The following is a 71,474-nucleotide window of genomic DNA, read 5'->3' as shown; positions in this document are numbered from 1 at the left end:
AGCAACTTCGCCTTTCTCCAATGCATCCCTGATGAAATGATGACGGATATCAATGTGTTTGGTCCTTGCATGATATCCACCATTCTGGGCAACGCAAATAGCGCTTTGGTTGTCGGAATGGATTACAACAGCCTCCTCCTCCTCAATTCTTCCACGCAGTCGTCCCACCATAGAGCCTCTTGCACCGCAGCTGACAACGACATGTATTCGGCCTCACATGTGGATAAAGCAACGGTTTGCTGACGCTTGCTGCTCCAGGAAATAGCTCCTCCTTGCGCGGTAAAGACATATCCAGTGATTGATTTGCGATCCTCTTGATCGGCGGCCCAATCAGCATCCGCAAATCCATCGATGTCTGGTTTGCCTGTCTTCGTGTACGTCAATCGCATTTTGGATGTTCCTCGTAAATATCGAAACAAGTGTTTCACTGCCCAGTGTCGTTCTCCAGGATTTGAATTGAAACGACTTAAGATGTTGACCGCGTAGCAAATATATGGTCGAGTTGATTGAGCCAGATACATCAACGAACCTATCGCCTCCTGGTACGGAACGGATTTCATCCTCTCAGCTTCCTCAGCACTCGTTGGGCAACTTTCACGAGACAACCTCACCGTCGAGTTCATCGGAGTACTGACCGGCTTGGAATTGGCCATGTTGAAACGATTCAGCAATCCGTCGACGTATTGTTCCTGGTCCAGAGCAATTTGATTTGTGCTCCGGGTGATTCGGATTCCCAGAACATGCTTGGCGGGACCCAAATCCTTCATTTTAAATTCTTGATTCAGCTTTCTTTTTATCTCCTTTTTCCACAGATCGCAATTGCTAAAGATGAGTAAGTCGTCAACGTAAACAGCTACAAATAATCGTTTGTTTCCGGAAACCTTGATGTACATGCACGGATCGTAATCGGCGCATTGGAGGCCAAATTTCTTGAAAGCGACATCAAGCTTCTTGTTCCAGACTCTGCTTGACTGTTTGAGTCCATAGAGAGCTTTCTTGAGACGACATACCTTGGATCTGTTGTTCTCGTCGATGAAGCATGGTGGTTGCTCCATATAAATTTCCTCCGTCAAATCTCCTTGAAGGAACGCAGTAATGGCATCCATTTGATCGACCTTCATGTCCCAGCGTGCAGCGAGTGCGAAAAGATAACGTAGCGAACCATACCATACCGGACAACTGGAGAGTAGGTTTCCTGGTAATCTACCCCCTTTCGCTGCGAATATCCTTTGACGACGAGCCTGGCTTTGTGTCGATCGATTTTGCCATCACCGTTTAGCTTGGTTCGGTACACCCATTTGCATTTTTGCATTTCGTCCTGCGGGCAGGTCACAAAGCTCCCATGTACCGTTCGAGATAAGAGCATCATGCTCCTCCTGCATCGCACTTTTGTTTTCGGCATCGTCACGGGCCAACGCTTCTTGATGTGACAAGGGATCATCCGGCAGGAACTGTGAAACATCGGAACCAGTAATTGAACTAAGGGAAAGTAATGAATTATACTTGCCTTGGGAGAGGCGCCCCCGATCGAAGAGCATCAACCGTGTTGGGACCTCATTGTCACCTGGTTGTTCATTCGACGAAGGCGAGGGGGGCGCAGTGCTGATACGCCCGGATTCCGATCCAGTTTCAATCATCGGCGATGAACCATCAGCGAACTTTGATGAAGGTAGGCCAGTGCAATCGAGCTGATAATTGCGGTATCTCGTAGAAATGAACCGTTCTCTGTTGCTTCGCCTCACCGTGGGAATGATAGGAACCTCACTTTCGACCAAAGTATCGTTTGCCTCGAAAAAACTTGCTTCCGATTCGGTTTCTTCAGCATCTTCGTTTTCGATTTCGGGTTCTTCTTGAACTGATGTTGACGACATTGGCACTAATTCATTGAAGTCCAACCTGACTAACGTAGTAGCTCTTCTGCCTTCAGCAACGCTTGATTGAGCTCGGTTGATTTCGCCCTCAGCAATGAACGAAACATCTCGGGATTTAAAAATTTCGTCCTTTGCGATGTCGTATAATCGGTACGCCTTCGAATTCTCATCAAAACCAGTGAGAATACATTCGATCGCCTTCTTGTCCCACTTCTTGCGCTTGCACTTGGGTACATGTGCCATCACAGTAGTGCCGAACACTCTCACGTGTTGCAGGTTCGGTTTGCGCCCGGTCCACGCCTCTTCCGGCGTAACGTCGATACCTTTCGTGGGTGATCTGTTTACCAAATAAACAGCAGCAGCGACCGCTTCGGCCCAAAACGGTTTCGGAAGATGCGCCTCGAACAGCATACATTTGGCGCGCTCGACTATCGTGCGGTTGACTCGTTCAGCGAGTCCGTTCTGCTCGGGGGTATACTAGGATTGTTCGATCTCCTGGAAAAGATCGATTTCCAAGATCGATTCAGCTGAAGGGTTTCAGGATCGATCCACCTAAAAAATCGAAGCCAAAGGATCGATTTCTGCAAGATCGATCTTTTAAATTGTTGTTAAAGATGGGTTTTGCCTGAGGGCTGCTTTATGCTGAAGTAGGTAAATAGTGAAAAATGACAGGAGAGATCATACATTTGAATAATAAATGTGTGAGCAATAAAAAATATGTTTTCAAATTCAACATCAAGATGTTTAACATTACATAACAGCAAATACCATGAATTCAGTCCCAGGTCATGTTCAGCTATCATTTGGAAGGCTCATGTTCAATTCTTTAAGTACCAAATTTTTTTTATGTATATTTTTTTAAGAGTAGGAAAAATATGAAAATATTAATTTGAGGAATGAATTAATTCAAAAAAAAATATAAAATTGAAAGCTTAATTTTTCTAGAAATACTTTTTTGGTGAGGTCTCATTTGAATGCTGATCAGCCTTCTAACAAGTTTCTACTATAAGCCAAGGTTTCCGAAAAAAATCTGTGTTTTTGCCAAATAAAAATCTGTAATTTTGTGTTTTGACCTCAAAATTCTTTGACGGTTTTCTATGATTCAAATTAAATATTCATCAATTGAATCGCTTTTTAATTCATAATTTCAAAAGTATGTACAAAACACATTAATTCTGTGAATAAAATTTAATATTCTGTGATCTGTGAAACAAATTCTGCGACGAAAATTTGATAACAATTCTGAGAAATTACAGTTTATTCTGTAATTTCGGAAACATTGATGAGACTCAAAGGTTTTGATAAGAAGTATAACCTTGAGTTTTCGATTACTTGAGCTTTTAATATAAGTTCTGGTTTTACTTAAGGGTATGGAAATTTTAAAAAACACTACCTATTACGTCGGTCTCAATATTTTTTACGTATAAAGTGGATCACCACAATTTCATTGCATTATCATGGAAGCATTAATAATGAAATACATTCTTTGGGATGGTGCAGGAATCAACATTTCGCACGAAACTAAATCACGAAATCCAAAATATATAAAAAAAAAATTCAAAAGATCGAAAGATCGGATCGAAAATAAACCGATTTAATCGATTTTTCCAAGGCTAAAGAATCGATCTAAAAAATCGTAAATTTGAGTTCAAAAGATCGATCTCGCAAAGATCGATCCAAGATCGACCAATCCTAGGGTATACTCGACGCTTGTTTGATGCTTAATTCCGGATTCCTTCAGGTGAGTTTCGAACATCGCGTTGCGATATTCTTTGCCGTTGTCGGTTCTCAATGTCCTAATTTTCCTTCCGGTTTGAGTCTCGGCCATACTCTTGAACTCCTTGAAATTTTGTAAAACCTCTTCTTGGCTCTTGGTTCGCAAAAAATAGATGAAAATCTTGCGGGTTTTGTCATCGATGAAGGACAAATAGTAACGCCGACCTCCCAAGGACTCCACTTCCATCGGACCACATATATCGGAGTGGACCAAATCCAGAATACCAGTAGCTCGCGTTCCGACATGGCTAAACGGCAATCGAGTTAGTTTGCCTTCAGCACACACCTTGCAATCTCCACATTCTTGACCGTTGAATTTTATACCATTCGCGAGACCATCCTTCAGCAGCTTCAAATTCTTGATGCACATGTGTCCCATGCGTTTGTGCCACAATCGAACAGAATCTCGAGTTGGACACGCCAGGACAGACGACTTCTTTTGATTCAGCTTGAACAAGTCGTTGGATCTGCAACCATCTGCAATCAGCTTGCCTCGGGAATTTCGAACCTCACATCCATGCTGGTCGAATGTGACAGTGTGACCTTGTTCCACGATTCTTCCGACAGACAGAAGATTTACGGCTAAATCTGGAACCAATTCAACATTCTTGACGTCTATGGAATATTTGTTACAGGTTGGTTGAAGTTTCGCTGTGCCTTCGCCAACGATCTTCATGGACTGTTTGTTGGCAGCGATGATACTCCCCGTCGATTCCTTGATATCTTCCAAAAGGGCTTCGTTTTTGGTCAGATGTTTCACCGCTCCGGAGTCGAAGTACCATTCGTTGTCCTCGGTTGTATTCAGTGCTGACAGTACAACAAAAAATGCATCACCTTTCCTGTCGACTTTGTTCTTGGTTGGTTCTCTGGCCATACAATCCTTGGCGATGTGCCCGAATTTTTCGCAGCGACGACATTGGGGTCCTTTCGCTTTATTCGGAGCACCTGACGAATTTTGGGATACCTTGGAGTTGTGATTCTTCGGCTTGAATGGACGTCTTGAAACAAAGGCTTGAGTGGGATTGACCTCGGGCATCTCGATCTCCTGTAGCAATTTGGTCTTTATGACGTCACCAGTTATTGCAATACCAGAATTATCAAGACCCATGACCATCGAACGATATTCCAGCGGCAATCCCGCCAGCAACATCATTCCAATCAACCTATCGCCCAAGGGAAAACCTATTCCTATAAGTTTATTGGCGGTGGTAATCATCCGATTCACGTACGCTTCCATGGTCCCGCAACTTGATAAATTCGTCGAAATGAGCTTGTGTAGAAGAGCCCATTGACGAGTCAGACCGGTGTCTTCAAATGTGTTGACCAGTTTCGTCCAAACCTCAGCAGCAGTGTTCACGTTTTCCACGTGGATGTAGTTTACGGGGTCGAGAAAAAGAATGATTTTTACTCTCGCAATTCGATCCTTCCTAGGATCCACAGCAGGCAAAGAACCGTCCGGATTGGCAGTTGGCTGCACCACGTCCCAGAGATCTTCCACTTCCAGATAAGTCTTGACTGCGAACTTCCAGGTCCTCCAGTTCTCCCGACCGACCAGCCGCTCTATTGCTGGGGTGCCCTGTGTGGCAAAGTTCTGGTTCCGAGCTTGTGCACCATCTCCGCCTCCGCCTTGGCTAGCAGCAACTCTTCTCGTTGTGCTCATGCTGTTTTACTACTTGCTGAAAACTTCCTGATTCTCGTTACTTTCCCTGGGCCCATAGCCAAATGGGCAGAGTAAAATAAAACGCGTGTGGTTTTCGTAAGGGCAAGTAACATAATGAAAATTTTATTTATTCTTCATAGCAACCAGTGTTCTTGAGAATACCTGATTGGTTCGATTGGAAAACTTCTTCAGGTCGTTCAGTCCTCTTCCCCTCTGTCTTTACTCTATCTAATGCTCTTTTCGTCTATTCATTAAAACAACCTCTCGTCCGACCGGTTCGATAACACCGGGAAGAAGGCTGGCCAGGAAGACAATACCTGCGGTAGCATACGTAACCACGCTACAGGAAGCCACCACCGACCAAAGACGGAAATCTGTTCTCGAGAGCGATCCTACACAATCCTTTTCCCTTTCCTCAAGTCAAACAAACTCTAACAGTTGAGTCGCCGCGACGATTACGGCTCCTCTTCTTACTAATACAACACAAGTGAAGTGAATACTCGACAAAACAAAACTTTATGAGTTAAATGCCTTAATAAAACTATTTGTTTAAAAAAAAAAGATAAGCTTGTGCACATACACACACTTTTTTTTCAAATTTCTCCGATTTTTTATCTCTAACACCTGGCATCCCTGGGCCCCCTTTTTCGTAATCGTAACACTACAGCCAGCTGTCAAATCTTTGTTCAGAATGGCTACACTCTAATTCTCCTTGACTCAGATTTGAAGGAAAACAATTCAAAATGCGCCAAAACTGGGAAAACTCAAATTTTGATTAGAGCGGCAAAACTCAGAAATGAATTGTAGGGGTTTTCGCGAATTTTGAGTTGTTTTTGTTCAGGGTGGTTTAGGCTTGTTCATGGATCGAATGAATGAAAAAAAATCAAAAATTTATAAAATTTCATAGCGGTTTTGAATGGAATTTCTGATTTAAAAAAGAAAAAGACGATTGTACGGTGTGTTTAGAAGATGGATGCGTGCATTTTTATTCGATTGGTTTATTTTAACCACAAAAAAAATTAGTGCCACCGGGCCATTTGACTGCATCCTGCCGGTGGAACTACGTGCTGTCCCACTTGGCACGCTCATCCGCCAGCACACTCTGTCTAATTTGAGCTGATCTGAAAAGACAAGAAAAAAACACCATAGCTGAAAATGATTTACACTTGAAAATTATACTTACAGTTGTGAATGATGGCTTCCGTAGAGATTGCTGGAAGAAGCGATAAATTTGTAAAATTTTGTATTTTTCCTCTCTTTCTTACTCAATAGTAAATGTAATTAAAAGTTGTACTCACCTTGATTATTTTGTCAACTATCTCCGATCATCGCATCTAAACAATCAACACTGGCTTTTGGAACTCTCTGAGTTGTTTTCATCTATTTTGTTCGAAAACGTATGCGTCTTCGCTAAGTTCCAGGCTTTGAAAATCAATAGATGAAAACAACTCAAAATTTTGATGGATTTCAACTCAGTGGTTTTCATCTTCATACATGATGCGACCGCTGAACCGAAATTATTCAGTCTCTGAATAATCTAAATTTACCGTGTAGGGCCACAGAGAACAGACGTACAAGCTAGCCCACGAAATTTGTGTAAAAATCCCAACACCCTTTTTGAACTAATTTTTGTTTTTTGGCTACGATTACGCCTTTTCGAAAACTGGGCACTTTCAAGTTGATTTGTAACTCTTGAATGGCGCAATAGATGGCACTGTTTGCAGTCAGTTTCTAACGTATTTTTTTGGTTTTGGTTTTGAAATTTTACACACTTTTTTGACGGTTTTTTGTTCGAGCTTGTACGTCTATTTTCTGTGCTAGGGCTGAACGTGCAAGTCGGCATATGAGACCACCATACTAGAGCCATCGTGGTCGGGATAACTTTAACAGGGCTGCGTTCCAACATGAACTCACGTTTTCAGTTAATTTTACAAGTACATTTTGAATCAGTGCAGCATTTTGTAAACAAAAATTGAATTTCGAATCTCGTCAGCAAAGTTTCTGTTTTAGTGTAGATTTAAAAGAATTAACCATAACAAAGTGTGCTTTCCCGAAGCCCGAAACGAACGATGGACGAAGACTACGGTAGCAACGGGGAAGGCGTCACAGATTCGCCCAAACGTGGCCCCACCCTGTCCACATCGACATCCAGCTTCGAACCGTTCGATGCTCACGACCCAAACCTTTCCCGGTTGGCAACGAAAATGTTCCAAAAGACCGGGGAGTATGTGCAACATGAACTCGGAACGGCGGCTGACGATTACAAGCTTATCGAGAGCATGAATCGAGCCATGATGGGCAAGGTGCAGGACATGAAACAAATGTCCCAAGCCATCGCAACCAAAAACGCTGAACTGAATCGAAAATACGAGGAATTGGTATGGTCGGAGTCTCATTTTAAGTAAGGTTTTTTTTTAAATAAAATTTTTCTTTTGCAGAAACCGCTTTTGCAAAAAGTCGAGGACATCGAGGCCACCGTTGATAAACTGGAGGCGGCTGCCTACCAACTGGATTCCTACACCATCCGGTTGGAAAACAAATTCAAAGCACTGAAGACCAAAAAGTAAAGCTGTAGGAGTTATATTTATGATTTTATCACATATCTGTGATATTTAAAGTTTAAGTTATATTAAGTTTTAATTTACATGATTTCATAATGCAATATTTACCCCAAATGTGTTTAACAATTCGAGATTGATTTGTTCTTCAGTAAAAAATAAAAATCAATCTATCAATAAGATTTCGAAAACCTATCAAAATGGTGTCAAAGTTCTTAGTAAAACATTATCCTGAATTTCTTTCGAAAAACTACACCTTGTTAGCCTTTACATAAACATTTTTCCGGTTTATTTACAACACACATTAATTTCAACGTTTCGTATGGTCACCATTTTCTTACAGAAAAATCTTTTTAACTCACCCTTGGTGTATCCCCATCATCCTAGAAGTAATTTGAAAAATATCGCCAACAGGTTGATTATAATGAGCGGAACTGTGAAGGAACAAGCCGAAATTTAATTACCAAGATTCTCAGCCGCACGTTGCTCAGAAACTTACCCTTGGCAACTGTTCGAATGGCCCGCACCAGGTTAAGCACTTGAGTTTTGATCGTGGGGGCTTCTCCAAAGCCTTGAATCTGTGCGGAACTTGCACCCCATCCAACTGAAAGGAATTATAAAATTTTTATGTGTTTTGCTGAGCTAGAACAGAAAATACGAACTTACATTTAGCCAAAAATCGTTGTTCATGTAGGATACAAACTGCATTCAAGCAGAGCAGCCCTGCTTCAACCAGCGCCCAGAGAGTGAACATTTTCTTGTTTTTAGTGGTTTGAATTAAACTTTTGGTTGAAAATAAAAATTAGTTAGATTTGATGGAACTATTAAAATTATTTTCTGAATGGTGGCAATCAGTTTTGTTTTCTTCCAAATTTCCAAAAACTGCAGAACGTAACGCCACTCGCGTCATCAAAAATCTTGAGAGGCGTTACGCGTAAATATACACTGAAAAAAAAACATTTACATTAAAAGTGTATTCAGACTAATTGATCAGACTTTACATTGAACAAACATTTCATGTCTGTTCAATGGAAGTCTAGCCGAAACAACGAGAAACGGATTGACAGTTGATCATCCCGCATAATTGAAAATCATACACAGAATCTTCACTATTATTCAGTACTGATTACACTAATAGTTACGAATTGTTTGCGCCTTTGCTCAGTGCGTCTTTGCTTTAAACCAATCAATATTATTTTTAAAAGATTCAATTTATCGTCTTAAAAATAAATTGATAATTTTTGCAACGCGACAAAAAGATTAAAAACTATTTCTGGAAGAACGATTAATGATCAGAAAAAACTAACGAGTATTTTTGCAACACGTCGCTGTCACCACACACACGGTCCGAGTTTGGCAAAAAAAACTTTCCCGGTACAGTTTGCTTGAATTAAAACAAGAAGATCGGAATTGTTAGGCGATGGCCTCGGTTCAATTGAGAATGGTAAGTATCGATATTTAATAACTGATTTGTAAACTCGATTCGTCTAAAAGCGTAAATTCTTATAAAAAAAATGATTTTCGCAAATTTCAATCAGTTCTCCAACTCCCAATCCGTCTTAAATTGGTCCAATCTGTGATTGTTCCCTTCTTTTTATACTGCGACGTAGTTTACTTCCCAGGTCTATCAGCAGCATGCAAGGACCAGCTGCTTAGGTGCTTCAAATCGGCAGCTAGATTTGTCTTCAATCTAAAACGTAGGGAGACTACCGAGACCACCAGAAGACTAATACTTGGCTGCGATCTTCTGGAGAATTATCGAAGACGAATTTGTTGCTTCATGCGTCAGGGCTATGACCTAGGGCTACCTATCTATCTCCTGAATCACCTGCAGCGAGGAAGAGGCGATCGAGCCAAATGTTTCATCATCCCGCAACATACGACGACATCTAGGAAGAGCGTACTAGTGTATGGAGCTTCCTGTTGGAACAGCCTACCTTTGGCAACTAAGCACGCTAATTCGCTAACCACCTTCAAGGCCGCACTGAACCGAGCCAACTAGAGAGAAACTATACCAATATTTTATTAACATTCCAAAAGTTTATTTTACGAAAGTGTTTTCCTTAACCTGAATTAATAGTTCATTGTAACTGATAGGCTACGTTTAAGTTAATAAATTACAAATTACAAATTACAAATTTACTTCCAGGAGCTCACGGCAAGTAGGAGGCACCAGCAGATAAATTGCAGATTCCGGAAGATTGGTAGGACGTTTAGTGGACTAATACCGGAATCGATAATGTAGAGATCACATCAACGGAAAATTCGTCAACTGGTTGCGAAAATGTAGTAATTTTCGGGCGACGTGGTACTGGCAAAACTGAATTTCTGCTCTACAAATTTTCCTTGGAAGGAATCCAACTGAATGAAGCCGGATCGTTATGTGATGGTCTCTGTTCCAGCGGTAGTGGTGAGTAGCAAAATTTATCAAGTAATTTGTAAAGTGATAATACTCAATTTAAGTTATCGTACTAATAAAAAATGTTTGTTTTGCAGGAGCTGACGTAACGCTGAACCAACTCTAGACGACTTCTCAGCCACCATATAATAACCAGGAGTAGCAGCAAAAGGAGAATTTCGATTTTATAAAACGTGCGGAATTTCAAACAGTGTAGTACAAGGTGTAGACTAATTTTGTGATAATAAACGATTAAAAAGCTAACTTTTGTTATTTATTTTGATCTTTAAATCAACACTACACGATATACTGTATCGTTATTTTTCTTATGGATCGACCATTCAGTAAAGATTCCATGTATGATTTAACTCGTTTCAGCTCGAGTAAAAAAAGCAAAAAAAATGAATGGTTACTGTACTTAACGACCCGTTCGCTGTATCGTAAAGTGCGTCCAAACGATTCCATTTCATGGAAAAAAGACTACCTTTATCGTACATTAATAATCCAAAACTATAAAGCTAATCTTTAGTGTGTCTTAGGAAGAAGATACTGGCAATCTTTATTTTATAATACTGATTTATGCGGGATCTGTCTCTTTCCAATTGACTTCGACCGATTTCTACCTGGTCGAAACGAATCCTGCTGCCAAGCTGGATTGGTTTCGACTATTTTCAACTTGCTCCATTGAACAACCCGCATAAATCAGTACCATAAAATGACTATTACTGTAATCTTTCTCCTGAGACACCCAAAAGATTACCCTAAGGGCATCCGCAGCAATCGCGAGCAAAGTGAAAATGCTCACGAATTTAATCACTTCCATACCGCACCGGGGGTTAGTATGAAGGTGAGCAAAATAGGGCCGTTGCCGTCGGGACCAACAAAATCACCAAATTTGCTCACTAGAAAGGGGCGAGAGCAAACATGCACTGAAAAAAATTTTACCGTTTTAAGCAGAATTAAACAAACGAACGGAAATCGGAAACTTTTTTTATTGCGCAGAAACTAATTCCATGAAATATTTCCGAAAAGCACTTCAAGTCCGACGATTGCTTGCTGAAAATTTTGTGCATTCCGTGTAGTAGACATTTTATATACTGACTCCCACAACCTTGAGTGAAGCTTCGAGGATTTTTCTCGGAGTAATAATAATCGAGACCAGTGCGCTGTGCAGGATTTTTGTATCCAACCGTATGGGTGGCATTCCAGTACTGTCCCCACCAATTCGGCTTTCGAAACGAAGTCTCTCAATAAGTTTGCAACTAATGGGACCCAGTTTTTCGGAGCAGCAAGTATTTCAGTCAGCACGTTGGATAGAAAAAAGAAGTTGTATGTTGTAAATTGTATGAGATTAAAATTGTGGATGGATTTTTTTGGAGGTGAGTTATTTATTTTGTATTTTATATTGTTTTCTACCTATGAATTTTGATAACATTTTTTCCTTTCTCACTCAATTTCAGATAAACAAACTCGAAGCATCGTATTTAATGACCAAAAATGGTCATGTAACTAGAAGAGCCGTTTGGTGGACGACTCCGAAAATTTACTCGGTCCGTATTAATTTAAGATTAAGATTTTCTTCAAAAGTTTTCTCAGTGCAATGCTAAATTTAAAAATAATTATGCTACCGCCCGGTGCGCGAAAGAGTGTGTATCCCAAAACCGGTCCGCTGAAATGAGCAAAACCGGGCCGCGTATACTCACTTATTGGTGCGTTTGCTCTAATAGTTATCAGATTATTCAAGTATGATTATATGAATCGTTTTGGGTATCGTTTGGACACACTTTACGATACAGTGAACGGGTTGTTAAGTAGAGTTATGATTCAACAACGATTCAAATGCAACGAACTGGTTGGATCATACATGTTATCTTTTGTTAATGATCTACCCATAAAATGAGGATGATACGATGTATCTTCAATTATCAATAATAAGCTTAGTAAAAAATAAATATAAGTTAGAGTTACTAAAGTTTGTTTATTCAACATTTAATTACAATACATTTAAAAAAAATTCTTTAAAACATAAAATTAATGAACCTATACACAATCACACTACACTAAAAACGTACACTTTATAAGCGGTTCCATTGAGGCAGTATGTTCCCGAGATGCTGAGATGGTGCCGAGGATGTAGATCGGGAGGGTTGGTGTTACCTGTAGTGGCCACAATATTGAAACCGTTTCCATCTCATTATCCTTCGACGCTCCCGCCGGATTCGTTTGCGATTTTGCGCCCTCGTCTGAAGCCGCCTAAAATTGCCTTACAGCTTCTGGAAGGAAAAATATTTTTTAATAGGCATCCTTTTTCGATTAAAATTACTTCAAGTAAGGTACTCACCATTACCATCAGAGTAGGTGCAATCTCCGACAACAATGCAATCCTTGAAAATTGTCCCGAACTAAGCCGCGGAAGATTTTTTTCACAACCCAGGCAAACTCAGCCACGTGTTTTGGAATGACAGCAGCAAAATTGATGGCGTGTTGCAAAAATACTCAATTTGTTTTTTGGACCATTTATTGAATCTTTCAAAAATAATTCGTTATCGTTTTATCGCGTTGCAAAAATTATCTTTTTGATTTTAAGAATATCAATCGTATCTTTCGGAAATAATATTTTTCCGTTCTAGCAAAGACACATTGAGCCAAGATGCAATTTGACACGTTACTGTTAATGTTATCAGAATGGAATAATACGGACGTTTAAGTGTATCATACTTTGCTATGCGGGAACGACTTGACTAGTTTCGACCAAAACATTGGCTCGTTGAACATCTTCCAGTTGAAACCGATTTTTACCAACGGTTGATCGATTATCCCAAAGGTAAGCCTTACCCAAGCGACCAAAAGTTCCATAAAAAGGTACCATTGAAGCTTAATCAGCTTCTGGAGGTGGTCTTAGAGAATGCTAATCAGCCCAAAATTTAAGTTATTAAAGCTACTTTGAAGTTCGTTTAGGTGGCTGAAGAGAACGCTATTCAGCCTCTAAGAGAATGTCAAGTAACTTCTACGCGCCGAAAAAAAATCCGATTGACAGATTGCTCTGACAACCAGATGACAGACTGCAAGGTTGCCGGTCTATCTATGTTTATCTCATTGACTTTTATGTTTACTAAATTTATACTTACAAATGAACTTACCCGCTTCGAGAATCGATCCAATGCTCTTTAGGCTGCTGGGAAACTCTATAGCCTCTTGACCAAACCGGCTTTGCTATCATCATCGTTTCTAGTCGTTTATAAACTGAACCTGAAAATTTTGCCTTGCTAGTATTAGAGGATAGCCTAGTGGGTAATTTGGATGTTTGAAGATGGGTATGATATTTGCATGAATGAGGAAATAAATACAACATTGTATGTTCTATTTTATTTATTCACGTGAAATTCAATGAACAAAATGGGTCAAGGATAGACCCATATTCTTTTCAAAACCAGTGACCATGAGGGGCGGCATGAGATTGTAGGGTGATGTTCGAATCGGCAATCGGTCGGCAAGTTGCACATACGGAAACACTTGCTGCAAACCATTCGCAGCTCTATTTGGTTTCCATCGAAGTGCCGGACTGGTTCGAAATGGTGGTGATGATAACTATCCTCCTCGAACTTCTCCATGTTTGAAGGTGCTGCTGGGCGTTTATGTTCCGTGGGTTTTCCTGCATGCATTCGAGACCGGTTTTATCCACTGCCTGTTTCCGCGATGGTTGGTAAAATGTCTGAAAATTTAAGAACAAAATTATAAAAACACCGAAAAACTTTTTGTATATTCGTTCTTACCTACGGCGGCTTTGCTATTTTTATGCTGGATTTCATTGTGGATAATTCGAATGTAAACAAAACGCAATGTTTGACAGCAATATTTGACATGTCGCTTAAAAGTCTCAAACAGATTCCGTGCAGTAACTAGAAGGTTCATTGACGGTTCGTTAGAAAGTACTTATCGAATCTGAGGATCCTTCTCGAAAGAAGTCGCATTGAAAGCGCTTTGAAGTTCCGTTATCGCTTTTTTCGCCCTTTGGAAGGCGATAGAAGTTTCTGAGTAACTTTTACGCGATATGGGTACCTGAAAGTCCCGTAAAACCAAAGTTCAGCCAAATGCGAACTTCGGAGTTTCATGTTTAAGTAAATATGCGACTTTTGGTTGCTTGGGTAAACCCTGGTTTAATAGATTGAATCTGTGTCGGGATTTTATTCGTATATTTTCCCATCTCATGTCCAATCATTATTCCTCGAACGCGGTACTCTATCGTTTTGACATTGCTTGCAGCAATTTGTGTAGTTGCGGCCAAGGTTACCATGACATCGAGCATATTGTCTGGTCGTGTGAGGTCTATCTTGTCGCCATATAGACTTGGACTACATGGTCGAAATCTATCTTTTTCTAAAAGCTATCGATCTTCATCTATAATTCTTTTTATTTTTATATTTCCCTTTCCTATCCTCTTTCTCTTTAATAAAAGTGTTAAGCTACCCGCATAAATAAGGATTGTAACCAAACGGTTTCCTTAATAGTAAAGCGATGATTTGATGAAGCGTAAAAAAACGTTTAGCAAACGATTATTCAAACCGTCAAATACATTAGTTTAATCGTGAATTCCAAATTCACAGTATTTTTAATATGTCGTTAGGTTATGTAATTGTTAATAACCGTTAAAACACTTGTATGGACAAACTGTTCTACATGCAGTCCATGTTAGGTTTAAAAACCGATTGCTGAAAATGTATTTAGATCATCGGATTGTCATCGTTATAGTTTTTTTCGAGGAGCTCTCATTCCTAAACGCTTACGTCAATGGTTGTGTAACGATTTGACTTTACTTTATTCAAACATTATTCAAACCGTTATAGGAATCGTTCATAAAAAGAGCACGCACACAAACGTAAAATTTTTAATATACATGGGAGATTTTCGGATAAAAATGAAAAATGTTTTTTAACTGCAACATTTTATTGAATATCGTTTTTTAGCGCCGCTCTATATCGATACGTGGCGAATAACAAACTGTCCTGGCGCAGCGTTGAAAACGCTGCCAATTACTGGAAGCTGATTCTCTCGCAAGAATTCCAGAGTCTTGTTCGCTCCCTCTTGGCAGTAGCGCGAAATTAATCGCTGATAGGTGACCCGATTCAATTCAACGCTCTTGGCCTGCAAATCCGCCAGAAATTCCGTTGGCGAGAAGGAATTCTCATTATCCATATACACCCGAAGAAGGGCGTTGTAGTGGGAAATGTCCATTGCTGCGTTCAAGCTGTTTTTTCCATTACTCCTGAACCAGAGCTGTACGCACCTCGGGAAGGCCTTCTGGAACTAGGTGGCCTGCAATGAGAATTTTAAAAATTTCTGTTAAGGTGATTCTGAAGACACCGCGTTTAACATACCGCAACAACGAATATAACCAGTTAAGATTGAGCGCTGGAAGCGGAACGGTGAATACGGATTTCCTCCGGAACATCTTTCAGATCTCGGCTTAAAATTCTTCCAGAGCGTTTCACACCTTAATCCAGCCGCTTCAAAGATTGGTCTAGTCCCTGACTGGAACTAGCGGCAGATGTAGAATAACCGCTGGAAAGGAAAAAAAATACACTTAATTTAAAAACAGTGCAATTAAACACTCAGTATAAAAATGAGCAGACAAATCTATTACAGATAAGTCTGTTGCGTAAACATTCACTTGCACATCACTGCGTGCCGCAAACCGGCACCCACATAAATGGAAAATCTTTCGAACTTACCTCACAGCAGCCGCAATGCTGAATAAACTTCGTTCCGTCTCCCGGACTGTGTTGAAAATTATGTTCCGCGCGAATCCGGCGAGATAGCGCACAAATTTGCTGAACCGAAGACCACCGAGAAGACCACACCGATTTTTTCGTGCTTCGCGTTTGACAACCAAAACAAAGTCTACATCAGTGGTGCCAGGTTCAATGTTTTATCAATATTTGTTTAGATATTGAGATGCAAAATTTAAAGATAAAAATTTAATCTGATCAGGGTGATTGTAGTATGTAATTTAAGAATGTTTTAGGGATCACAAATTAAATAAAATTGTAATTAAGTGCAGATGGATTTGCAAAGAATCACTCGTAATCGTACTTAATTTCATAAAGCTATTTTAAACGCATCGCGGAAAGCGTGAACTAAACCTCGTTTAGTACGATGTATGTGCATACCTCCAAGATAAATTATTGTCTTCGAAACTCTATAGAGTCGTATCAGAATATAAAAAAATATAAGAGATATTCTCATAACCACTGACTGATGTTTTGTAAAACTACCTGGCATCTCTGACCGGCGTTTCGCTCATTTTTGAAGTTTAAGTTTGAAGGTAAGGTTAACGGTTCGAGATAATTTTTACGATTACAGAAAAATTTAAGGAAATCGTTCATACCATTCTATCACCTTTACAGATACCATCACTTTTTCACTTAAAGGTCCATGTTTCGTTTTTATCGTTCAAATTTTTCGTCGAAGTAAAGTTTAATAGAACAGCAACGTTTACACTAAAAATCACTTTTTCTGAAGCTGTAGATGAATCGTATATACTGTTTGAGATATAGTTTTTTAGTATGCGGGTTGACTCCTTAAAACCTGAAATGAGCCGTTTCAAATAAAGATTTACAAAAAAAAAATTGGTTGAACGAAGCATTCATTGAACAGACTCATGATACCGATTTTTTCTGGCATCGCTGCTAAGAACTGTCAAGTGATCGTTGCATCCCTTTTGTGCTCGTCGGAAACCATATCCAAACGCGTTAGTGTGAAGGAGATAAAAAAGTCGATGCGTGAAAGGGCCAGCACGCGTATGAGCTGTCAAACGTGCGGGTTCACGCTTCAGAGTGACGGAGAAAAACGATCCGGACGCCGAAGCAAAGCAAACAGACAGGAAAGAATAAGAAACCTGCAGGCGAGATTCGGAGTCCGTTCTTGCTGTTCGTCGTGCGATGATGGAGGCTTTTTAACCACTTTTTTACTTCGCAAAAATACCGAGCCCGTAAAGTGTAGTGTTTTGTTAAGTTGCTTGGCAGCCCACCCAAAGCTAGTGCAACGAGTATTTTAAAAACCGCGCCCGCGTTTCCGATACTTATGTGTGGAATAAGAATAAGATACGATTAGATAATAGGAATTTTCGTACGAAAGTGGTTTTCCGACCGAGTGGTGTAATTTTCTCGCCCTAGAGTGCCCACCATCGGGGAGCAGAAGGAAGAAAAAAGAGGTTTGGCTGTGAACAAGAATAATAAAAATTATTTTACTTGAGGCGGTACTACATTCCGGGTTGCATTTTTCGGTCCAGTTCCGGGGAAGTGATTGAAATTATTTGGGGTTCTGGCTGTTACCGATGCGCAAATTGAGTGTTTGAGAAGAATTTTTCGTGCTAACTTGCTTCAGTTTTTTTCTCGATCCCCATTTGGCTCAATTCTGGATAAGTGACAGGTTCCTCGGCTGTGTTTCGCTCGAATCAATTTAGTGCGAGCCTACTCTGGCGGCTGTGCGAAACTGATAGCGAAAATAATAACAGAAGAAGAAAACCGAGGGCAGAATCCGGAGTTTTCGGAAGAATTTCAAACCATCACCCTTGTCCGGCCGGTGGAGCGAAGAGTGCCGAGAACGGGTCCATTTGAGGCATTTTTTGGTTTTTCGCAAGAAGAGTGAAAGAGAGCATTCGTCAAGTGATGAGTGTGCATGTGTTGGTTTGACGGGAAGAGGGTGTTGCTTTTTTTCTCCGAGTGTTTTTCGCTGGCTTCGGCGGAATCCGAAACACAACAAACAACGACGTTCCGTCGATAGTTCCGAGGAACCGATCCGAATCGGCTGGAAAGCAGGCGTTGCCCCTGAGAAGAAGAAAACAATCCCTCAGTGTTGGAATTCTAGAGCAGATATCCGGCCAACCGGAGAAACCCTGCCACAGGATGAGTTCCAACAATACGAGCGGTGGAACCACAACGACGACGACGGCATCCAACAGTAGCAGTGCTTCCATCAACAGCATCGAAGCAGAATACAACGAAATCGAATCCCGCAATGGATGGTGCGCGGTATTCCAGGTATGTCTTAGAATTCCAGTTACGAACCATGATTCTCTAGTATTTTGTGGTTAACAGATGTCTCCTACGCACAATTGTAACCAACCTACAAGAGCAAACAAGAAAATTTAGTCACTGTTATTAGTCACGACGAGCGAGGGTAATTTTCCTGAGTATACTTGGCTATTTTTGATGATCGATCATCATCCGGGTCATGCATGGTCAAAATGTCAGAATGAATGCCCATGTGTGCATATGTTTCAACAGCTCCTAAAAAAGAAAAGTTGACTAAGCCGATGTTGTATTATTGATTTTTGCCACTCAACTCAGTCAACTCGCTTCCACTCTGATTGGCTAGCTGCTGGGGTTTGTTTGAGTTCCAAGAAACCATTACGATACAGCGTTCAAAAGATTGCATCTCCCCGCAAAAGGAAACAAGAATATATACGAACGAGCTATTCTTCCCTCCTTCCTAGTACTCGAAAATTAGATTTGATAATCAACCGTGATGTTCCAAGAATTTGTGGCAATTCTTGGTCTCTGAAGAAAAAAAATTATCAAATATGTATGTTCTGGATTTCGAGAAATTGTAGTCAATTGAAGGAAATTTTTCATTTCTTAAAAAAATAACGCTACATATTTCTGATTTTCTATATGCGGGACATTTGATCGGATACGCAAAAGAAAATCAAAATCCAAAGATTTCATTAAAAAAGAAGTTTTTTGGAAACCGTTATTTTTTACAAAATTTTTTAGTTCCAAACAATAAAATATATCGGTATGAAACTTTGAAGAGGACAAGGGCCAATACGCCAAGACCTCTGTTTTGAGAAAATTGCATTACGATTCGAGGGATGTTTTCCGAAGAAAAGTCTTAAGAATATCTAGAAATCGCTAATTAGATGTAAATTTTGTGTAACTTTAACTTTAAGTCGTCATTTGGACCTACACTTGGTCTGTTGATTGAATAAACAAATGAACATTGCATATGTCGCTTCGGAACATTCAAACCGTCATGTTTTGTAGAGCAGATTTCGTGCTTCAATATACCCTTGAAAGCCAAGTTCATAGTGTACTGGTCAGGCGAACTCACCGGCACTCCCCTCATGAGCCAGTGCGAAGTCCTGCTGAAAAACCATTTGCTGGAACTGAAATAGGGACGTGTCCACAGCTCGAGGACATGCCGTAGAACTGTTCCCAAGTGCACAGGTTTTCCGAAGAAGGTGGTTTTCCCCGAAGAGAAGGTTTCCCCGAAGAGAAGGTTTCTCCGAAGAAGGTTTTCCCTAAAGAAGAAGGTTTCCCCGAAGAAGGTTTCACCGAAGAAGGTTTTTCCTGAAGAAGAAGGTCTTCCCGAAGAAGATTCTTCGAAGAAGGTTTCCTCGAAGGAGGTTCCACTGAAGAAGGTTTTCCCCGGAGAAAGTTCCCCTGAAGAAGGTTTTCCCCGAAGAAGGTTTTTCCTAAAGAAGAAGTTTTTCCCGAAGAAGGTTTTCCCCGAAGAAGGTTTTCCCTGAAGAAGGTTTTCCGTAAGAAGGTTTTCCTGAAGAAGGTTTTCCCCGAAGAAGGTTTCCCCCGAAGAAGGTTTCCCCGAAGAAGGTTTTCCCTGAAGAAGAAGGTCTTCCCGAAGAAGGTTTTCCCTGAAGAAGAAGGTTTTCCCGAAGAAGATTCTTCGAAGAAAGTTTCTCCGAAGAAGGTTCCCCTGAAGAAGGTTTTCTCCGAAGAAGGTTCCCCTGAAGAAGGGTTTTCTCCGAAAAAGGTTTTCCCTGAAGAAGAAGGTTTTCCCTGAAGAAGAAGGTTTTCCCCGAAGCAGGTTTCCCTGAAGAAGATTTTCCCCGAAGAAGGTTTTCCCTGAAGAAGAAGGTTTTCCCGAAGAAGGTTTCCCTGAAGAAGGTTCCCTTAAAGAAGGTTTTCCCCGAAGAAGGTTTCCCCGAAGAAGGTTCTCCCTGAAGAAGAAGGTCTTCCCGAAGAAGGTTTCCCCGAAGAAGGTTCCCCTGAAGAAGGTTTCTCCGAAGAAGGTTTTCCCCGAAGAAGGTTTACCCCGAAAAAGGTTTTTCCGAAGAAGGTTTTCCCGAAGAAGGTTTTCCCCGAAGAAGGTTCCCCTGAAGAAGGTTTTCCCGAAGAAGGTTTTCCCCGAAGAAGGTTTTCCCTGAAGAAGGTTTTCCGTAAGAAGGTTTTCCTGAAGAAGGTTTTCCCCGAAGAAGGTTTCCCCGAAGAAGGTTTTCCCTGAAGAAGAAGGTCTTCCCGAAGAAGGTTTTCCCTGAAGAAGAAGGTCTTCCCGAAGAAGATTCTTCGAAGAAAGTTTCTCCGAAGAAGGTTCCCCTGAAGAAGGTTTTCTCCGAAGAAGGTTCCCCTGAAGAAGGGTTTTCTCCGAAGAAGGTTTTCCCTGAAGAAGAAGGTTTTCCCTGAAGAAGAAGGTTTTCCCCGAAGCAGGTTTCCCTGAAGAAGATTTTCCCCGAAGAAGGTTTTCCCTGAAGAAGAAGGTTTTCCCGAAGAAGGTTTCCCTGAAGAAGGTTCCCTTAAAGAAGGTTTTCCCCGAAGAAGGTTTCCCCGAAGAAGGTTCTCCCTGAAGAAGAAGGTCTTCCCGAAGAAGGTTTCCCCGAAGAAGGTTCCCCTGAAGAAGGTTTCTCCGAAGAAGGTTTTCCCCGAAGAAGGTTTACCCCGAAAAAGGTTTTTCCGAAGAAGGTTTTCCCGAAGAAGGTTTTCCCCGAAGAAGGTTCCCCTGAAGAAGGTTTTCCCGAAGAAGGTTTTCCCCGAAGAAGGTTTCCCTGAAGAAGGTTTTCCCCGAAGAAGGTTTTCCCTAAGAAGGTTTTCCCGAAGAAGGTTCCCCTGAAGAAGGTTTTTCCCGAAGAAGGTTTTCCCTAAAGAGGAAGAAGGTTTTCCCTAAAGAAGAAGGTTTTCCCGAAGAAGATTTCCCCGAAGAAAGTTTTCCCGAAGAAGGTTTTCCCCGAAGAGAGTTTCCATGAAGAAGGTTTTCCCCGAAGAAGGTTTTCCCTGAAGAAGAAGGTCTTCCCTAAGAAGATTCTTCGAAGAAGGTTTCTCCGAAGAAGGTTTCTCCGAAGAAGGTTTTCCCAAAGAGAAGGTTTCCCCGAAGAAGGTTCTCCGACAAAAGGTTTTCCCCGAAGAAGGTTTCCCGAAGAAGGTATTCTCGAAGAATGTTTTTCCCGAAGAAGGTTTCCCCGAAGAAGGTTCCCCGAAAAAGGTTTTCCCCGAAGAAGATTTTCCCGAAGAAGGATTCCCTGAAAAAGGTTTTCCCCGAAAAGAAGGTTTCCCCGAAGGAGGTTTTCCGCGGAGAAAGTTCTCCCACACAGTTAACACACGACGTATTACAGTACACGAAACTTAACGTTCTTACAAACGGAAAAAAGAATTCAAAATTACCTTTTATGTCAATTTTTCTACCGATGAATTGTTTGCAGTTCTTGGCTCTTCAATTATTTTTGTACACCAATGAGCTCAAAGCTCCGGAAAATCTTCGATTTAACGACCCTGAGGCAAATTTATCGTGTTGTTCTTGGCTACAAATGGGATCGAATCGGGTATTCAGGAAGGATTGTGTTTTTGTCATAATGCGATAACGCTTTATCCGGCCAAAACACGTATTGTCCACCTGCATGATGTTTGTGTTAAAACGGCATTTTTTCTTCATTCATTAATTCTGGTACACATCTTGATTGATAGCCAAACCAGACGGCTTGAACCATGGATTAGAAATACCTCTTTCGGAAATTGCGATGTACAGCATCACTTTCTGGTCAAACTTATGTTTGAACTTGTATTCCAGCGCAGCTCATCGACAATAATTCCTGGTGTGATCTGGAACTTGTATGGATTCGCATTGATCTTGTATGATGTATGATGTAAATTAACATCCTATGTAGCGTGGCACGGCCCGTTTGCAGCGAACTATTCGCACATCACAACTTGATCCCGATTTCCCACTAGTTGACTAAAATTGCCTTTGAGTGGACTGTTCCAAGGGAATGAATGTACAAGTAGAGTAACCTGTACGATTCTGTAGGGTTAGCATTAGGGGTCTCCACCGAAAATACAATTTATTGTCAAGCAATAGAAAATCGAGCCATTGTCATATGGAATGTTCCATAGGATGTGAAGACGAACCCTCCTTTTCTCTGCGATATGTTATTGACGGTAACTGCCCAGTGCACTCTACCCTCCACATCGTTTCGATCAGGTGTCCGGATGGCCCTTCCCCATCCCCTCAATGTATAAAAATATGCATTTGTCAACGTATGCGTAATTTTGAAATTTATTGCAAACCTGTGATCCTGAAATAAATAAAATATTAATTACATGTAAACGATCTAAATAAATGGTTATGAAAGATGGGAAGAAAGTAAAAAATAAAATGAAAAAAATGTTGAGAAAGTACGAAAAAATAACATTTTTAGAAAAAGCTCGATTTGTGCATTTATTCTTCATTCGTTATTCTAGTTTTTTTTTTATAAATTTCTAATGTTTAATTTCTTTACTGGAGGATTCACCATCTGAGATTTCACTTTCAACTTTTTTCTATAATTCTTCTGTTTTTGTCCCTATTGCTAGGGCGTGAAACACCCTACAACAAAACCGCTGGGCTCACTACTGGCAGCCTATTGTCAGCTGATCGACGCGTCAACCAGCGGGATGTAAACACAAACACGTGTGCTTTTATTATTGTTGTCCACGCGAGTCGCACTTCCCAATTTTAGTCCGTCAATAAAAGTCTTTATTTTAGTATGTAAATCTCGCGTCTTTTGAATTCGTGTATCCGCATTTCCCGGTACATAACACCTATCACTCACAATATTGTGCCAATCATGCTCAAAATCTAGCCTCTAAAAATCTGCTTGTAGCATCTTTTTTCAAGTCAATGTATGAATTCGCATTGATCTTGTAGATCGAAAATTGTACCTCTGTTTACTGTACCTGGCACCCGATCGCTCAAGAGATGTTGCCCTCGCTGAGTCGTTTTCTGACTTACTTGTCATTGACGACTTCAATTTGCCCGGTTTGAAGTGGTGCTCCAACCATGGCAGCTTTCTGTAACCGGACCCAGCACGCTCTACTTGTACAGCGCCTTCAAACATCATAATGGACTCCCTGAGTGCAGCGACCTTGCGCCAGATTAACGGCGTAGTGAACGAATACGGTCGTATGCAAGACCTATGCTTTGCCAATGATGGATCTCGTTTACCGATCATCGAATTCGCTCCTGCCCCGCTTGTTAAAGTAATCCCACATCACCCTGCTCTATTGGCACCACTTGAAGTAACTAGGCTGAACGCTACAGTAGAAAAACCAGCGACCTTCACCTCGAATTTAAGAATGCTAACTTCGACGACATCTCTCACATTCTGGCCACTATCGACTGGGTATCTGAGCATGTTTTATCAATTCCCAACGCTGCCGCTGATATCTTCTCACGCATTCTGAATTATGTCATCGAACGCCACGTTCCAAAACGCTCTAGCTGCGGAAATATGCGAATCTCCTGGATCACTGAACTGAGAGAACTGCAGACGGCAAAAAGGTGTGCTCTTTGAAAATACATGAAGGAAAAATCATCCTATACTAAGAATATAACTTAACTCCGTTTGTAAGAAAAGGCTAGTGAACGTTGTTACCATAACTACCTACGCCGCGTATAATGTAACCTCAAGTTTTGAGCAAAATCGTTTTGGAAACACGTAAATACTCTGCGGAAAGAACTTGGTATACCTTCCAGTATCTTTACTTCAGCTTCAACATCCCCTGAACATTTAGCTAGCGCTGTCACGAACGTTTCGCCATTGGGCTTTTCAATAAATGGTATTGAAATCGAGGAGGCAGTCATCTCTAAAGCAGCAGCGAAGCTCAAGAATTCCTTTTCTACGGGCCCTGACGGGATACCAGCTGTTTTTTTTTTTCAAGTTTCATGCCTGTTTCGCTGACCCATATTCGGCTCATTTTTCAAGCTTCGCTTGACAGAGCTACCTTCCCTTTACTATGAAAGGAAGCTTACATGTTTCCGGTACATAAAAAGGAGATAGGAGAATTATCAACAACTACCGTTGTATCTCTGCCTTATGATGCCAAACTATTTGAATTGGTGGTCTTGGATCCTTTTTTCACGTCCTGCAAAAGTAACATCTCCAATGATCAGCACGAATTCATGTCCAAACGCTCTATGACAAGTAACTTGCTAACTTTCACTTCTTTTGTGCATGAAAATTTTGCTGCCAAATTTCAAACTGATGCAATCTATACCGATCTGTCCGCTGCATTCGACAAGGTGAACCATGAGATTGCCATCGAAAAACTCGAACGCTTAGGATTCTGTGGTACGCTACTGGGTTGGTTCCGCAGTTACTTAACCGGTCGTAAATTGATTGTTCGAACGGGTGACACCTTTTCCAGGCAGTTCTCAACCACCTCTGGTGTGCCCCAAGGTAGCCATCTAGGACCGATCATTTTCCCAATTTATTTCATCGACTTGTTGTCACTCCTCGACGTCCCCAAACTTTGCTATGCCGATGACCTAAAACCATTTTACACCATAAACGACCAAGACGACATAAATTTTCTGCAATGTCAATTAAAACTCTTTGCTGATTGGTGTGACATTAACTGCCTGCCATTAAACCGCAACAAATGTGCAGTCATCAGCTTTTCTCATAAGCAGCAGCCTTTAATTGCGGAGTACTTCCTTGGATACGAACCCATCTCACGTTTGAACCACGTTAACGATCTTGGCGTAATTTTAGATCAGCGCCTGGAATTCAAGGCAAACACCAACTACGTGATTGACAAAGCATCCACAAGTCTCGGTTTCGGTTTTAGAGTGGCGAAGGACTTCAAGGACTTGTATTGCCTGAAAAGCTTATACTGCAGCATTGTTTATTCCATCCTTGAATACGCATCAGCTGTCTGGTGTCCCTAAAACCAGAACGGTGTCGATCGGCTCGAGGCTATTCAGCGGCGATTCTTGCGATATGCCCTTAGACACCTGAACTAGCAAGACCCTTTTCGCTTGCCTAGCTACAAAATTCGCTGCCGCCTCATAGATATCGATACCCTTCAAGCCCGCAGACAAGCAACACGTGCCTCATTCGTCGCCGACCTCCTCGGCTGTCTCACGCTACTGGAGGCTATTTCGCTTAGTGTACGACATCAGGGTCTTCAATTGTACATTCCCATTCGAATGAACAATTACGAAGCTAACAGCGCCCTCATCGGTGCAATAAGATCGTTCAACCGTTTTTGGAGCATTTTGACTTCGACGTTTCGAGGGACTTTACGAGCCCCATAGTTAGACTTAAATGTTTTGTTTTTAATTTTAATTTTAAGTAATCGTTTGGATCAACATGTGATCCGTTGATCAGAAATAAAAAATAATAATAATAACAATCGCCCAGTATCGTTCAATCGGTCGAAGATCTGGACAATTTGGTTGATTGATGTTTTTCTTGACGAATTGGACGACGGCCAGAAGAGAGGGGGATACTGATGCCTTTTTATAGAGGGGCATAAATCTTTTTTCAAGCATTCATGTTTGTAAATTTGAGCATTTATTGTTCCTATTTGTAATTGTAATTGTGCTTTATTGATTTAACGTCAGCCCATCGATATAAAATCATAGTTAGGGTCAAGGAAATTTGTGAAGAAAATACTTGACTGCAGACCTCAGGTACAAATAGCTTGCCATACTAGAACCTTCTAGCCCAAATTTAGCAATAGCAATAGCAATTCCCAAGTAACATTCAAAGTTTTATAGCAGGCTACTAGATAAAGTTTCGGTTTTATAAGGGGCTTGAGGAGTCTAATAAAACAATCTGTGTTAGTTGGGATTGTGTTCCTGAGTTCTGTTTGACGTTTGACGTAACTTTCTTGTTTTTGCTCGAGATTGTTGCTCTACTGACTTCTTAGGCTGATGTCATGCTGAAGCAACTAGCAACGCAACGCAACGCAACGTTCCAATAAGATTGCGTTGCATTGCATTGGTATGTCATGCTGGCGCGACCTGTCACTTTGAAATTCCCTACAAATCATCACTTCTCTACATCTGATAATGCTTTGAATCGTCTCCTTTCTTTCCGGAGCCATCAAAAACTCATCAAATCACGACCCGGATTGCAAGAATGCCGAAATTTGAACCGACAAAATTCCTTGTTTTTTTGCCGGAACTAAGAATTCATGAAAATTTTCTCGCCGATTAAGATAGTTTTTTGTTTATTATCACAAGTTCGGACAGATCTTCGTACTATTGTGCGTAAAACCCGGAATCACTGCTTCAAATCGAGAAAAAACAATGTTCCTATTGGATTTCCTACTAGTCGCGCTACTAAACACATTGGCATCAGATTGGTCGCGCTACTCAAAGCAACCAGTATGACAGGTCTGCGCGATTTCCATGGAGATCAAATGAGAGCTGGTTAGTCGTGTGAACGTTGCGTTGTAGGTCGCGTTGCTAGTTGCTTCAGCATGACATCAGCCTTAGCCACTTTCCGCTTCTTGTACGTCTTCAAGGAGTTCCTGCCCTTGATTCTCTGAATCTTTACAATACTGGTTTTGAACTTTTCAGCCAGATCTCGCGTTGATACCCATCGGTTACGTTTGATATGAGTGACTACTAGAGTGCCCCAAATGACCCGACTAGTTATGCGCTGGAGGCTAAAATTGATCCTGGGCATATAACAAAATCTCATGCCAAATTTTGGCCAGATCGAATCATGGGAAGGGGTCGCTCAACAAGCCTGAAGTTTGTATGGGATTATGAGACATTTTGCCGAATTCTTTTGAAAACGGTTTTTTCTTAAAGCCTAAACTTCGACAAATATTTCATCCGAAGATTGCATTTCGTTTCGAGTTAAAATAAAAAAGTTAAAAGGCTTAAAAAATAAGATAAAATTTTTAAGGGTGGTATTCATCACTGTTAATGAGTCGAGCGGTCGAACATATTGACGCCTAATTTAATTGATGAATACAACCCTTAAAAAAGTTAATCAATTTTTATAGGCCAAATAACATTCTTATCATAACTAGAATCGAAATGCAGTCTTCGGATGAAATATTTTCCATATTTGAGGCTTTAAGAAAAACCGTATTAAAAAGATATTGGCCGATAGGAACCAAAGTTATTGAAGAAAAACTGGTTTTTCATGTTTCTCCCGAACAAAACGTCTCAAATTCCCATACCAACTTCAGGCTCGTTGAGCGACCCCTTCCCATGATCCAATCAGGCCAAAATTTGGCATAAGATCTTGTACTAGGCCTAGGATCAATTTTAGCCTGCAGCGCAGAACATTTCATAGGTTTTAAATTTCTCATACAAATTTGGGTCAGTCTAGTGACTACGCTTGTCTGGTGTACTTTGCATCGTTTTGCGGTTTGATTGTAGGTATTGCTGATCCACTCTTTTTTTCTATTTCTGCGATAGCTGATTTGGGCTCCCGTAGGGTACCACTGTAAAAAAAATTACAGTATTCAAGAAAAAAATGAGCATTGTTCTACATATGGATTATTTATCGACTGAAATTAAATCGGATGAACAAGCGGAAAACATTGAAAGATGTTTTAATAAAAAGTTGTCAAACAAACATGTATACCAAATATTATTATCGGATTATCTATCGTTTATAAAACAAAGAATTGTGTTTGCCTTGAGCTTGGTCAATCAGCGATCAAAATCACGGAGAAATTAATAATAAAAGAACCTGTTTGCGATGGGGTCAATCAGCGGACAAATTCACGAAAAAAAATGAAAACCTGTAGTTGTTTAAATAAGTTTAGAGTTCGACGACACGGTAGCGATCATTTATTGAATGTTGGATTTCGTGCTATGTTTTGCAGTCGGAGTTATCCGTATAAAGTTTAACTGAAAAGCGGTTAGCGTGTAGAAAACCGTCAGATTTTATACTGATTCGACAGATTGCACAAATTTCGCAGTTATGAGTGCGCAGTCCAATTTTTTGCGATACGAATGGTATTATTTCCTATATTAGATTATTCATGGTACACAACTCCTTTTTTTAACTTCTCATATACGATTTGTTACATTTTACGACAACATAATTGAATTCGACCAGCATATAAAACAAGGAATATTTAAATAAGGTAGTGCCGAGAGCCATATTGGATTTTTTTGTGACGTCACAAAAACGATTGTATCGAAAATTTATATGAGAATGGTAGGAATTTCGAAGAAAACACATTTTAGAACGAAAATGAATTCCAATTTCATTTCGATTATGTTGAAAGGCCTCTATTTCACTATGTTATGAAGTTTTTTGGTCCGTTTAAGATTGCATTATGTTTTTTTTTCTTATTTTATTAATGAATGCAACGTCGCCTTTAAGATAAAACGTGCAAAAATGAAGAAAAATCAGGTTTTAAAAGGTCAAGCTAGTAGATATTGGGTGTTCAACCGATTGTCATAATTTTAATTCAACTGGTTTACCGTGTTCAATTCTTATATGGACCAATTAACATCAATAAAAGATTGTTGAATCAGTTCACTAAAATGCCAATAACTGATTGTTGTTTTGTATAAAAATTTGTGTTTTGATCACTCTATTGCAATGAGGAGCTTAAACTGTACTGATTTGAACATTTTCATATAAGACTTTGAAATAATTTTAAAGTTTTGCAAATTTCAATGGGGAAAATGCACCATTTTTTCTAACTTCGATGGTCTAATTTATAGAAAAAATATTCGAAAATGCAACTTTTTTTGTACCGATCTTGAAGAGCAAGAATCCTTCTACAATAACATGTTATCAAAGTTAAAAATTTTCAGCAGATTCTTCGAATTATCAACGAAAAAGATAAGTTTCCTAGTAAATTAACAAATTTTGCGTGATTGTGACGTCTCAGCCTGTACCAATACTAGAGCAGGGCTGCCTTGGCACTACCTTCTTTAAATCAAGCGTGAGTTTTCAAAAGGACGTATGTAACATCGGACAAAATCTGAGAAAAAGGAGGGACAAAATTATGTTAATATAAATAAATGCTATTTAAAGCTGTTTGATCTAGAATCAAGTTTTATCATGGCAGCTGTAGGAAAAACAATAATGTTTTAATTATAGGTTTGAGCATACTGGATTTTTTGCTGTTTCCTAGTGAATTTGTTAAAAAAAATATTTTACACCGTATTGTTGAGTTTTTTTTTCACATACGCCATAATGATTCGTCGTTGTGACAGTTTAATATTTACATACACCCTTTATGATTCGTCGCTTGGACAAATTGTTTTCATTATGCGTCAAATCAGATACGTCGGTTTTTTCACATCATTGCAGATGCGTCAGTTTTAAAATAATAATTATTTTAAAACTGACGCATCTGCAATGATGTGAAAAAACCGACGTATCTGATTTGACGCATACGACGGTTTGCTGCGATCCTATCTGCTGTGTGTGCGATATTATTTGTTTTGACAGATGCGTCGTTTTACCAAAAAGAGGTGTAAAGAAGAATTTCGAAAACACTGAGAAAAGATGACATAGGTCGTTTGTATATTTTTTTAGCTAACGGCATATTATTTTTTTTTGTACAAACAGTTAATTCATACAGAAGAAAATAAAATTTACTATACCGTGCAAACAGTAACTCAATTTGTTTACTTTTGCGACATACGTCCTTTTGAAAACTCACGCTTGAAATATTCCTTGCATATAAAGTATCAAAGACGCATTTATCGCATCAAAAATCTTCGTCATGCCAAATTCGTTAATTCTCAGGCTATGGAAAAATGTGTTTTCAATAATGTAGATTGTTTTTTGTTTTGTCTGGGATTTTAACGCTCGTAATTAATTCAATCTCCATGAATATTAAGAATAATAATATTTCATCCGATGACTTCATGTTTTGTCCTCTCTTGCAAAATAATGATTTGAAGATTGATTCAAGAATTTACTTCTTAACTTTTCAATGAAATTAGTGAGTAAGAGTGATTTTTTAACTGTGTTTACTGCTCCGGCTAGCCTACCGCACGGAAGGCTACCGTCGCGCGATTAGAAATTTTCCCAGTAACCGCAATAACACCCTTTTCAGTACACCAAGTGTGCAGAATTTTCTTCTAGTTTCAAGATCAATACGAACCCTAGCGAAGATGAAAAAACTATTTCGAACAAATTGGTTGCACAACACTTTTTAAGCATGTAAACAAACTTTGCTTGCATGCACACAGATAAAAGTTCACCCATTTTTTGGTAAAATAGTTTTAAAAGTTGCTATTGACTTTTTGATACAGAAAACTTTAACAAAATGACAAGGTATCATCTAATTCGGTTTCGTATTCTTCGTAATAGTCACTCTTAAAGTTATGTAGCAGCTCAATTGCCGGACCCAGTACAACTTAGAAATGCAACAAAATAAACAAACAGCAACGGTCCAGCACGACTGCATGATTTGTTTTCAGTCATTCTATTTCCTCCGGATCCTGCCGGACCCTCTAGATTCTAGCCAAACGTACACCAACAAATTATGTCCACATCAAACAACGGGGACCATATGGACTGTTGTAGGTTTGATTCTGAATGTCGAAATTGCAATTCAGGAAAGGGGTCTCTCAGCTGCAACGTTTAGTAGCGGTCGTTCATTCCGTTCGTTATTCGATGCCATGTAAAAGTTGGACGGCCCCCGGTGCTCTGTGTAAAGTGGCAGCAGCTACCTAGGACGGTACAGAGTCATTGAGTGCAGCAGCAGCAGCGCTATTCTTATTGTGCCATGCAAAATTGCAACACCCCAGTTTCTCTCATACCTTTATCGGATGCCTTTTCTGCTTTTCTGCTAAACCGATCGAGGTCCATCAAGAGATCCAGCAACAACAACAACAGAGTCGCGCCTCGCTGGACAACCGGCATGGCATGGTGTTGTGTGCCTACCAATATCATCCGCCTCCGCCTTCCGTTCTCTTCATTGAGACCGGCATAAGTCGACCAAACCCAAACCAAAACCCAGGCCAAGCTTCAGGTAGCCTCTTGGAGTATCAATCGGCCGGCGGCCGTCAGATTGCAATGTGCCAATAATTTGTTATATGCACTTTGCAAAGTTGAGTTTTTTTTCTTTCTTACTGCCCCCTGTGTGTTTCGTGTTTTGTTTCCTTCAATAGAATTGTGTTACTTTCTCTTTCTACATATCTATCTAGCTATCTCTGTATCGGTCCGCTTACAAGGACAAGGTATGCATTTGAATACTTGGTAGAGTAGAGCCGGACAGCCGAGCTCCGTAGGCAGTCAAAGCTAATTGTAACTTACTTTCTAATCTGCCCTTTCTGATCATTGCTTGCTCACCTACGAGGGATAATGTTCAGAGATTATGAGGTGTCAGTTTTGACGCCATCAGATACTGTTGATCTATTTTTTCCCCTTAGAACTGGACTTTCAATCTTTTCAGCCATTCATCCGAAAGCAAGAAGGTAAAGTGTTATGGTTAAAGATCATAACTTGTTGTTTAGCAGTGCATTTTTGGTTTAGGTTAAAAGGCCACGCTTGTCTGTCTGTGCAACTACTGTCAAGAGTCAGTAACCGCTTAATGACTTCAAGAGCTCAATAATTTACGCTGTCAACAGAGCGAGCGTAATATGATTTCAAGAAAGAAACCATTGCGGCATGTATGACTAATTGATATTTCATCGGGGTTTTCAAATGTGTCATTAAGTTTGCTTTGAGACTTGAGATAATGTGAAAAAACTGTATACAATTCATCGTTACTGAAAGCTTGTTAAAATACTTTTACTGTAGACTACCTTATCATAACGTTTCGTAGAAGAAAATGTACAAAAATCTTAATTTGGAAATGCATAAGATTGATTTATATGAAAGTTAAAACGAATTCAAGAACATACTTAAGAAAGTAAAACTATGCAGTTTATTTGTTTTGACAACAATTTTTTTAATTGCACGAAATCACAACTAAAAATACCTAGAAATCATTGACAACATACATTGCTGAAATGACCTACACAGAAAGTCAATCCGAACTTATTCACTATGCCATAATCAAGAATGTGGGGGACGTTCGTCGCTTGTTTATCTTCTACGACTTGTCTGTTGCTGTAAGTTGTTGTAACAATAGTAAATTAAAATATAAGGCATTTCCCCACTTGTCAAACAGCTGATTTCTCATGTTTACATTTTCTCGGCTTATCGTGGTAGGGAAAACATAACAACAACATTACGCATGTTCAATGACCAAATAGTAACGAAATAAAATAGGCAATGCATTTGTAGTGATTTGCAAGCGCACCTTGGTAAGGATAATATAAATCTTCTTCAATTAATTGTAGATTCATAACAAGTTAAGACATGAAAGTATGTTAATGATTTTAATTAAAGAAGTTTTTTAAAGAAATAATTGAACAGTGCTTACCATCAAAGATAAAAATGGCGACCAGTTGGTGTTTACATTCTAAAAACAAAAACAAAAAGTTACCCTACCACAATCTGTCTCAGGAAATACTCTATTGTCTGGATGCGTTTTGGTTAGGCCTGCCAGACGGCCGTCCTACTTTTGTTGGAATATTCTGCTTTTTGACCCGAAAAGTCCTATTTTTCTTGTACCTATATGGTTTCGACAGTTCCTGGATGGTGAATCGTCCAGCTCGTTCTTTGGAATATGTAATCTTTTTGCAAATAAAATTTTCCAGTATTTTCTCTACCGGAATAATCTCATCTGTTAGAAAATTGGTTGCTTTAACAACACAATGTTATAACAACACTCTAAGTTAGAAACAATAAGAAATTGATCGACTTGTGTATGGGACAAACATTCTTCAAATTCAGGGATTTGTTCTATAGACGAACAAAGGGGGCACCAATGGGAAACCCTCTGTCTCCATTCTTGTGTGAACTATTCATGGCTCATTTGGAAGAGACTGTTGAAAACCAAGATTTATTATCCGAAAAATGGTGGGATACGTCGATGACATTTTTTGTGTAGTAAACAAAGATTTTCTTGAAAAACTCCTAATAGAATGTCCATTTCCCGGCCATTTCCCGTTCTCGGGAATTGGGAAATCTGACGACCAATTTTCTGGGAAATCTCGGGATCCCGTTAAATATTGAAAAATGTATGTACTTTGATGGAAATACAGCTGATTGAAGCTTTTCTGCATGCAATCTCGAATGTTTTCTTTTCTTAATTTTTTAATCTAAAGTGTTTTATTCTTTAATATATAGTTATCATAAAAAAACAAACAAATACTATATAAATTGAACTATGCAAATCAGGAACAATTTATATTTAAGATTGCACAGCAATAACATCAAATTTGATTTTTTATTCCGAAGATAGGCGTAAGAAATTAAATTTATGAATCCAAACTTGAAATAAAATCGGTTATTCAATCCGAAATTCACCGTTCATGACTGTATACTGAGGTTTTTTTTACACGGTTTTTTTTACGCGGATTTTCCAATTAACGCGGTTTTTTATACGCGGATTTTCGAATTAACGCGGTTTTTCAGAGAAAACATTCTAAGACTTTTTCAAAGGAAAACACTTGGAATCTTTTTGTAGTTGGGAAAATCTTAGCTCTGAGACTAAGAACGTGATACATGAGATCTGTGACCTGAGACCTGACATATGAGACTCGAGATCTGAGACATGAGACATGAGACCTGAGACCTGAGACATGAGACCTGAGACCTGAGACATGAGACATGAGACATGAGACCTGAGACCTGAGACATGAGACATGAGACATGAGACATGAGACCTGAGACATGAGACCTGAGACATGAGACCTGAGACATGAGACATGAGACATGAGCCATGAGACATGAGACATGAGACCTGAGACCTGAAACATGAGACATGAGACCTGAAACCTGAGACATGAGACCTGAGACCTGAGACATGGAACATAAGACCTGAGACATGTGACCTAAGACCTGAGACATGGAACATGAGACCTGAGACATGAGACAATCTGAATTCCACACTGTCAAATAAGCCTCACTATATTCTACCACAGAGAACCAGAGATCGGGCCCCGAACAAATATGTGTCGAATCCGTGTGTAAGAATTTGAATCGTCGGCCATTTTAAAACCGTTAAAATTGGCCTAAAAACAGCACCACCTAGTGGCTCTTAGCTAAGTGACTCAGCTGTTGTTGTCGATTTTTTTTTGTCAACAGTTGAGAACACTCAGAACATAAATAACCCAAAATTTACTTCCAGGTCACACCAAAACCGAGTTCAGCTGGTTTTCTTTTTTTGGGGTGTAGAAAAAGCAACATAATGAAATTTCCAGCAGGAATTATGCTCTTTAAACGAAATCTGTTTCTTTTAGCAATGTTGCCTCATTTGGTACTCGTTTTCTATTTTGTTTGAGAAAAAAAGCAAACATTATTTAGTTGATTGAAGAGAAAGTTCATATAAGATAAGATTTTAATTATGTGTCTGTTTTAATATGAATTATAATTTCAAAAATAGTTCAGTCAAAATTTGCCGCAGGATTTCTGTATGATGTGTTAATTTATGATACCCCTCTAATGGATGAACTCCACTTTTTGTTTAGGATCAGATTTTTTTTAATCTAATTTCACTCATAACGAAGCTTTTCAAGCATCTAATTAATCGAAAGTATCACCACCCATCTTCGTTCGAACATTGCGAAATTCTAGCATGTAAAAATTGCGTCATTTCTGCCAGGATAGGACTTCAGTACCTACTTCCGAAAATATTCGAAAATTGAAATAGCTTCTTAATATCGAATTTGGCCTCTTAGACAGAGCAAAGTAATTGCATGGAGGTCACCCGGACACCTAAGAATTTAAGGGAATAGCAAAAGGCATTTAAAAGCAACTCGATATCAAAATTTTATAAATTCTTCAAATAATCCCCCCCTTCTATTAGGTATTCTTATTACAGATATCCGATAACACCATGCGCCCATTTTTCATCAATCCCACCGAGATAACAATTTTGTGAAAGAAAAAAGAATGCTGAACGAATTTTTAAATTTGTGTTCATCATCGAAATTTATTCTAAATTTAAAAAAAAAATAATTTAGTCTTGATGTAGTGAATTTCATGTCGACAAAAATAAACACAGGCCAAAAACTGAAAAACCATATAATTATGTTAATACCCGATTGAGTGACTGAAAATAAATTTGGCTTTGAGCGCATTTTTCATTCGTTGAAGGTATTACCGCCTTAGCGTGTAGAAAAAATGGAAAAAATAAAAGTACCGGTAACGATATCTGGTGGCTCTTAGCTAAGTTGCACAAATGGCGTCGTTTATTTTGAAATCACGGTTGGTATTTTTACACACGGTTGGGGCTCCAGCCCGAACTCTGGTTCTCTGTGATTCTACTATTCTATTAATCTAATTGATTTTGTTTTTTATCTTAAAAATAAACTATCATTGTACGTAAATTTTTAAATAATCATGATTCTTACGCGTTTTTTTAGTAACGTGCTTTTTTGCGCGAGTTTTTTATTTAAAATGGATTTCTTACGTGGATTTTCGAATTTCGGGGTTTGTTTTACGTGGATTTTCGAATTAACGATGTTTTTTTTTACGCGGTTTTTTTTTACGCGGATTTTCGAATTAACGCGGTTTTTTTACGCGGATTTTTGAAATAACGCGGTTTTTTTTTACGCGGTTTTTTTTTACGCGGGACGAAATACCGCGTAAAAAAAACCTCAGTGTATTTCGATTTTCAGAGCTCAGAATTTCAGTGAAATTCGGTATTTCAACGAGAAATTTTGAAAGTATCTTATGACACATTATATCGAAACTATATTTTCTCTCATTCTCATGCAAAGGATTTTTCCTTATAACAAGCGAAGTTGGTGTGAAAGTCTTAAAAGAAGATAACAAGGATAAGTTTAGGACAACTATAATTATTTCTTACCGTATTACCATCACCGTAACATTCAACCATCGAATATCAAGAATGAAATACTAAACAATTTTTGTCTCGTTCAACATTCATAAACATATATTTTTCCATTGTCCAAAAATCCGATAAACATATTTATTTGTTTATTTTGGAACACGGAAAATATTAAAATCTCAATCCGGAGAACTGAAAAAAACCGGGAATGAAAATGGAAACTCGCTGGCAACCCTGAAATATTTTTTTGTAAGTGTTTACTCTTGAAGTTAATCTTTATTTAATGACTGCCAGACAAGAAATGCGTCTTTATTATAATCTTTCCATCTTATATACTGTATCACGTAAGTTTCTGAATTGCTGCGATAAGGATAAATGCACTCTGTGTTGCTATGATCAGATTGCTAACAGTAAGACATTCTGAAAAAAAAAGTTCCATATAGATATTCACGGATATTGTGCACTAGCCGAAGATACGAATACCAAAATGAAGAATTTATTTGGATGCTTATCATTTTGAAAGTGTTATGTTATATTTTATTATTATAATCCATTTTTACTTTACCTTTCTTACACACATATTCGTATCTTGAACAAACCCTGATCTAATTTAATAAAGCGTTATGTAAAGAATTAACGTGTTAATCGTGCATTATCTTTGCTCTAAAGCATATTCGATACAGAAAGATTTAATCAAAAGCTGTGCGAAAATCAACTTTTTTAGCTTCAACGATCTTTTGTTCGTTCTTCATTTAACATGTCTTTCAAACGAAAAATAATCAATCGTTCTTGAATAAGAGTTCAGATACGATGTTTTAGGAGCCATGAAAATTGTTACTTTTGAAAAAGTACGTTTCAGATTTAAAGTACTGCATAGGTCGAAAAACAAATTACGTGACATTTAATTTTCAGTGTACAACTTTTTTACATAACTTTGCTGTAACAATACCTAAATGAATCTTCGTTAACTTTCAAGGAAAACAATTAAAAAAAACGAACACACACATATAGGATCTCAGTGAAACTTCATGTTTCTTTGAAGAGATCTAATTTACTTAACTCTAAGGCGTACATCTTTCAAGGATTTTATGGCTAGCATCTTACCACCAGACCACGGAAAGAGCACTATATGTGCCGTGATCGGGATTCGATCTCATGGACTCTGGCTTAGATGGCTGGAATGCTATCCTCTAGGCCACGACCGGCGGCATTTGCAGGTTTTGTTAATTACAGGTTGATTTATTTTAAAGGTTGCAGTTTCAGTGACACGTAATAGTCAAAAAAATGTTTAAAAATGTTTAAAAAAAGTAAGCATCGAAGTTTGGAATAATTTAAAAATTCAAGCTGTACAAGAAATAATGCATCGGAAATTCCCGAGAGTGTTAACTGAATTGATCGATAAAATATTTCGCTGATTCGGTCTTTGAATAGCAATTCGCTTAAATCGGATCTTGCTGAAAGCATGCTCTCCTGAAACGAGGGAGCGCGATTTTTCTGTAAATAAAAGTGGGATACAATAAATGTTTTTATGATTATTTCAGATCCCTCCCTTTTTCCAGTGAGGATATAGGAAGAGAGGGGGGGGGGGGGGGCTTCCATATCTTTTTTGTTGCATAACTTGAGAACTTTTCGAGCAAATGAAACCAAATTTAGTTTGGAAGGGTATGTGGATACGAGAAATGGTTCTATGAATATTTGTTGTCCAGTTCGGCATAACTGGAAAACTAATCAAGCAAATGGAACAAAGTTTGGCATGGAAAGGTATTTGAATACATGAAATTTTTCTATGATATTTTAAGAAATCTCTGTTCTTCCAGTGGGAAAACTTTTAGGGGGAAGGGTGCTCCCATTTTTTTTTACCTCACTCGAGAACTTATCCAGCAAATGGATCCAATTTTGGCTTGTAAGGATATTTGAGTACGGAGAATGTTTATATGAATATTTGGTACTCCTTCCGGTGGAGAGAATGAAGCTCCTTTAAAATTTTTAGCATAGCTAGAGAACTAATCGAGTTAATGGAACCTAATCGGGCATATATTAGGGCATTTGGATACGAGACATGGTTATATGCTTATTTGAGACTCCTTTCTCCTTCAATCGGGGATAAAGTTTGGGAAGTAGTGTGTTGAAATTTGATTTAAAATTAACAGAATTTAAATTATTTCCTAAAATTTTATTTATTTTTGGAAGGTATAGCAAAGTACACCGAGTCATCTAATTAAATAGTGGTCTTCAAGATTTTTTTTTATTTGTGTTTTTTAGTTATAGTGAACATAATTTTTGTTGACTAGTCGAATGTCGATCTGAACACTAATTTTCCAGTTCATATGTAAACATCAACGCACTAAAGCTTTTCTTTCCTACTTTTATTCCATGAAGACGACGAGTTTGATCAAATTACAAATTCCATGGAAGAAACCTTTGATTTACTTGGAAGCTTTCTACTGTTGATTACAATTTGGTGAGCCAAAGCCAAGCTCAACTTCCGTGAAACCGAACTCCTGAATTTACACTTGATTGTGATCAGTGGAATGTCAGATAAAATATTCATTCTTCTCATAATTGTAGAAGCTTTCGGATTCGTTTTGACGAATTTATTTTTGTCTCCAATTTTTCTACATATTCTTCGGTATTATTATTGAAGTATTCTGATTTTATCCATATATCAATTATGTCTTGTCTATTGTGATAATTCTCAACAAATCTACATTAAATTACCTTGTTCTACAATTCCAATGTTTTCTCCTTAATATATGCTTTTATTTAAGTGTTTCACCTACCGTGAACCTTTTCAAAGTCAAGCCATAATTAATGTCTACTCTTTGTACTGTTGTACTACTGTAAGCCATGACTTTCAATAATAGATTGTTTTGTTGCAAACGCATTGAGGATCTCTGAATGTGAATCCGCAAAGAAATGCCCTTCAATCTACCGGCAGACAGACTATCGTGTTTAATTATTGTTCAAAAGAATGGCGGTTAAGCCCCCAATACATGTATTGTAGAGTCAAAGACTTGCATTTTTTTCTTGTATGAAAACCGTGCTCCACATTTTTGGATTACTTTGACACTTGCCTTTCTCAAAAAGCCGCTGAAAAATTCCAGTTACTGACCCTATACAGAATAGTTTGTTTTGATCGGGCTGATCCTTCCATTCCCCCATTAATAAAAACAATTAAAGAGGTGTAGATACCAGTTTATTACACTCGTCTCCATTTTTTTACTCGTCTGCAAAAGAACCGCTCGCTTTCCGCCTTTTGCTTTACTCAGTAGTAAACAATCTAAACACCTCCGTAAATTCCCCGTTCCAGTCGAGTTACCCCCGGCGCAGCCAGTCAGCCGTTATGAGACAATAAACGTTCCCCGCGGTGACCTTATTTTTGGCTCGTTTGCTGAAAATGTTTTTTCTTCTTTTTCTATTCACAAACAGGATATTCGCGAAAAAAGCGATCAAGAGGCCCACCAGAAAGATTTTTCCACCGATGAATCGAAAAAAATGGACAACCGGCGGTTGAACCGGTACCGGGATGTTTCGCCCTACGATCATTCCCGGATTGTCCTCAAAAGGGGCGAAATCGACTATATCAACGCTAATCTGGTCAAGGTATGCATTTATATTATTTGTAATTCCTGGCATGTTTTTAAATTTTTATTCATCTCTTCTCTTCAAGATGGAACGTGCCGATCGGAAATATATTCTGTGCCAAGGTCCGCTTCCGCTTACGGTCGGACATTTTTGGCTGATGGTGTGGGAGTACAACTCCCGGGCGATTCTGATGCTGAACAAGCTGATCGAGAAGAAACAGATCAAGTGTCACCTCTACTGGCCGGAGAAAACTGGCGAAGATCACAAACTAGATCTACCGGAAGTGCAGCTGGCGGTCGAGTATCTCAAGTGTGTCGAGTACAAAAACTTCTGCAAGCGAACTTTCCGGTAAGTGGTTTCTTCGGTTTCATCTCTTCTGTTGATGATTGCATCGAGCTATCAGGTGGCGGAACGAAAGAGAAGAAAATTCTTTATTGCTTGAGTCATCGCCTTAGTTTGATGGAGGGCTTTTAAAAATCATTTCATTGAATGCATTTTTTTTTATTTCTATTTCATCAGATTGACCGATTTGGAATCGAGCAAATCGCGGGAGGTTGTGCAGTTCCACTACACTACATGGCCGGACTTTGGCATTCCAAGTTCGCCGGTTGCATTTCTACAGTTTCTGAAGGAAGTCCGCGAATCGGGGACACTCGACAAGGACGTTGGCCCACCAATTATACACTGCAGCGCAGGAATCGGCCGGTCCGGTACATTCTGCTTGGTGGACTGTTGTCTGGTGTTGGTAGGTTTTGACTACGGTGTGTTAGTAGTCTAGTGATATTTTAATGAAACTTTTTACCCGTAGATTGATAAGGAAGGCGAAGACAAAGTATCGGTTCAGGATGTTCTTTTGGAGCTAAGACGATACCGCATGGGACTGATACAGACTGTTGATCAATTATTTTTCTCATATCAAGCGATCATCGAGGGAATGAAACGAATGAACAATTCTGTAAGTTTGGACATTATTTTTAAATTTATACCTAGGTACCTAACTAATACAATTTTTTCTTAACTCATAGTCATTCGACGATTTCGAGGAACTATCCGTGGTAGTGAACAGCCACACCTCCGATCAGGAAAATGACGATACCCCACCGCCCTTGCCGCCACCTCGATCGTACTCGCTCACCAACCCTGTCGGACAGAAACCGCTGCCTCTGATCCCAAACAGCGAAAGCGTGCACGAGGAATTCCTCACTACAGCAGCGACTTACAACGAACGAGATTTGGTTAACAATCTGGTGAATCTGGAGAAGAGCAAGCAATACGAAATCAGTAAAGACCGGCCGCTTCCGCCGCTACCGAAGGAAGGCCTGGACAAAGTGCACGAGGCTAACAGCTCCGACGACAGTGGGGCATCGGGAAGCAGCGAAGAAGATGAATTAATCGACAGCGATCACGACGAGGCAGACGAAGACGAGGACAATAGTGATAATATCGAGAGCTCGGTGCTGGACGATACAACGATAACCAGCTCGTCGACGACGACCATGACCACAACGACGGCAACGGCCACCAGCAGTAGCAATACCTCGACGTTGGAATCCAATCGGGGAGGCTCGACGAACAAGGCGCCAACGGTGGGCGATCGGTCCTTCGATGCCAACGCTACCCTGCCGCCGGTGCCGAACGGCATCGATAGCAACAGTAACAGTGCCGGCGAGGAACCGCTGTCCAGCCCGGAGCGGGAAACGTGAGTAGTTTTTTTTTATATTTTTGAATTTATCATCATCATGAATTACAATTTATGAAGTCCAACCTCGAATGAAATCTGGTAATTTTTTTATTAGTAGTTCAACAATATGGTGGACTCTTTTTCCAAATTTGCATCCCAGGCAAACGGCTTCTGATCTTGATCTCATCCGAGTAGTTTGGATGGAAGATCATGCTTACCCTAGTGTATTCCACGGCAGTACTCATGATCCAACCCACCTTCAGCATACGTTTATTTTTTACCTTTCTTTCTAACGACTGAAGGTCTGGCATCTCTTTATAACGACTCGAGTGGGCTATACATTAGACTGAGTCGATTTGGGATCATTTTAGAATTTCTCAAACCCTGGGGTCTTAAAAGCTTCGTTTTGGTATAAAACTCATTAATGATTTTTTGCAGAATTTTTAAGTAACGTTTACATGAGTAAATTTGAACTTTTAGGTTTGTATGGGAAAATTGAATATTTTGTTCTGAAAAATCAACATCATTTCTGTTTCTTCTGTGGAACCGATCCTGCTAATGGTGTTTGAGCCAATTTATAAATTTCTTACAGGAAATTTTCCGCTGAACAACTTTGTCGAATATCATAACTTCGTATCTTTTTAGATAAAAAAGTTACTGGGGCTTATTCTGCGAGGCGAGTGACGTGAAGTGACTTTGTTTTTTAGAGTCACCGTATTCTAGCAGGCGAATGCCGTGACTTGAATGAACTTTAGGTGACTTGAATGAACTTTTTTTACTGTCACCGTATTCTCAGAGGCGAATGGCGTGACTCGAGTCGGTGGCAAGTGATTTTTGAAGTCGTTACCTATTCGGCAGGTGACTCGGAAGCAAAACCAAATAAATTCAAAATTATCGGTTGAATTTATAAACTTTTTCGACTTCAACAATTAGATTTATCATTTAATAGAGGGAAATGTATCACGAAGCGTCTTAATTGTATTTCAATCATAATCAAAGTTTTAATCTTGAGTGATAAGCAATTAAACAATTTAGTCAAATGCACATAGCTTTTTTCAGTCCTAAATATTTGTTCCAATTTAGATTCTGGAATGAAATTCCAGATTGAGATTTCAATTGGGAACTTGTTTCAACACTTTCATAGAATGAAATATTTAAATGAAAATGATAAAGGAAACTGATATTTAATTTCATGTCGTTAATTAAATTTCAATGGATTTTTTTCCTGGAAAACAAATTATAACTGTAAAATATGAATTCCAGATCTGAATTTTGGGTTCACAAGCGCCATAGATCAGAAATTCAAATCCGAGAACAAAATATTAGTTTCTTTTTTCATTTCCATTCCAATAAGCCCATTATTAAAAAAAGATTGTTCTGGTTTCCCTTTAACAGTGAATAATAAAATAGACGTTCATTTATGATTTATATCTAAAATGAAAGTTTAAGTAACATTTCAATAAACTATAAACATCAATCAAAACTGTAACACTGGAAGTTTTCACATGCCGCTGTTTCCGGTGATGACCTGCAACTATAAATGTTGGAAGATTGTTGCTAAGGCTGTTGGCCACGTCGTATCGGATGTTTTTCAGCTCATTCTTAACTTTGCATGTTTCCACATTTGCACAACCTCTTACACCGTCGTTTCTTCCTAGTTGGCCAAGTGGGCAGCGAGGTATTTACCATCATGTCACCATCTACCGCCCAGACACCATTTACCGCCCAAAATCACCCTTTTGTTTGTACTTTAAAAAAAACTGGGATATTTTCTCCAAAATTAAGACCTGTGTTCTGTGTCGGCATCATTGTTCGATCATTTCACTGAAAAAACATCACTTAATTAGGACAACTATAGCCAGACATTGAATGTTTAGTTTTTGGTTTCCGGTCAAATTGTTGAATTCGACGCCTGTTAGCGAACTAAGCATTACTGTACTCCTAGGGCAAAAAGGGTTTTTGTTTTCAAGATAGTACCTATTTGACCTAAAATCGACTTGAAACGATAGTTTTATTTTCGTAGAATAGATTTCCATCGAAAAATTTCCGATTTTTTCAATAGTTGTTGTTTTTTGAAGCGTTTAGTGATGGGCGGTAATTGGTGTTTAAAAAAAAGTGTGGGTTCCTAATTACCGGTCACGCACAATTTCTTTGTTGTTAACGCATGTATTGTGTCAAATGTGTAAATTATAAGAAGAATTTAGTTCGATTATGTTAGAAAATGATGTTTTATCGCTGAAAGTAACCGGTTACTTGAGGCTGTTTGCCTGGAATCATCATTTTGTCAGTCAACGCACTTTGTTACAATTTGTCAAAAATTTGCGGGAAAAATTTCACAAAATGTATTCTCTCAAGTTCCTCAAAATGCTTTTGACAGCTCGTTACATGGAAAATACTAAAAAGAACAGTTTCCGTGTTGTTAGATAGTTTTTCCTTAAGAAAACCTTATTGATACCCAAAAAAGTCGAGTGGGCGGTAATAGGGCCAGTTGAACACCTCAAAATTTAGTTAATTATTTTGAAAAGCGCACATTTTTCGCATTCCACTAAATTTTTAATTTAAAGTAGAGCAGTTTTGAGATGTTTTGGAAAAGAAAGCGAATAAAAATCTGCCGTCGTTTTTTTATTACACATGTTTGAAGTTGAAAAACCGCTTAACTGGGCGGTAGATGGTGACATGATGGTATTATCCGCATCATCCTGAACAGCAATACACCAAAAAGCGCAAGTACTCCTAGAAAATATTAAACATGAAATCATAAATTAAGGCTAAATTAAGTCAAAATTACCTTTTTCGAGGTGCAAACTTCTGTTTTTGAAAAACAAAACTTTTTGACAGCGTAAGTTCACCGCTCCGCTTGGCAAATGAATACAATGGCAAAATTCAATAAAGATACAAAGGGAGGTAGTGCAGAAAGTTTTGCATTTATTTAATAATAATTTAAAAAGTAAAAAATATCACCTTTTCGGTATCAAAGAGTGTAAATTTTAAAGGTGGAGGTACAAGCAAACACAAAAAGTGCATTTAAATGCTTAGTGAAACACGAACGCGTTTGAAATTTTGAATCAAATTTATAAAGTTATTCGCGAATTTTATTTGATGTGTATCACCTTACTATGTACACATGTTGGACAAAAGTCATTTTCGAATGAACTTCAGAGAAATTTCTATGCAAAAGATAACTGGACTGCTAAGGTAAAATATTCCGTTTTCTTGTATTTGCCTTAGTAATTTTTTTTTTGTTTCGATTATAGTCGTTTTATTTTGCCTTAGTAAGCCTTCATTTAATAGTACGGAAATGGCTTTACAGAAAAACAAACAGACAGTAAACAGAAAAGTTTTCAGCTCAGATTAGCTTGATGGGTAGTCAACATGCAAAATAAAAGCATTGAAAAGAAGCTTAAAGTTGCATTTAAAATTCTATTTATTATAGGTACTTGTCATATAATAATTTTTTTTATTTGTTACTATCTTAGCTGAGTTATGAGGAATTTTAACATTTTAATATGAATTCTGATAATAGGAATTTGATTTTCAAACTTCAATCAGAAATACTTGAATTTTAATCTAATATTCTTATTTGAATGTTATCCGAATTCTGAATCTGTAATTGAATCTAAATCTGAAACCTTAACATTAAATTGTTAAAACATAAATCCTGAATGTGAAACAATGAGTTTTCAATCTGAATTTTAACTTTGAATTTGAAAATCTGGAGCTATTAGTAGTTTAAATTCTAAATTAAAAATCGAATGAAAAACTTCGAAATTTCATTTCAGAATGATAAACAGGAATTCAGAAATAAGAAATTTGTTATAGGTAGATATCAAATATGTATTTCGAATCTGAAATTATATCACGTATAAACATGTAAACATGGAAAAAGATGATTGAGATTCCGCTTAAAACAATTGTATACAACCAAACCCGACTTCGGCTACTTAAAACCTTATGGTATGAGCCGTTTCTAATAAAGAATTCATAAAAGTAAAGATTCCGCTTAGGGGCTTAAACTTTAAAAGCACCCCTTTTTTTAATTTTTAGTTAATCTTTTTTTGTAAGAATTTCAACACGATACGATGTTTCTTCGAAATAGTTGATATGATTACAAATCAATCGAAGTGCATGATTTGATGAATCATTTGTAATTCGATACGCAACATGATAAGGCTCAATTGGGATGCCCTTGTCACTAGCTTCTCTCGACTAATGTGGCTCCACTCGCTTCGTTCCCTCAACGTGTACCAGAAAGTAATCCTTCTGAACACGTTTGTCTTGTCCAGAGTATGGTACATATCATCAATTCTTCCCCCGTACTGCGTACACACAAGCAGGATAACAGCAACCATGGGTAGCTTCATTTGGCGAGGCGCCGTGGCACGCGTACCCATGCAACAATTAGCGCGAGCGAAAAAAAACGGCGGACTTGGTCTACATTTGCCAGCATTGAAAACTAAAGCACTTCTAATCAACAGACACATGCGTGAAGCTGATTCCATGCCGTTTTATCGAAGCTTTATCCAACAAGCAAACCTCGAAAATCAAACTCGTCCCACGGACCTACCCTGCTTGAAGATGATTCTCAGCATATATCCCCAATTACCAAGCCAAATAATTGAAAACCCGACAGCAGCAAGTTTGAACAGTTTTTTCATCGACCAAACGGATCAGCCTCGCGTAGAGAGGATCTTCCCAGCCGTAAACTGGAATCGAGTGTGGAGTAATATTTCATCGTCTCGCCTATCGACGGGCGTGAGATCACTGCTCTACATATGGACTAACCAAAAAATATCCCATCGTCAGCTATTGTACACACAACGGCGTGTGCCCGACGAAAACTGCGAATACTGTGGCCAGGTAGAGACAGTGGAACACAAATTTTTTTCATGCCAGCGAGTGAGAGCCGGCGTGCGCTTGCTTCAACAGAAGATCAACTTGCTGTTCAACGATCATCAAATTGTTCTTGTGAATGATCTTATCGTACCGCTACTTGATAGAGTAGGGCTTGCAAAACGCATTGCAATATTTAAAATTTTAGCTAAATTTATTGATTTTATAAATGAATGCAATAATGTAGTAGATGTAGATGCATTAGAATTTCACTTGACAGTAGAATAATCACAACATGTACGTACATAAACCTAAACTGAACAATAAAGATTTATAAAAAAAAAATGGTTGTTTTAACATAATAAATAGTTCATGATATTCAAAAATAAATAGATGCTTTTCGATGTAAGGTGTGATTTTGTTCATTGATTTTCTGATCAAAGATATATTAATTTTTCAAGTAACAATTAATGCAATTCAATTAAGTATGAGCGGTGTGGTTCCATTTCATGTCCGCTTGTTTCTAATACTCTTACAACTGTTATCTGAAATCAAATTGAGAATATAGCTATAACTAAAAGAAAAAAAAAATGCAACGTAATCGGAATAAATTTTCAAATGCTTTATGAATATGACGTCATCCGAGAAATTGGATATCACTCTACCTTCTTTAAAAGTCCTTACATGTTTTGACAGATCCCATGGTGAACCCGATGAATCTAGTTCATTTCCTCTGGAACGTCAAAATGAATGTTTGTTGCCTAATCGCCTTCGAAGCAATGAACTAGTCACCTGGAGTGAGTCGCCTCTCAGAATACCCCGACAATAGTCACGTGACTACGACTAATGTGACTCCGAGTCACTTCATTCGCCTCGCAGAATAAGGCCCACTAGCTCTTTAACAGGTGTAGGGGGAAGTCGTCTACTACCGGACACTTAAGGTTTTTAAGCAATAACTTCAAAAATAGATTTTTGTAAATATTGGATCCTCTACTGATTTGAAGAGTATCAATATAATGATCACTTAACTATATTAGAAAATATTTAATTTACAACATATTCATGTGGTAAGAGAAATCATTTCATGTTAGTTTTCGCTCATTTCCAAAAGTGTTGTCTATAGCCGGACACTACGAATTACTTCACCAAAGTTGTCACCAATGGTACAAAAACGTAGCAAAATGACTGAAATCACTTGCGCAGGTCTTGTGAGTATGTGTTTTCCAATACTGAACGTTCTATGAAGCCAGTCATAAAAGTTTTTTTGACAAACCAGAATGGAACATTTGTTTCGAAAAAACTAGAGAAAAATTCTCTATGACCGGACAGCAAAATCTAAAGTTTCTCAGACGTCCAAAATAGTTTCTTTATTGAATCCTTATCTTCTGCAAACCATTTGAGGGTGCTTTTGAGATGAAAGAATGAAAGTTTCAAGTTGAAATCATCTATAATTTTGAATATTTTCTTGTCCGGTCATAGACAACAACTTGTTGTCCGGTCATAGACAAATCGATTTTTTTTAAATTCTCCTAATATTTCGTTTGAATTTCCATTTTTTTATCTCATATCTACTGTAATCGAAAGATAACCAATCAACGATGTCGTTCATGTGCAGTTCAAATTTTACAAGCCGAAAAAACTGACCACAATACAAATGCAAAGTTTAGGCGATCCTCTCCGTACTACTAGGCAAAAGCTTTAGATGCCTATCATTGGTTTACCTTTTCAGATTGGATTACCATATTTCTATCACCATATCAGGCTACTATATACTTTAATTTCATGGTGTTAAAACATTATTAGAATATTGTGTTTTCGAAAAATCTACGTTGTCCGGCCATAGACGACTTCCCCCTATGTCTTTTGGTATTGATAAACAAGAAATTCAATTGACACCACTGCTGGGTGCCTTGCACTTGTCACTTTTCATGCCATACTTCGTATGGGGCACAAGCAGTGGTGTCAATTGAATTCATGGTTTATCAATCCAAAAAGACATACACCTGTTAAACAGCTAATAACTTTTTTGTCTAAAAAGATACGAAGTTATGATATTCGACAAAGTTGTTCAGCGGAAAATTTCCTGTAAAAAATTTATAAATTGGCACAAACACCATTAACAGGCTCGGTTCTACAGAAGAAACAAAAATGATGTTGATTTTTCAGAACAAAATATTCAATTTTCCCATACAAACCTTAAAGTTCAAATTTACTCATGTAAACGTTACTTAAAAATTCTGCAAAAAATCATGGATGAGTTTTGGACCAAAACGAAGCTTTTAAGACCCCAGGGTTTGAGAAATTCAAAAATGACCCCAAATCGACTCAGTCTACTATACATACCGAGACGTGCTCTGATACTTCTCGATGTAGAATTCATCCTACATCTACTCATGCGACTTTTCCGACATCGAAAGTCGCCCTACCCTGTGAAAAGTAGATTTTTCACTCGTTAGAAACGATACTACCTACTCGTATATTCCCTGGAGATGGGATAATCCCACCCACTCACATAGCGTTTCCACACAGCATCAACAATCCAAAGATTTTGCATTAATTTTATAATTTCACCGACTATGAATTGAACTGTATTTCCCTTGGTTCATTATCTGATCAGTTACAATTGAACATTTTTTAATTATCAATTCTTTTCTTTCACAGCTCACCGAACGCGGAACTGCGGCGTCGAAAACGGCTGGAACGCCAGAGCGCTATGGAGGAAAAGATCCGGGAAATCAAGCGCAAGCAGAAGGAATCGGAAGGCAGCAAGGCGGCGTCGCCGAAAAAGCGCAGGTTAATGATGCTAACTATTGCCGCCGGTGTCTGTATCGGCGTGCTTTGCGTATACTTCTACACCCGTAATTTCTAAGTTCTGCTACCTACTTGTCTAGCAGACTAGTAGTTCTTGTTTTTCTATTTTCTTTCCCTTTTTGGAATGTGGGAGGGACAGTTAGAGACGACGGATCTTTTTCAGCAGATTTGTGGGGTTGGGCAACACACCCTTGATGAAAGGGCGGGTTATGGAAGGTCTTTTCGCTCCCAGTGAGATAGGCAGACAGATTTTTTTTCTCCAACCTTTCGTAACGAGGATTGGAGGCTATTGGAGCAGACTCAGATAAGTAGTATTATCTGTGTTAAAATTGCACGTCCGATTAGATTGAAGGAGAGAAAGTTTTTATATTGCTATTAGAAATGAACCAAGTAACGAATAATCGTGTCTAGCAGCAACAGTCAAGTGATCGATGTTGAAATTGTGACTATATATATATACCTAAAATAAGACAAAAAAGTAGAACACGGGCCTGCGCACAGGCGTTAACTGTGTAATTGCATGCAAACTAGCGTTTTGGGAAACATACAGAAAAACGTTAGCTTTTAGAACGCGTTGTTTGAGAAGTCGATTACCGTTGAAGTTGTTTTTCTTTCGCTGTCATCTGATGTTACGAGACAAATGCCTAGTGTGGAACCCGTCAGAGTGGCAAACGAACGGCCCAGCATTTTCCAAATGCTTATCATTACTGTCGACTTTATTTAGAAAACAGCAACACTCGCATACGCATTGCTGTGGCACCAGTTTTTGGACAGAATACAGTCTCCCCAGTGTAGCGTGTGTTGGGTGAGTCCCGAAGACTCCTTTTCATATATCCCTATCATAGTTGTTGTATTTATTAGCGTTTAATTATGAATTCCATTGTATTCTAAAACGGAGCAATCCTACATTAAACGGTATACATTCTATTTTATCCCGATGAAGCGTTATTGGGTTGTGCGACCCTTTCAAAATCTACAATACAAGGCTATACTTAGGTACAGTCCGACATTTTGTGGTTTAGATTGCTCTCATTTTTCTGTCAGTGTATTATTTTGATGAGGACACTACGGACAGACGTTTTGCTTACTATTCTAAATTTTCGTCATTCTGTTAAAATTGCTCCAACCAATTTGAGATTTTCTTCGATGGCCATTCTTTATCATTATGCTTTCTGCAAACTTACTTTCCTGTTTGGTAACACAAACATTTATGATGTAGGTACATTACTGACAGACTGTAAGTTTCAGTTTATTTTTGGCTTTTAAAGATATGTTATACCATGATTAACAATCAATCAATGACGCCCATCGTTATTCCATAAATTTGCATACATGTAAGGATAAATTGCTCCCACAGAACAATCGAACACACACAGGTATGTTCTTATCAACCAAGTGATAGAATTTTGTTATAGCATAACCAAAAGTCAGAACTAAAAACAACAAATTATAACACAGCTGGAATGGTACAGCGAAAACTTTAAAAAAATACAAGTGAATAAGTTTGTCTCAAAGCCACACCAGGACAGGGAAGAAAAAGGGAGATCCACGAGAATACAAAAAAAAATGCAAAATCAATGAAGCAAGCGAACTATGTGTCATTATTGGAAATGGTAAACGGCAATCCAGATAGAAGTGTGTTAAACTGTATCAGAAAATACTGAGATTCCTTCGCGATTTAAAAATCAACACATTGAAAAAATATCGGTAGAGATAATCGTGAATATGCGTAAACTTTATTTATTTTTCCTGAGCAAAAAAAACATTATCAAAAGGCTACACGACTGTATGAACCCTTACATTATCGGATGATAATCCATGTTTTAGAGATAGTGTTTTACATTTTTCTACCAATGGCATATTTTATTATTTTCACTGGCATAAAGCAAGATACAGAACAATTGGATTTAGGAAAAAAAAAACGAAAAACACGATTTTTACTGCTGGGAAAATGCAAGTTTTTATTTTGTTATCATTTGTTTTTCGAGTATCCAAACCCACAGAATGAGGACGTATTTTTCCGAACTTAACAGACACTATATAGAACATTTTTCTAAGATCGAGAATTTATTGGATCACACGTGAAAAGAGAGCAAAAATGGAAAAATATTTCTAGAAAAAAAAAGTGAAACGCAGAGAGAGAATAAAGCTGACCTATATATAATTATTATAAAGTAAAATCCTATTGTATAGATAACTGTTTTAGAGCAAAAATGAATAAAAGTAAATTTGATGAAAGTGAAATTGGATAAAAACAGTCATTTGTTTTATTTTAGAGATCATTGGTTGTTTCGTTTATTACCTTGCGTTTGTTGTTCCTGTTAAATGATCCTTTTGTTCCCTTTTTTAGAGCTCTTCTCCAGGACGCTGCACAGATCGCTTCCGATTCGGTGTAGGGTGCTTGTGGGGACGAAACCAGAGCCAGATAGAAAACCGCGCTGACAGAGAGCGGGAGATACAAATGCATTGTGATTGCCATATAGAAACGAAAAAACGATAAACACGCGCGATGTCGCCCTGAAGGTAGGCATTTAGTTGTAAAACATAGCTTTCTGTATTACCACACATCTATCTCGTACCGTAGTAGTTTGGAACGTATACTATTTTCCGTCTGACACACACAGGAACGCACACGCACTAACAGAGCAAAGCTACACACTACTCTCTTTGGGCCTCTTCTTCCCTGTCCGTTTGGTGTGTGATTTGATTGTTGAAAATCATACCGGAAACTTACCGTGTTAACTATTTAAAATTCAATCGATGTACAAATTTGTGAAACATCTAGTAATTTTTTTTTCTTTCATAAACCCATCAGTTTATTTTTTGTCTTTTCTAAACGTATTTATTGATTTAAATTTGGATGCATACTAAAACTATTGCTTGACGATAAAAGACAACAGACCGACTCAAAACGCAACTTGGTAGAACTCCAAGAAGAGTAACCATGTTATGTATTGACCATGGATGTTTTTCCCGGTCATATTAAATTATACTGTTTTATTGAACTCAAACTTGACTACAGCATTTTACGAAATTTTGCAGTCTATTAAAAAAGAAAGACTTATGGTAACCGATCTGACATAATCTTAACATTTTGTTTAACCCTCATCCGCATTAGATTTCATTACCCTAATCAGCACTTGTGGTGTCAATTTGACACCATAAGCTCAAATCGTTATAACTTTTGGCGTGTTAAACCGATTTAAACAAAACTTACATCAAAAGAAACCTTGTAATGTCAGTAAAATATGTTTAGAACATTATATACAGCTAAAGTTACAAGTTTTCTCATTATTCAGCATGAAAGAAAAAAAATCCGAAAAAACATGCCTCACGAAAACTGCTGTAGTTCATATGTTACACGTCCAAAAAAATATTTGCCTTATGCATATGAAAGCTGAAGTTAATGCCTACATCATGGAGACAAGAAATATTTTTTTAAATTTTTTTTAATGAAATGGTCACAAAAAGTTTAAAAAAGTGGTCTAAAAAACCTACTTTTCATTCGATTGCTAGTAAATACTGTTTGACCGATGGTAGAGTTTTGAAAAAAATATGACTACAAAATGTATTAAAATTCCAACATTTTGCTGTCTTTAGATTTTTGATGCAACAAAAATTGAATTAACTGGAATTTTTCAAAGTTCACTACTTTGCGCGATTTTTTTACAAATTGAAATTTCATCTGTTTTTGTGGTCCACTGTCAGGTTGTACCCAGATTATCAGTGCTTTTACTTTGTTTGGACCAATCAAGAGTATATTCATTGGAAAGCACATTTAATCTACCTTCTAGTGAGGTGCTACAATTCACGCTGTGAGATTTCACAAAAATATGAAAATTATAAACGTAAAATCATTCCTGAATTTCTAGAACTACAAGCACCGCGTCCAGCAAATCGTGTTTGTTTGCTCTCCGAGTAGGTACGGTGGGTGGTGATTCGGGCAGAGAGCGAAGCCGACAGACGAAATAATGATATGCCTGTTCAATGAAGTCTAGTCGAAACGGGTCGAAACAAGTAGAAATGGATTGACAGTTGATCATCTGTCTCTTTCCAATTGATTTCGACCGATTTCTACCAAGTCGAAACTAATCCTGCTGCCGAGCTGACTAGTTTCGACCAAAACATTGGCTCGTTGAACATCTTTCAGTTGACAGAAACCAGTTGAAACCGATTTTTACTAACGATTGGGATTGGGCCTGCTAAAAAGAATAAAGCTTGCTCTTTACTCTTACACAGATTTCCATAAGAATGACAGCTAATCGGAGTGAAATTGGAGTGAAGGCTATCGCTTTCTTTGTTTAAGGGGGGGGGTAGGGTCTAAAGGGTATAAAAAAACACCATTTTCAGGATTTTTTTCTGGAGCTATCGTTTAAACAAATGTATTCAAATTATTTGCATTATACAAAGCATTATTAAAAGAACATTTAGTAATTTTTTCGTAGAAAAATATTGAAAAATGAGCCGGTGACGGAGCACTTTCAAGGATGCCTTTTAGAAAACAGAATTTGCGGTGGACACTGTATCTCAGCACAGAATCATCTGAAGTCAAAAAATCCGAGCAAAATATTTTTAATAGATGTTTTTCTGGACCCCAACGTTTTTATTTAACTTAAAAAAAATTTTATGAAATTTTTGTGGCTGTTTGAAGTAAAAACTACGATTTTTCACTTAAAAATCCGCCATTTTTAACCTGTAAAATCTCCCCAAAGTAAAAAAATCGAAAAAGAAAAACGTTGGGGTCTGGTATTTTATATATAGAAAATATGTTCCAAATTTGAAAAGAATCGGATAAGTAGTTTTCAAATGACGATGTCCACGGACTTTAAAAATGTGCTTTCGAGAAAAACGCGTTTGAAGTTTCTGCTCTTGCTTTCTTGCAGTATTAGATAGGATGAGATAAAGGCCTATAACTTCTACAGTTTTGCTTCAATTGACTTGAAAATTTGACACAACATTCTTGAAATGTTTTACAATAAAAAAATAAAAAAATAAAAAAATCGTTTTTTTGAAAATGTTAGACCCTACCCCCCCCTTAACGCATGAGAAATCGTATACCAGGGTCGCGAGCGCGCCCATCGCCCATTGAACGAAGCTGATGTGTGTCGTACGTTTCTTGGTTGGAAATTTTCTATTGACAGTAGTTCTCGTTTGCTAGTCACGCACGACACGCATCATTATTTCGTCTGTCGGCTTCGCTCTCTGCCCGAATCACCACCCACCGTACCTACTCGGAGAGCAAACAAACACGATTTGCTGGACGCGGTGCTTGTAGTTCTAGAAATTCAGGAATGATTTTACGTTTATAATTTTCATATTTTTGTGAAATCTCACAGCGTGAATTGTAGCACCTCACTAGAAGGTAGATTAAATGTGCTTTCCAATGAATATACTCTTGATTGGTCCAAACAAAGTAAAAGCACTGATAATCTGGGTACAACCTGACAGTGGACCACAAAAACAGATGAAATTTCAATTTGTAAAAAAATCGCGCAAAGTAGTGAACTTTGAAAAATTCCAGTTAATTCAATTTTTGTTGCATCAAAAATCTAAAGACAGCAAAATGTTGGAATTTTAATACATTTTGTAGTCATATTTTTTTCAAAACTCTACCATCGCTCAAACAGTATTTACTAGCAATCGAATGAAAAGTAGGTTTTTTAGACCACTTTTTTAAACTTTTTGTGACCATTTCATTGAAAAAAATTTAAAAAAATATTTCTTGTCTCCATGATGTAGGCATTAACTTCAGCTTTCATATGCATAAGGCAAATATTTTTTTGGACGTGTAACATATGAACTACAGCAGTTTTCGTGAGGCATGTTTTTTCGGATTTTTTTTCTTTCATGCTGAATAACGAGAAAACTAGTAACTTTAGCTGTATATAATGTTCTAAACATATTTTACTGACATTACAAGGTTTCTATTGATATAAGTTTTATATGAAGTTCATAATAATTCAAACGACTTAAATAGATTTTACTTTTGTGGTGTCAAAATGACACCAAAAGTCGCAAAAGGGAGTTTTTTTGTCCAGGCTTCCAGGGTTCGTCCATAAAAAAAGTAAAGATGCAATATTGAAGAACTTTTGAATTCATTTAGGGTCCCCGTAGAAATTTTTGTATTTTGAAGCTTCTGAAAGAAGTTACAAGCCTTCAAACTTGCAATGGTGTCAAAATGACACCCTAATGCGGATGAGGGTTAAACGACCATTTCGAAGCCGCTCACGATGACGTTCCATAAGGCAGCAACCTAGGTCCACGTATATTTATACTGTGCTACACTACTTTTTTCGATCAAAATTACACCGAGAAGCCATCATTATTTCCCATCACTATTTTTTTGGGAAGAATGACCGTTGTGTTAAATTCCCGGAAAAACATCACCATTTTAGGTAACAGGTAACACAAATTTGGGTAGCAATAGTTATTCTTCGTTGACATAAGCAGTCAGGCCGTTGAGATCTTTAGATAGGGTTGGTGATAATTGAACATCTACATGAACAATCTAAAGGCGATTGTTGATGTAAGCAAAAGTTTAGATGAAAGCCTCGAAGATCTTCCATCTGGTTCCTGGCGCAACCTTCAAGTGGCTTTCAGCAGTCAATTTATTTTTGACTTCTATCCTCAGACTTCTGATATGCTTCCATCGCTGAAAACCTCCCAATGACTACGAATCTGTAGAAATTCGTAGGAAATGCTAAAAATCCACAGCTTGGGCATCGATTCGTAGATCCGTAGAAGTGATTTGAATGCGTAGATCTTCGGGATAATCCGTAGATCCACGATCCACGCTGCTTCCACCTGGCTCAAATTCGTCGATCTCCTAGTAGTTAGCAGTCCGGTGACCTCTCGACCGACAACCTTTCAATGGGTTCCGGTACGATGATTTCACGTGGCTCCCTGTTCGATGAACTCCCAAGCTACGGGTACGCTAATCTTCGAACACCTTCCAGAGGGTCTTAGCCCAACGACTACCCTGTGATTACGGATCTTCACCTAGCTCTCGGTTCAACGACCTTCCAACAACCCGTATCCGAATATCTCGCCTCAATCTTCGCCTGATTCCCTACATCAGGTCTTCAACCGACCTTCAATAGCATATTCAGCGACCTTCAATAGCATATGCCATATGGCTAGCATCTTACAAATGCTAAAACCAAGAAAGTGGACTAAAGGGTGATACGGTCAAAATTTGGTCAAGAGAAAACGCGTATAAATCGGTGAAATCGTTTATTTAAAAAATCAAATTAAATTTCTTTTTCAAGTTTAAATAGTATAAAATTCAGGAAAAATATTCAGTTAGGCTTCCGCTTTTCCAAATCCGAATTGTCGGGCCTTACCCTTAACCCCTGCCATCAGATTTTGTACAGCCACCTTGTCCACCTTCTTCGCCGCAGAAAGCCAGTTTGCCTTGAACCGATGCTCGTCCTTAGCTGTTTTTTGGTCTTCTTTAGGTTCCGCTTGACTATAGCCCAGTATTTCTCAATTGGGCGGAGCTCTGGCGTGTTGGGAGGGTTCTTGTCCTTGGGAGCCACCTGCACGTTGTTGGCGGCGTACCACTCCATGGCCTTTTTACCGTAATGGCAAGATGCCAAATCCGGCCAAAACAGTTCTTGGTTGACAGTCCCGGAAGCTATGAAAATGCTGCTTTTCAAGCCACAGGTACAGATGGCTTGCCAAACCAGATATTTCTTCGCGAACTTTGACAGTTTCATGTGCTTGAAAATATCTGCTACCTTTCCCCTTCCTTTTGCCGTATAAAACTCCTGTCCCGGAAGCTGCTTGTAGTCGGCTTTGACGTAGGTTTCGTCGTCCATTATCACGCAGTCAAACTTCGTCTGCATCGTCGTGTGCAGCCCACTGATAAACTGATGTAATTCCCTAAGCAAACGAAAGAATATTTTATCGCCCAGAAATTTTGGGCGACATCTAGCTCATCATTCCCGAACCATAGGCTCCTGTGTGATCATTTCCTATTCTACTAGCGTCATCACTATCAACGGTATAATCACTAACTATTGAAATGATGGTTGATGAAAAGAGAGCCCAGAGTTACATCAGCTTATCAGTGTGCAGCCTTCGGGATCGCGTTTTGGCCGTCGTATTTTGTTTATCATCGCGATTTGGAATCACTACCTTCTTGTAAGTCGATAGTCCAGCTCGTTTTTGACTCGATGCACGGTTGTAGACGATACACCCAGCTTATTTGCGGCATCTCGGAGAGAGAGCTTAGGGTTTCGCTTGAAACTACCGGCAACTCTCTTTGTCGTCTCAGCGGCTTCTGGTTTTCGATTTCCTCCCGATCCAGACCTCCTGGCTGTCGACAACCGTTCCCCAAACACTTTAATTACATTTGTAACGGTTGATTTGGCAACTTTTAGCTATTTTGCCAGATTTGCGTGAGAGTAGCTCGAATTTTCGCGATGCGCGAGCAAAATTTTGATACGCTGCTCTTCTTCTTTGGACGGCATTTTGACAACTGAAGAGTGAATTCCAAAATCAAAATAGGAGCAACATTCTACACATGTGTGCACACACACCCAGGGTTGCCAACATTTTTTTTTTCAAAAATCAGGGACCTGGCGAAATAAAAATCAGGTAAAATCAGGCTACGGTAAAGTGTTTATGTAACGGAAATTTCGCTCAAAGTGATGACCTTTTTTTTTGGTCATCGCTCCACATTTTCACTCTAATATGTGTTGTGAGTCACTTGGTTGAATAATTCTACTGCACTAATGCATCAAGCAATCGCATTTAAATCCCGTTTTTAAATTACAATTAACGGCAAACTTTCGATTGCTTTGATTCAGCCACATTTTCACTTGTTCACTTCAGCTATGGTACCTACTCCAGTTCCTTACTTCCCATTTTTAATGACATTTGCAAAAATCAGGCAAAATCAGGCATATTTTTAAATATCAGGGAAATTCAATGGCTTTTCAGGTTGTCAGGCAGAGCCTCGAAAAATCAGGCAACGCCTGAAAAATCAGGAACATTGGCATCTCTGCACACACCTTTAAAATGAGGGGTGTACTCAGGTTTTTTAAATGCAGAATTGAAAGAAATACGTCAAGTTGATATTGACCAAATTTTGACCGCATCACCCTTTACATGTATGTCGTAACCGGGATTCGATCTCATGAGCGTTGACTTAGAAGACTTGAAGGCTATCCTCTATCTGGAGACCAAATTTGCTATCACTTCGTTGACATATTAAGGTGGCAAAGCAAAATGATAGCAATATTATTACACACGGATAGCACAGTTAAGCTTGCATTAATACTTAAACCAAAGCTTCAAACTAACCTGTTTTTTGCTGTCGTTTATAAAACAAATTGAAAACAAATGATGCCAACTTTTGCCAGTTTTTGAGCACCACTGAGTGGCAACAAACGACCTTCATAGCAGGTGCGTTATCCGAATCATTAGGTCGAATTCACAGTGAGCGCGAAGCGAAGTGCGAAGCGAATTTCTAATTCGCGCGAAAAACCGCTTCTCATTGAAACACGTTGAAAAAGCATCGACCGGCCACAGTGCAAGCGAATTTTCGTGCGAAGACCCGGCTCGATCGCGTGAATTCATTCTGTTCATCCGGACATACACTGAAAATATTCTTTCGAATATTTTTCATCGCAAATGATTATTTATTAAAAAATCTTTTTATAAAGTTTATTTATTTAATTTTCATTGCCGTTTCTGTGTTGGTTATGAAAGATGCACGGTTTTTTAACGCGGATTTTTTAACAAACGCGGTTTCAGTCTTTTTTAATTGAAACTAATTCTAACTGGCAATAAACGTTCAGCATAGGTGTATAGGGTGAAGAGATTGAACGGATAGAAGTTGGAATTCGTTGTCCGACGTCATCTTGAAATCCAATATGGCCCCTTCCTCTCAACTTTAAAATGCTGGCAGTGACTGAAAAGCACATGAAACTCCCACAATAAGGGTATTGGATGAAAGTGCTCAATAAGTAAAAGTCGAATTTGGCTGTCCGACGCCATCTTGAAATAAAAGATGGCGGTTTCCGCTAAATTCATAATGCAGTAAATAACTGAAAATCGCATGAACCATCCACAATATAAGAAATTAGTAAAAGGGATCTAAAAGAAGATGAAAAATAAATGACAAAAATTTAACAAAAATTTTAAGAAAACTGCAAAAAAGCACTGAAAGAAATAAACAAAAATATGACAATGTTATAAAAATAAAGTAATATTGACAAAAATATAACAAAACTGTGGCAAAAATATGAATAACTATTACTGAAATTTGACAAATGACAAAAATTTGAAAGAACCATGACAAAAGTATGACAAACAAAATAATAACAAATGACAAAATTTTGAATAAAACACGAAAAATGTGCTGAAAAAATTATGCCAAAAATATGACAAATATTACAAAATTAGACAAAAATATGAGAAAAATTTCACATAAATGGCAAAACTATGACAAATGTGAAAAAAATATGACAAAATTATAATCAAAATTTGACAATAAAATAACCTGACAGAACTTAGGATAAGGATAACTATTTGACTACTAATTTACAAAAATGACAAAGTAATAAAAAAAATTTACAATAAAATCACAAAACTGACACATATATAAAACTATAAAAAAAAATTATTTCAAAGATGGTAAAAATATGGCAAAAATTAGACATTTAAATGAAAAAATAAGACAAACAGGCTAGAATATGACAAAGTCCTGAAAAAAATATGACCAAAATTTTACAAAATAATGACAAAAAACTGACAAAATTATGAAGAATGAGATAAAAATACAACAAAATACTTTTAAATATATGTAAAAAAATTACAAATTGATGACAAATACGACAGTAGAATTACAAAAGTTTAACAAAAAATAACACAAAAATCCTAAAATATAATGAAGAATGTGTTACAAATATATCGCAAATATGACGAAAAAATGACAAAATACGACAAAGACAAATCTATGGGCTTGTGATATGTGTAGCGCAATTGGCGAATTCAAATACAAGAGTAATCATCGAACACAGTTGTACCGGGCAAGACTTTCATTATGAAGACAAGATGGTAAAACGACTATAATCGAACGAAAAAAGACAACTATAAAAAAAACTTACAATCAAATAAACAAAAATCTGACAGAACCATGAAAAAAATACGACAAATTGCAGATTTATGTTATTTTATAGCAACATTTTGTCATATTTGTAAATTTTAATTAGTTATTATATTTGTCATATTTTTATATTTCATTCGTCATATTTTCCATAATGTTGTCAAATATTTGTCAAAATTTTTATTTCGTGTTTTGTTATTTTTTGTTTTTTAGTTTAGTTAATTTCTATAAAATTTTTTCAGATTTTTTTTTTAATATTTTGGTCATGGCTTTACCATTTTAATGTCACATTTATCAAAGTTTTGGTATATTTTTCTAATATTTTTGTAATCCCGCATAGGTTAATATGATACTATGAATCTTCCGAATTATTCTTTTCTGATTACATTAATAGTAACGTTCCCAGATGCGTCTTGGCTCGATGTGCTGTTGCTAGAACGGATAAAATATTATTTCTGGAAGATACGATTAATATTCTGAAAAACAAATTGATTATTTTTGCAACGCGCCGAAATGATAAAAAAATATTTCTGAAAGATACAATTAATGGTTTTAAAGATAAGCTGCGTATTTTTGCAACACGCTCCAATTTTTCTGCTGTCATAGAACACGCGGTCAGATTTAAAAGGTCTCGTGTGTATGGAGAGTGTTATTTTTGTGAAATTTGGATCCAATTTCAAGCCGAGGATCACAACAGGGCAAGCGTAGAGGTAATTTAAATCACATAAAATTCATTTTGTTCCGCGAAAGATTTCAGTAGGTTTTCGCACATTGTTCTAGGTTCGGAGGAAGAACGCTACTACCGAAAGCAGCGGGAAGCAGCACTACCGTAGCAGCAGCAGCAGCAAAAAAACCGGCAGCCACATGATGGTACCAACGATCAAGCGGCCACTTCCTCGAGATGGTGAAAAAACGATCAATGCAAGCAACACCCATGGGTATGAATGCATACGCTTACAAACAACATCCAGAAAATATCTGCCCATCAGGATACGATGAAAAGTATGTTACTCATTTATTTAAAATGAAATAAATGCATTGAAATGAAGAAAATCTTTTTCCTTGTTTCCGAAAATCGAATTAAAATTATGTAAAATTAACAAAAACCCATAAATCTTTTTATCGTTGAATGAGGATATGCTGTATCGTCATCGTTTTATAGGTGGATCATTAAAAAAAGATAACACGTATGATCGAATAGTTCGAAAAAAATTAATCTTCATTTAATCATAACTCTACTTAACGACCCGTTCACTGTATCGTTACGTGTGTCCAAACGATTCCAATACTATTTATGTAATCGTTCATTTATAATCCAATACTATTAGAGTAATCTTTATGGTGTCTCGGGAAAAAGATTACAGGAACGGTAGTTTTATGATACTGATTCATGCGGGATATTTTTATCACCTTTGCCATATTTTTCTCAAAGTTTTGTCAGCGTTTCGTAATTTATGTTGTCATAAAATTGTAAAATTTCTTCTCATAATTTTGTTATATTTTTGTCATAGTTTTGGTAAATTTTTTTTCATGCAATTTTCTGTCATTTGAAATATTTTAAAGTTGAGCGGAAGCCGCCGAATTGGATTTTAAGATGGCGTTTCATAGCGTCAGACTGCAAAATTCGACTTCTACAAATTGATTCCTTTCACCTAATACCCTCATTATGGGTGTTTTATACGATTTTCAGTCATTTAAAGCATTTTGATGTTAGGCTGAAGCCTCCATCTTGGTTTTGCGGAATTAACGCGGACTGTTTTTTTTTTGCGCGCGCGCGTAATCCCCGCTCACAGTTTTGATTCTGCAAATAAATTTGCAAAGATTTTTTCACGTGTGAATAGTTTTTGCAAGACACAGAAGATTTTGTTCAGTGTTGAACCGCTTCGCAATTCGCGTGCACTGTGGCCGGCCTTCAAAAACGAACTTGCGAAATTCATCCGGTGAATGAATATTTCGCTTCGCAGTTCGCTTCGCGCTCACTGTGTTCGTACCCTTAGAGTTTCGACGCATACCTACATCTTAGAGCAGCAATCATGGCGATGTAGGGACATACTTGACAAATGTGATTTTGTTATCTTTTTTTAATTTACGCCTATTAGAGAGAAAACATAGACTCACTTCCTTCAATCATGAGCTTGGATCTGCAGTTTGGAGCCGAAATTAAAGGGCGAACACTAAATTATTGCGACACATTCAGCAGGGAATAACCTTTTTACCATTGGGTAAAAATCAACCAAATTTTGCACACTTTCTCATTGATGTGTATTGTTTACATGCTGTCAAACTCGAAGTCGTGTTTTTCGATTCAACGAAAATGGAGGTGAACCAAAGCGGCATGTCTCATGCTGCAAAACGCACAGGATTCCAAGGAGGACGAAAGGATTTTAATTGACATACTTCGGGCTTGCGCGCTACACCAAGTGGCAATTCAATGGATACCCATGCAGTCATGTGTCCATTCAAGGCAATGGAATTGCAGATGGCCTGGCCAAGCACGGTCTCCAGTCTTCTAGTGTATACGATAATCACCTTATGCTGAAGGACAGTATCCAATTTTTCAAAAGATCCTTATCCGAAAAAACAGACAGCTGGTATAGAACATATTCCGAAGATAAAGGAAGGATCTTCTTCTCCATTCAATCCGTGTTTTCAAAAATTCCATGGTTTATTGGCCAAGATATGGATGGTTGTGATATTCGTCTTTTGAACCGTTTAATGGCCACTCACGATTATTCGAAATACTGGTTAGCGAAGATGAAAATCGTTGATGATGCTAATTGTGATACATGCTCAGTACCAGAGACTGCTAACCACGTTATAATGGAGTGTCCCCGGTTTACAACTTTGAGATTGCAGTATGACTTTGGCAGCAAATACACAAATATCCCAGATCTATTCAAATCGAAGAACCCTCAGCTCTACAAACAAATCGTAGATTTCGTACGCACAGCAAAATTGGATTTTTAGCTCAACGCAGCGAATAGTAGAAGGGCATATAGTCTTAGCTACTGGCCCTTACACCCATGGACTGCAGCATGATGGCTCTAGATATGGTGGTCTCACTTTGGCAAAAAGTAGACGAGGGTTGGATGCGGAGGAGGAGCCGAAATTTGACAGCTGGCTGTTCAGCTGGCTGCTGGCTGGCTGGGATGCCAGGTACTCTGATTTTTTTTAAAACACGAAGTTTTGCCAATCATCAATATATTGCTTAGACAAAGAATCGAAACAAAATCTTCAGGCTGATCTCCGGGCTGGTAAGCAAAGCTGGAAGAGGTTGGACCTATAAACGACGGTGCCAGCTTTGTCGGTAGCGGTGAGTAACATTAATTTTGCATTACTTATGACAAATTTATGCTTATTAAACACTTTTTTCTTTCAAGAGCTATCTAGAAGCAGCAGATGGTAACATGGCGAGGCGTTACATTCCATCGTCCGAGAAGCGGCTGGCCCTCCTGCAGGAACATCCGATCTTCATCGAGATGAAAAAGCTGCTTACGGAGGACCCCCGTCTGTTGCCAGTGCTGCTCCAGAAGATCCAATCGAGTAATCCGGATCTAAAGAGTAGCATTTGGGAAAACCAGATGAAGTTTTTGGCACTTTTGAATGAGGGAACCGATGAGCTGAAATAGGAAAATAGGGGCAGCGTTAGGCCTGAGCAACATGACGATGAGTGGGTTGGGGAATCAGTTCGATCCACTGCAGACTGTTGATTGTCCGGAATGCATTGAGCCCCTGAAGGATTCTGCAGGTGATGCTGTCCAATTGCTAGTCATCCTCAAGTGCAGCAAAGCTCCAGCTAAGCGCTGCTCGTGGGTGGTGGTGAAGGTAGATTAACTGAATATGTTAATATTAAAAAAGGCTTAAGCAGTATTTACATGATGCAACAGTTATTTGAAAATAAAATTTCGAATCATAAAACCGTTTATCATTTAATCATGAAAATTATGAATAGCAGAATTTATAGCATTCCTTTAGCAGAACCGATTTACTTTTATTTTCATCCAACGCTTTTCGATTAAAGGGAAACAAAATAGCTCTTTGGATAAGGTAACAAGAATAAGGAGCGAGCAACATCCGGTTTAGGGTTTTGGTTGTTTGTTCCACCCTTTAAGATCCTTTCTATCATAACGGTCAATAAAAAGTTTTTCTTTTTCGGAACATACGGATAGACCGATCTGTATTGTAATTTCATTTAAAAAAAAGTGTTTAGAATACAAATTACTTCATTGAATATACTCATACCATTGCTTTTTTCTGAAAACTTAATTTAAATATAATAAAATAAACTCAACCCCAGTACGGTTTTAAATCTTTTGATTTTTCGTTTACGATTGGCTTGTGCACATAAACACACTTTATTGCCATCTGATTTTTTATCTCTAACACCTGGCATCCCTGGACCCCTTTTTTCGTAAACACTACAGCCAGCTGTCAAAACTTTTTTCAATATGGCGGAATGGCGATTTGGCATATGAGATCACCATACTAGAGCCATCATGGACTGCAGCCCAAACAGCAGGCAGTCCAGCAGTAGAAAGAAGAAGAAGAAGAACGCGAGTCGAGAGAACAAATTCATTCCAAACACCTGGAATTTCCTGACCGGCAGTTGGGAAAAATGTTGAACATTCATCATTCAACCGTTTCCAGAGAGTTGAAGTGGTTACAGGAGCGGTTGACGGTGGACCACGGCAAAGGAGCTGGAAGAAAGCTGGGACCAGAGAACAAAAAGACGGTGAAGCGGATGATTAAAGCAAATCCCAACGTCTCAAGCCGTGATTTGGCTAAAAAGATCGGCATGTCGCAGGGCTACGTCCAGAATGCAAAGAAGAGAGCTGGACTGCATACATACAAGGTACAGAACTTCCCAAACCGCGATGAGCAGCAACAATCGACGGCTAAAACTCGGGCACGGAAGCTCTATGCGAAAGTGTTGAAAAAATATGACTGCTGTGTGATGGACGACGAATCGTATTTAAAAGCCGATTTTATGCAAATTCCGGGGTTGGAGTTTTTCACGCGCAAGAGCAAGTTCGATGTGGACGACAGATTTAAGAAGAAAATGTCGAAGTTCGCCTTCAAACAAAATTGGCAGTCCATCTGCCTTTCGTGCCAAAGGGCACGAAGTGCCTCGAGAAGCGCCTTTTGCCGTTCTTGCAGCAGCGCGACGAAGCTTCGCTATTTTGGCCAGATTTGGCATCATGCCACTATGCCAAAAGTGTCCTGAAGTGGTATGAGGCCAATTCAGTCCATTTTGTTCCAAAGGACATAAACCCGCCAAACTGTCCGGCGCTGCGCCCGGTGGAGCAGTACTGGGAAATAACTAAGCGGGAACTTCGGAAGAGCAAGAAGACAGTCAGAGACGAGAAGGACATGTTAAGAAAATGGAAGAAAAAACTGAGAAACTGTAGAGACTTTGATGGAGAGCATCAAGCGAAAATACGTTCAATTTTACACTCAAGACTCCATGGATTAACTTTTCTTTTGATTTTTAAAGTAAATAAGTATATGTATAAAACTACCCTAAAATTTTTGTTTGATTTTAAACATTTATAAGAAAATTGGCATGACATTTTCGGTGTCGCAATAATTTCGTGTTTGCCCTTTTTTCCTTTACTGTGGAAAACAGTGTTTGTACAAAAAATCACTTGCTTCGAAGAACATGGTTTAACTCTTAACTATTTATATTAACTCAAATTTTCTTTCATTACAGGAAACAAAATCAAATGGAAAAATGATATTTGCAAATACCATGGAAGATTTATTTCATATGCTACATTTAGGGATGTTTGGCTATGAGCAAATCTTCTCTCCAAGTAAGTATAAGTAACACCTGGACACTTATCACCAACAAAGGTAACGGGAAAGCAGCAAACGTAAGTCAATAAGCAAACACAACAAAACTTAACAAAGAAAAACTTTAAAAATGAATTGCAAACTACTATACAGTAACTACCGCAGTGAAGCGTAGCAACAAAAAAAAACAGATTAAGACTGCAGGAATTTCTTACAATTTAGTATCCTATACACACAGCCAACCTAAACTAAACTATACACTAAACACTAGGCAAAAATGATCGCAACAAAAACAGAAAACCGAAGGCCAATTTAAAACTAAACCTACCTATTAAACGATAGCACTCATTGATTAGGACTATAAGAATTTGTAATTCCCTATACGTTCCCATTTCGCATAAGTTGGAGTGGTGTGAACTAATAGCAAGCGTACCAGTTATAGGATCAAAACTGAGCGTTTAACCCCTTGAATAAACGAGAGCCAGTATGCTTAGAAAAGGCTCGCTCACAAACGTATATGGGTATGGTAGCGCATTGATAGTAATTAGTAACTTTCACCATCGGGAAAGGTTCGAGGTGATAAAGGAAAAACTAAATTTTGTAACGGTAATGGAATTGTGTAGGAATCCTACAAGTGTTTAGCGTTAGTGAGCAACTTTATCAAGTTCAAATGGTTTCTGTTAAGTTTAACAACTCCGGTTTGTTTCGGTTGAAGAAACGTTATTTGTTGAATCGAACAGATTTTGCGCGAAAGCGTGACTTTCTTGCATCATTACAGTTTAGGTTGAGCCATTCGAGTGGTAGTTGCGTTGCGATTTGTGAAACACACATACACACTCACACTTTTTGATTATGAATGCATTTAAACTGGAACTTGTTTCATCTTTATGACACCTTACATAGAAAGGAAAATACAACACTTTGCAAAAAAGTCTCTTATAATGAAATTATCCGAAAGCCATGCTTGTAGGGTTTATCATTTTACGTTGTTACGCTTGTAACGGCTCACCGACAGGACTTGAACCCGCGGAAATTGCGGGTGCCGTCGGTGAGCCGTTGTATATTTTTCGAAAAATGCATGATATTTACGGTTCATGTTCATTCTTTGTTTGAAACCTCACGTTTCTCGTATACCTTCCGTCACCTTTAAAAATGGGATATTTTCGATCAAATCAGAAAAAAAACATTGTGAAAAATCTCGTTTTAAGCTCTTCAATGTTTTTTTTTCATCGGTTTCATCGGTTCCAAATCTGGATTTAAAACAAATATTATTTATTATTATTTTATTTCAATTATAAAGGGAAAATTTCGCAAATACAAATATGGAAAATTGTTACAAACCGAAAAGCTTAAACTATTTGGAAACGCGTTCAAAATTTATTTTCAATCTTCAGAGAAACTTTTTTTTCTAACTTATTATTTTGAAAGCTCCTCGTACCGGGGCTGAGGAGATCACACTCATTAATCTCACGTTTCTTATTCTACTAATTTAAGGGGATGACAATAGCATTGAGTTCAGTAATGGTTACAATTTATCAACTAGCAAACGCAACACTGACTAGCAGCAGACCTCGAAAGCAGCCGTTGATTGTTGGCCCATTTTGGCCAGGTTTTGTGAAGCTGTGTCAAGCTCAAACATTTTTCTTAACTCTTGGTTGAATTGGGTTTCACTTTTTTTTGGGGTAGGTAATTATTCTTAGTTGAAAGCAGGTTGTGGTTCAATCATCACTCTTTGGATGGCTTCAGATACTAAGTTGATGATAGTCCGTATTTTTAGATTGCATCGGGCATCAAGTTCATGGCCTCCAAAAACTGTCCCATGGGGCTCTGCTTCACTCCGACGATCTCGATCGCATTGGTAATCTTGTTCTTGATATTTCGCAATCGCAAAGAAGCATGGACAAACGTTACTGCAATATAAAAGAAAACAAAAATTAACACGTTAATCTCTGTGATTCAACTCACCACTTTTGCTTCGTGGCTATACGAATGTATATATAGAAGTTGTAATGTGATGATGTCATCGCCAATGGATGCTATCGTGTGATGACCTCCAAGAACATAGAACTTACGTGAAAACGGCAACAGCACGGCAAACATGACGATCAAAACTGCATCGAAAAGGAACAGAACCAAGTATCCTCCTCCAATGACTCCTCCCAAGACCAGCCATTTATTTGGCTGTTCCTGGCCGCTCACGGCACCCACGGAACGCCGGGCTTCGGCAGCAAAGAATCGGATAAATACGTACACCAAAGCCAGGATGATCGACACACCCAGCACAATTTTGTACGGATGAATCAATCCGACCAGCAGGAATACGGCGGCACTCATCAGAAAATAGTTGGTCTGGTAGTAGAGCAAATTTTTGACCACCCGGTTGCCCCACTTTTCGAAATCCTGGAAGTTGGGCAACTGAAACCGGGCCGAATCCAGCAGGAAGTCATTGATCGAGCGCAGCGGCGCCAGCTGCAGGTTACTTCCTCCCTGGTTGGTTGTCATTTTTCCGCTTTATTGTTCCTTCACCGGTGATACCTGAATCCCGAAATGCAAAAATTTACCGCTACGATGCAGGTTCTAAAAATAAGTTATTTCGTTTGCTCAATTAGCTTCAATATTTTTATGATGTGTCTTCTTACGATTCAATGATCCAGAGCAGAAAATTTTCAGCGACCTTCTGGTCAAACACTCGACGAACTGCAGGTGAGCAAATCACGCAAAAAATGCTCACTGAAGGGAGCCGTCAAAATGGTCAAAATAAAAAGCTTGCAAAACGGCAAAACGAACCCGCACATTTGCGAAAGAGGGACGAGAAATTCTGCTTGCCTAACCGGGTCGGCAAACATTTTTTAACGTGAATGTTTGACGGCGGTTAACCCTATAGGAATTTAGACCTACGATTCACCTTTGTACTCGGTTTGCGTCAACGGCGTCAAATAACCAATGGCAATGAGGTTTTTCGACTAATTTAAGCATTCAGAACAAATCTGGACAGGAAGAAGGGTCCCACTGACGTGTACGGACGAGAACGGGAAAATAAACCTCCAATAATTTCAGCAGTCGGCCGACGAACACGATCGTTTTTTAGGTTAATTTTCCCAAAAGTGTTAGTGAAACGCCCTGAGCAATGACACGAATACTACTAGCGGCAAATAGGACTATACCATCAATAGTTTTTGGGATATCCTATTTGCCGCCATTCGTGCCATAATTCAGGAGGTTTCACTAACACTTTTTAGTTTTGTGAAAATTAACCTCAAAAACGACCGTGTTCGTGTCGGCCGGCTGCTCGTTTTTGCACCGAAATTTTTGGAGGGTCATTTTTCCGTTTCCGTTCGTACACGCAATTGAGGAAATGTCAAAAACAACTATTGCTCTAAACAGTTTAGTGCTCTGGTAATCTGCTGCTGCCGTTGGAGCAAGATACTTACTGACTTAATGGTCCCGCGTCGATTCTTCGGCGCAAAGGGCCGTGGTAAAAGATCTCCACTGTTGACGATCTGGAGCCAGCGTCTTCACTTTGTCCTAATCAAGATTCTCGTCGACAGTTCAAATTACAGCGGCTAGGCTTCGCCGCAAGACAGAAACGTTAAAAAGCCCCCAAATCCGAAATTTTGAACATTCAAAAAACAACATCCATTCATCAATTTGAATCAGCAACTGAATCCGGTTCAGTTTGGAAATTTCCATGGAACTGCAGTCGTTCTCAAAACTCCACGCTCAGAAAATTTTGCACACTGCCTGATCTCGTTGGAAACTGGCTGCTTGGAAATAAATGTCGGTGCCCACGACCCGAGAACCCAACGCAGGGAATTATCTTTCGCGTGGAAATAGTAAAAAACCGGGAGGTCGAATAAAAACGCGTGGAATTTTATTTGCTGATTTCTCGCAACTGGTATCGAGTCAATATACGTCACACAGAAGGTGTGAACAAAAGTACATCGTAATGGTATGCGTTTATTGATTAGCGCACTCAGGGATGCCAGTTATCACAACACTCCTCCTCGCTAATCGGATGAACCATTACTCGTTGTGGAGAAGTCCCAAGGTCCTGGAGAATTGTACCATCTTCGTAGAACCCAGCGGCTTCGTTAGCACATCCGCTAACATCGTTTCGGTTGGACAATATCGAAGCTTAATGACACCTTGCGAGCACAAATCCTTGGCTTGATGGAACTTAGTGTCAATGTGCTTGCTTCGCTTATTCTGCCTTTCCAGGGCCACAAAGTCAATGCAGCTGTTGTTGTCCTCGTAGACAGTCGTCGGTTGAACCTGCGGCTCACCAAGGTCTTCCAAGAGCCGTCTCAGCCAAATTGCTTCAACTGCCGCTTCCGAGAGTGCGACATACTCCGCCTCCATCGTAGATGTCGCAACACAGCTCTGTTTTCGACTTCCCCAACTCACTGTTGCCTTGCCGAGTTGGAAGACGAAACCGCTCGTTGACTTTCGGTCTCGTGAGTCCCCTGCCCAGTCGGCATCACTGTAGCCGATGAGCATCAGACTACCTGCTTGTTCACTATCCAGGCGAAGCTCGTACTTATGCGTGCCTAGCAAGTAGCGAACAATCCGCTTCAGCTCTGTCCAGTCGGCTTGTGTCGGACAACTGCTCTTCCGACTAAGGATTGATACCGCCGCGGCAATATCCGGTCTGGTGTTCGTGGACAAATACAGTAATGCGCCAACCAAAGAATGATACTGTACATTGTCCGGCAGTGCTTCGCTTTCTTGCTGCCTCCAATAGCCGGTGTCTAGCGGGAATTTCGAAGGCTTCGCTCCGCTAAGACCAAATCGATCCGTTATCTCCTGCACAAATGCTCGCTGGCTAAGCGAAAACACACCAGAACTGTCCTTGGAAATCTTGATACCCAAGAACTGCGACACACTTCCAAGAGCTGTAATTTCGATCTTCTTGCCAAGAGCTGATTCTACTCGTAGAATCTCCGCCTCATCCTTGCACGCAACAATCAAATCGTCGACATACATCAATAAGTATATCCACTCACCGTTAGCCAAACACTTTGAGTACAGACATACATCGGAATTCGACTGCTTGAATCCCAAGCCCTGCAGAATCTCCTTCATTGTTGCGTTCCAAACTCGAGCCGCCTGCTTTAAGCCGTACAAGCTGCGGTGGAGTTTGCACACGAAATCTTTCTTTTCTGGCACTGCGTACCCGGGCGGCTGTCTCATATAGATTTCTTCTTGGAGGCTGCCGTTTAGGTAGGCATTCTTGACGTCCACATGCCTTACGTGGAACTTCCGATGACCCGCAATCGTCAGCAAGACCCGCAATGTCGATTGCATAGCTACAGGCGCGAAAACCTCTCCGAAGTCAACGCCAGACCGCTGCGCGAAGCCTTGGGCCACCAATCTGGCTTTGAACCGCACAGTCTGACCGGATGAATTTTTTTTCTCCTTAAACACCCACTTTGATCCGATGGCATGGCGACCTTCCGGTAATGGCACGAGAGTCCAAGTTTTGTTCGACTGTAGAGACTCAAACTCCTCGTCCATTGCTGCCACCCACTTTTCTTTGTGAACACTGTTTAACGCT

General features: G+C 38.7%; 4 protein-coding genes and 1 long non-coding RNA gene across 6 annotated transcripts; 3 read left to right on the top strand and 2 right to left on the bottom strand.

The window, feature by feature from the left end:
- The first annotated feature begins 7,247 nt into the window (after window positions 1-7,247).
- On the top strand, window positions 7,248-8,039 carry LOC129755624 (biogenesis of lysosome-related organelles complex 1 subunit 2). Its single transcript, XM_055752212.1, has 2 exons — window positions 7,248-7,685; window positions 7,746-8,039. The coding sequence occupies exons 1-2, from the start codon at window positions 7,377-7,379 to the stop codon at window positions 7,872-7,874; spliced, it is 438 nt and encodes a 145-aa protein (XP_055608187.1). The 5' UTR covers window positions 7,248-7,376; the 3' UTR covers window positions 7,875-8,039.
- A 92-nt stretch (window positions 8,040-8,131) lies between these two features.
- On the bottom strand, window positions 8,132-8,787 carry LOC129755625 (immediate early response 3-interacting protein 1). The gene is made up of 3 exons (XM_055752213.1): window positions 8,532-8,787; window positions 8,365-8,469; window positions 8,132-8,299 (listed from the first exon to the last, which is right to left on the bottom strand). The coding sequence occupies exons 1-3, from the start codon at window positions 8,617-8,619 to the stop codon at window positions 8,244-8,246; spliced, it is 249 nt and encodes an 82-aa protein (XP_055608188.1). The 5' UTR covers window positions 8,620-8,787; the 3' UTR covers window positions 8,132-8,243.
- A 379-nt stretch (window positions 8,788-9,166) lies between these two features.
- Window positions 9,167-10,518, top strand: LOC129758170 (uncharacterized). Its single transcript, XR_008739915.1, has 3 exons — window positions 9,167-9,309; window positions 10,015-10,275; window positions 10,362-10,518. It is a non-coding gene; the product is annotated as an uncharacterized LOC129758170 (long non-coding RNA).
- A 6,644-nt stretch (window positions 10,519-17,162) lies between these two features.
- On the top strand, window positions 17,163-66,760 carry LOC129753912 (tyrosine-protein phosphatase non-receptor type 61F). Of its 2 annotated transcripts, XM_055749763.1 has the most exons (8): window positions 17,164-18,302; window positions 39,534-39,707; window positions 39,775-40,037; window positions 40,209-40,434; window positions 40,498-40,644; window positions 40,715-41,388; window positions 48,862-48,993; window positions 65,838-66,760. In XM_055749763.1, exons 1-8 carry the CDS (start codon window positions 18,168-18,170, stop codon window positions 65,860-65,862), a joined length of 1,776 nt encoding a protein of 591 aa, XP_055605738.1. In that variant the 5' UTR covers window positions 17,164-18,167; the 3' UTR covers window positions 65,863-66,760. The 2 variants fall into 2 exon arrangements, with proteins under 2 accessions (XP_055605737.1, XP_055605738.1); XM_055749762.1 differs by lacking the exon at window positions 65,838-66,760 and having other exon boundaries at window positions 17,163-18,302; window positions 48,862-51,268.
- Window positions 66,761-67,269: 509 nt separating this feature from the next.
- LOC129756472 (PRA1 family protein 3) lies at window positions 67,270-68,712 on the bottom strand. The gene is made up of 3 exons (XM_055753365.1): window positions 68,560-68,712; window positions 67,993-68,497; window positions 67,270-67,830 (listed from the first exon to the last, which is right to left on the bottom strand). The coding sequence occupies exons 2-3, from the start codon at window positions 68,420-68,422 to the stop codon at window positions 67,694-67,696; spliced, it is 567 nt and encodes a 188-aa protein (XP_055609340.1). The 5' UTR covers window positions 68,423-68,497; window positions 68,560-68,712; the 3' UTR covers window positions 67,270-67,693.
- Window positions 68,713-71,474: the final 2,762 nt, after the last annotated feature.

Source organism: Uranotaenia lowii, chromosome 3 (assembly GCF_029784155.1).
Source record: "Uranotaenia lowii strain MFRU-FL chromosome 3, ASM2978415v1, whole genome shotgun sequence".
NCBI lineage: Eukaryota > Metazoa > Arthropoda > Insecta > Diptera > Culicidae > Uranotaenia > Uranotaenia lowii.
This window is presented reverse-complemented; position numbering and strand designations above follow the sequence as displayed.

What these genes read in the sequence shown, in the direction of transcription:
- LOC129755624 (XM_055752212.1), top strand. Translation starts at nt 7,377, where the DNA reads ATGGACGAAGACTACGGTAGCAACGGGGAAGGCGTCACAGATTCGCCC. An exon ending in ATCGAAAATACGAGGAATTG is followed by an intron (nt 7,686 to 7,745) that starts GTATGGTCGGAG and finishes TTTCTTTTGCAG; the next exon opens with AAACCGCTTTTGCAAAAAGT.
- LOC129755625 (XM_055752213.1), bottom strand. Translation starts at nt 8,619, where the DNA reads ATGTTCACTCTCTGGGCGCTGGTTGAAGCAGGGCTGCTCTGCTTGAAT. An exon ending in ACAACGATTTTTGGCTAAAT is followed by an intron (nt 8,470 to 8,531) that starts GTAAGTTCGTAT and finishes AATTCCTTTCAG; the next exon opens with TTGGATGGGGTGCAAGTTCC. An exon ending in CATTCGAACAGTTGCCAAGG is followed by an intron (nt 8,300 to 8,364) that starts GTAAGTTTCTGA and finishes GTTCCTTCACAG; the next exon opens with TTCCGCTCATTATAATCAAC.
- LOC129753912 (XM_055749762.1), top strand. Translation starts at nt 18,168, where the DNA reads ATGAGTTCCAACAATACGAGCGGTGGAACCACAACGACGACGACGGCA. An exon ending in TGGACTGTTGTCTGGTGTTG is followed by an intron (nt 40,435 to 40,497) that starts GTAGGTTTTGAC and finishes TTTTACCCGTAG; the next exon opens with ATTGATAAGGAAGGCGAAGA. An exon ending in TCCAGCCCGGAGCGGGAAAC is followed by an intron (nt 41,389 to 48,861) that starts GTGAGTAGTTTT and finishes TTTCTTTCACAG; the next exon opens with CTCACCGAACGCGGAACTGC.
- LOC129756472 (XM_055753365.1), bottom strand. Translation starts at nt 68,422, where the DNA reads ATGACAACCAACCAGGGAGGAAGTAACCTGCAGCTGGCGCCGCTGCGC. An exon ending in CGTGCTGTTGCCGTTTTCAC is followed by an intron (nt 67,831 to 67,992) that starts GTAAGTTCTATG and finishes TTTATATTGCAG; the next exon opens with TAACGTTTGTCCATGCTTCT.